The following is a 62273-nucleotide window of genomic DNA, read 5'->3' as shown; positions in this document are numbered from 1 at the left end:
CCTCCTTTCTCTTTAGCTTCTTCTTGGTTGATTCATGAAGCCTATAGTATTTGTTCTTTCTCCTGAAGAGCACATAGAGAGGCACACACCTTTTGCATGTGCCTAGACATATGCGTGCACAAAGAGAGATGTAGAAAGTGAAGGAGAAAGGGTTTTATAAGAGAGATGTAGGTGGTGGAAGAAGGGTTTTATAAGAGAAGAAAGTGAATGTGTTAAATGTATATGATTTTGTTTCTTCAAAAATAATATTGAATAAGACTATAGGAAGTATTAAATTATGTAAGAAAGTGTAATTAGTAGTAAAACCCATGGAGAGTTACAAAAATCTGATGTTTCTATTATTGACTTATTATAATATAAAAAAGTTGTTCCAATTTTTAAAATGAACAAAAAGACATAAGGCAACTTAAGAGGAAGTTGATTGAGTTTATCAAATTTTATGATTTCTCTGGCTAAAATGGTTATAAATGCAACTTGCTAGTGTTTGAAGTATAAACAAAGACATAAGCTTTAAATGTTAAAAAAAAAAAGGTAAAGTGAAAAGAATACAAATGTTATTTATAGAGATTTAATTATTATATTTTTTGCCTACGTTCTCTCCTTAAGTCATTTAGTTGAGAGTTTTATTATACTTCAAAAATCTTCTCAACATTGCTAATTTAAAGAACTTTTCTTAATTTAAAAGATACTTTCAACAGAAATAGAGTTCTACTTAGAGAATTTTCTTATCATCTTTTGTATTACCTAAATAAATGAAAGATGATATATCAAGTGCTTCTCTTTCAAAAAGTAAGTTCACAAAATGAAACACAAAGAGATTCAAATATTAGGGCTACAAAAAAAAATAGATTATTTTTTAAATTCAAGTTTTTCATCCTGTTAAGATTTAATATATATGAGAAAATAAAATTATTTATACACTTTTTTGAAAAAAATTGTAAATATGTGTCTGATATAATAAAAATAATTACATTCAAAATCACATGTTTCATGACACTGATATAAAAAATATATGTTGAATTATATTTTTAATGTAATAATATATACGTTCAATTTTATCATACAATATCTTTTAAACTCATCTTAGTGTGATGATGTAGGTGATGAATTTTGTCTCATACTTAATGCTAGAAGTTTTGAGTCAATACTAATTTAACCCATATTTTTCTACTAATATTATTTGTATTTAAAAAGATATTTTTATATAAAAAACTCGTATTAAAAATCATAAAAATCTAGGAATATCTTTTGAAAAGATTAGTTTCCCTTGAGCCTTAATTTTCGAATGAACTCATTAAATAAAATTTCTTCATGCATGGTTCTTTTTTATTTCTTCTTTTTTTGCATACTTCTTACTTGAAGCTCTCCATTTCTTTTTCGTTCTTAATTGATCTTGCCCATACTTCAAATTTTAAGACGTTCATGCAAACAAATATTAGTAAAATTAAGGCTTGTTATACATTAAAATCAATTTTATATTTCTAAATATAAACTATTGCACACTTTTTTCCCTAGCGGCTAAATTAAATAAAAAGATTGTCTTTCTATTTTAAATTCAAAAAATATTTTTTTGTACGTAAAAATTTATATATTTAATTAATCAAGTGACATTTGTACATGCATGATAAAATAATATTTTAACAAGCATACATGTAATAATCGTATAGCAAAGATGCATGAGATACACACTCAATTATTCGATCATGTAATTAAGAAAGCGTAGAAATATCTATTATGTAACAACCCCGGTAATTCATAATGGAATGTATATATAAAAAAAAATATCAAATGCGGAAGCGAAGTCAAAATTTGAATAACATCCCTTACACTAAAACCAAAAACGTGCTCACAAAATATAAAAGATCAAACTACCTAAAGGAGAAATTTGAAAGTAAAAGCTACGAATGTGACTATGGAGTCTTTAGGCATCCCCTTCGTCGTCCTCCTGCGGAACCGGCTCGGGAACGATGTCCTCTTGATCTGAAATGATTAAATAAGGAATGAGCTACACTAGCCCAGTAAAGACATCACGATATCTCACCGTCACAGAGGTAAAGGTGGGTAGAAAACACAAAAAGACCAATGAAGCATAATTTACAACAAATCCTTTTATCGATAATAAAACCTTTACCATTCACTTACCTCGATGAAATTTATAAAACAATATACGAAAGCAATAACATCATCATCATCATGAAACTATATATATAAACTGTATAACATAATATCTATCAAACTTTTCGTAATTCAATCGTTACACAACATATTTTCCTCATTTACCAGCCCACTAGTATCCATGGGGATCCATAGGGGTCCCACTACCCGTTAACCCTTAACACCTGAAATCATATTCCAGGGCCGTCCCTATACCCCGTCCGGTATGGGCGCCAAAACATAGACCTCATTACCCCGTCCGACATGAGGGTGAAACGGGCCGTCCCCATACCCCGTCCGGTATGGGCGCCAAAACACATAAGATCTTCATACCCCGTCCGATATGGGAGACCACAATCCCGGTAGGGTTTCCTACGGACCCGGTCCGTCCACCATCTCCCAGGATATCTAGTCAGGCTGACCACATTATACCATTACCCATTTACATAATTTTTCATTCTCTTTTTTCTCAGTCAGCATCATTAATCCACATACAAACAAGCAAAACGGTAATTTATGCCAAACAGACAACATACAGCATCAATATCTCAGTCATTCAATCCATAATCAATAAAACAGTAAAATATGCACACGAAACTATAAAATGAAAACATTAAATCTCATACTGCATTTAAAACTATAAACAGGCCAAATAACAGTTAACCGACAAACACACTAGACTCGGGCTCCATTAGCTACCTTAAGCAATTTCACACATTCGTTGATTCATGAAATACTGTTTTATCATTTATTGAACTTTAAGACCGTGATAGAAAATAGGGTGAGGGGTCCTTACTCATTTCGGGGTCCGAACACGACTTCACAGTGCGCTTGCAGGCTGTCCTTAATTTTCCTTGAATTTTTTCCGGGGAACTGAAACGCACTACTGGTACCTGCACGTGTTCCAAAAAATCCTAAATTAGGCCCAGGGCCCCTTTCGGCCAATATCGCAACTCCGGCACGGCGGCTCCGCCGTGCTCCGGCGACGGCGCCACCGCTTACGGCGGCGGTTTGCCTCGGGTTGGCCGTTTTCGGCCGTTTTCGGCCGAATTCGGCCACACTCGCATTAGTTCCTGCGATAAAACAACACTACGGCCCTCGGGGGGCCGAAAATTTACGGAAAATCGAAGCTTACCGGCAGCGGTGCTCTCGGGTGCGGCGGCTCTCCGGTGAAGTTCGTGTTTTGGTGATTCGGTTTTGATCAACCTGTAGAGAAAAGAATGGTGATCACGGTGATATAAAAATTGCATTAAATGGAGGCCGGGAAGGGCCTCATCGGAGGCAAAAACCGAGAAGGGGTGCGGCGGCGTCGCTGGCTTTCGGCCGTATTTTCCGGCCGTTTGGCCCGGATTTTGGCTCCGATTTGGCCACTGGGGAAATCAGCGTGGAAAAACGAGTCGGGAGTATGAAATTTACCTCGATCGGCGGTCGAAAATCCCTCCGGCGCGGCGGCGGGTGGCGGCGGCCGGCTTCTGGTTCGTCTTCTCCGGCGAGGGCAGGCGGCTAGGGTTTGGGGTCTGGTGTGGGGGTCTTATTTATACCCTTTTGCCTTTTGATCTCAGCCGTCCATTTTGATTTAATCTGGGCCGTCCATTTTTGATTAAATCTGGGCCGTCCGTGCGATTAAATCTGGGTCGTCCGTGCGCGCGATTGATCTGGGCCGTCTGATCACGCGCACGCGGATCGCCAACGTGGCCCGTCCCCGGTCGACGTGGTTTTGCCACGTGGCAGGTCCTGGTTGGCCAGGCCTGCTGACTGGGTCTGTTGACGTGGCTGCTGACGTGGCACACACGTTTTTTTTTTTTTTTTTCCTTCTTCAATTTCCCCGGGCGCTACATATTATCCAATAAAAAAATGATTATTAACAAAATAAATAAAATTACTATTTTACATTATACTCTATATTAAATTTACTATTGTATTTTGAATAATTTTCTAAAAAAATAAATATATAATTAAATATTAATAAAAATATGAGTAATTTTGAATAATTCATGACTTATTCAAAATATTACTCAAAAGAGAATTGGAGCTCTTGTTTAGGCTCATTAAGATAAGAGTACGAAAAAAAATAAAATTTTCTAATCTACGAGAATTTGAAGGATTTTCTTTTAACTCATTGAATGAAGAGAGATGAGGATTTTAAATCTAACTTTAAAGTAACTCTGTTGAAAGGAGATGAAGATTGACTTTCTATATTTAGATTTTTGAAAAAAAGAGAAATAGATCAAATTACATCTTTCTAAATAATCTGATTTAATGAGGAAGATCTTTTTATTTATCTCACTTTACTACCATGTGAAATGCGACTGTAGAAGGCACTTGAGTTCAAACACTGTAACAGCCCCGGAAATTTAAAATGAAATGTGTATTAAAAATATCAAATACGGAAGCGAAGTCAAAAATTCGATTAACATCCCTTACACTAAAACAAAAAACGTGCTCACAAAATATAAAAGATCAAACTAACTAAAGGAGAAACTCGAAAGTAAAAGTTATGAATATGACTATGGAGTCTTTAGGCATTCCCTTCGTCGTCCTCCTGCGGAACGGGCTCGGAAACAATGTTTTCCTGATCTGAAATGATTAAATAAGGAATGAGCTACACTAGCCCAGTAAAGACATCACGATATCTCACCGTCACGGAGGTAAAGGTGGGTAGAAAACACAAAAAGACCAATGGAGCATAATTTACAACAAATCCTTTTATTAATAATAAATCCTTTACCATTCACTTACCTCGGTGGAATTCATAAAACAATATACGAAAGCAATAACATTATCATCATCATGAAATCATATAAACTGTATAACATAATACTTATCACGCCTTTTGTAATTCAATCATTACACAACATATTTTCCTCATTTACCAGCCCACTAGTATCCATGGGGATCCATAGGGGTCCCGCTACCCGTTAACCCTTAACACTTAAAGTCAGATTCTAGGGCCGTCCCCATACCCCGTCCGCTTGCGGCGGCGATTCACCTCGGGTTGGCCGTTTTCGATCGTTTTCGGCCGAATTCGGCCACACTTGCATCGGTCCTTGCGATAAAACAACCCTAGGGCCCTCGGGGGGCCAAAAAATTACGAAAAACCGAAGCTTACCGGCAGCGGTGCTCTCAGGTGCGGCGGCTCTCCGGTGAGGTTCGTGTTTTGGTGATTCAGCTCCGATCAACCTGTAGAAAAAAGAATGGTGATCACGGTGATATAAAAATTGCATCAAAAGGAGGCCGGGAAGGGCCTCATCAGAGGCAAAAATCGAGGAGGAGTGTGGCGGAGCCGCTGGGTTTCGGCCGTTTGGCCGGGATTTTGGCTCCGATTTGGCCACAGGGAAAATCAGCGTGGAAAAATGAGTCGGGGGTATGAAATTTACCTCGATTGGCGGTCGGAAATCTCCCCGGTGCGGCGGCGGGTGGCGGCGGCCGGCTTCTCCGGCGTCTGGTTCGTCTTCTCCGGCGAGGGCAGACGGCTAGGGTTTTTGTGGTCAGGTGTGGGGGTTCTATTTATACCCTTTTGCTTTTTGATCTCAGCCGTCCATTTTGATTTAATCTGGGCCGTCCGTTTTTGATTGAATTTGGGCCGTCCGTGCGATTGCATCTGGGCCGTCTGATCGCGCGTACGCGGATCGCCAACGTGGCCCGTCCCCGGTCGACGTGGTTTTGCCACGTGGCAGGTCCTGGTTGGCCAGGACTGCTGACTGGGTCTGCTGACGTGGCTGCTGACGTGGCACGTTTTTTTTTTCTTATTTAATAAAAATATTTAATAATAAAATAGTAAATTTTTCCAAATTTTCCGAGCGTTACAAACACTGTGTTGAATGTGCAACCAACACTTCACTAGGAAAGTACATGTATAGGTGAGATGGTAGTAAGTCCTAAAAGTAGTTGCTAGGTGGAGGTAAAAGGCCCATAAATGGTGAACTTATTTTCCTAAGGAAGCAATAATGATATCTCATAAATAAGCTCAACTAACTCTATGCTAGCAACCTTTGTAAAAGAAAGGATCCAAAAAGCATTATCTAGAATAATTGGATGTAAAAATACTCTATAAATGGCTTTTTAATTTCATTCTCAAATTTCAAAGACAAGTTTATGTACCATTTGATGGATGATTACACAGGTATTTCTTGATGTATGAAATATTTTGTCATATACCAAATAGATCACCATTACAAATATGATATTAGAGTTTTGAGACAAACATGCAAATTGCTCTAAAAGTTACTTCAATGATGTGATGCATCATGTTCACCAAGGGGTTATTGAATAAACACAAATTTTTTTAAGAATTTCATAGCCTTTTAAGCTTGTTTACATGACTTACTGTGAACAAGCTATTTTATATTCAACATTATCTAATAATTTATATGAACAAAGTATTAGGAAAGTACCTAATCTTGTTATATAATATAGATTTATACATTGAAATTACATAAAAATACATAGAAAGCCATTGCAAAGAGAAAAAAATTTCAATGATCTAAGATGTGGAAACCTTTAAAGATATTAATTGAATATCGAGCTTGACTTAAGAACATAAAGTACAAGTAAAACCAAGCTTGCATGGGCTAAAAAAGAGAGTATAAACATTAAATTTGCTAAGCCATCCAAAATTGTATATTTTCTCTTTTCTTTTCAGTCACACCATTAAATGATGGTGAATATGGAGTACTTCCGGTTTAAAGAAAAAAAAAAGAGAATATGGTGAAATAGTCTCATTAATTATGATCATCGATTACATATCAGAGTTGAATTTAAAATAATCATATTTTTCATCTTTATAACTTCTAAATTGTTTGAATTTTTTTCAACTTGATCTCAATTACAATTAGCATTATTTTTATTTTAAATAAATAAATGTAAGTATATTTAGAAAAGTTTTAAATAAAAGTAATAAATACTATCTGTTCTTTTGATGAGTTAAAATTCTTTAAATATAAAAATATTAGAGTGAACTAATACTGATGATTTAGTATTTTTTTAGATATTTTAACCTTTTTTTGTATAGGTTTTATATCAAAATCTTTGTTAAGCGTTACGGTCAATCCTAAGTAACTAATTATCTCCACTTTTACTAGTACCATGATATAAATAAGCATGCAAAAAATAGTAATATATATATAAATAATTAATACTTCGAACATCCCATCAGATATATAACGTTTTCTCATATAATATATTTTTTTGTATCAATTCTTGATCACATTCAATAGTTTATTTAAAATTAATATATTATTAAAAAATAAAATAATACATTTTTCTTAAAGAATGAGTGTATAACATATTTTTGAATATTTACATTTTTTCGAGAATAAATTTTAATTTAATATTTATAGAGCCGAGCACTTAAGTGGTGCATGTAGTACCAAGTATGACTATTCTTAACTCTTTAAAAATAATTTTTTTTTAATTTAAAATATATTGTTTAAACAAGTATTTATAATAAAACACATGATAATAAGAATCTGAATGCAACACTCACTTATTATTAAAATTAATTATTGATTAGATGAAATTAGTTTGTTAATTATAGCCTTTTTGATTAATTAGTTGTTGTAACCGTTTTTGTCTTTTTCTCTTTGCCATTGTACGAGCTGTATATAGCCTTTTGTTGTCCATGAATACAATCAGAAAAATCAGAGTAATTTTTCTCCATCATTCTCTTTCTTCTCCTTCGTTCCTAACATGGTATCAGAGCGTTTTTTTTAATCAAACAAATTTTTTTCAGCTCAGTGATTGAGCTTCAAACTTTAATCTTCAATGGCTAGAGAACAATCAGATGATTCCCAAAACTCCTTCGTCTTTCACAGTGCCGACCATCCTGGATTGGTTTTGGTATCCAACCTCCTCAATGGCAACAATTACAGCACATGGGAGAGAGCAATCAGAATAGTTTTGAATGCCAAAAATAAATCGAGTTTCATAGATGGAACTTACGATCAACAGAGCAACACCGATTCCACTGCCGGAGCTTGGTCACGTTGTAATAGCATGGTAACTTCTTGGTTGTTGAATGCTGTAACAAAGGAGATAGCTGATAGTTTGTTATACCATGAGAATGCACAATCTATCTGGACCGATTTGAGACTCCGTTATCAGCAGAGTAATGCTCCGCGCATCTACCAACTGAAACAGAGCATGAATAACCTTGTTCAAGGATCACTCAACATCAACGCCTATTATACGCGGATGAAAACAATCTGGAACGAGCTCAAAACTTACCAACCAGCTCCAACCTGTCATTGTGGAAACATGAAGGCATGGAATGATTATCAAGAGCAGGAGTTTGTGATGATATTTTTGATGGGTTTAAATCCTTCCTACGCTACTGTTAGGGCTCAAAACCTGATGATAGAATCTTCGCCATCCATTTTGAAGGTTTTCTCGCTGGTGGTGCAAGAAGAACGACACCGTGCGATCGGCTTCGACGCGTGCGCAGAGGCAGCTGCTTTGTCTGCTTCTTCCGTTGCCCTAGCTCAAAGTCGAAGACGACCCACCTGTTCACACTATGAGCTCGGGGGCCACACTGTGGGCTCAGGCGGGGGGGCCACACTGTGGATAGGTGTTACCGGTTACATGGGTATCTACCGGGCCTCAAGCCCAAGCCCAAGATGCACTCGCCTGACTCCAACCAGTCTGTTTTTAATGAAGGACAAGCCCAAGCCCAAGCCCAAGCCCAAGCCCAAGCCCGCAATGTTTCAACTCAGTCTCGGCCCACTCCTGAAACTAGATCATTTAATTCATCTGGGTCTGAGTCCAGGCCCGTCTTTTCTTCTGCCAGCCAGGTCTCAGCCCATGAACAGGCTCCTCCAGGGCACAGCTCTTCTTCTTCCTCGGGCATGCACCCAACTATGCGACAGGCGCAGAACTTCGCCTCCGCCGTTGCCTGCTTGCCGGCGCTTGATTCCACTGCCTCGGTCGATGTTCTGAGCACGTCGCAAATTCAGAATATTATTGCCCACCTAAGCGCACGGCTCCACTAACCGCACTCCGCCATCTCGCCGGACAACTTCTCTCCTCCCACCAATAATGCCACTTCTGGCCTTCACGCGGCAGGTATATCACCCATAACTTTCTGCCTTTCCAGTTTCACACACACACTTACCTCTAAATGCTGGATTATTGACTCTGGAGCCACACATCACATATGTTGCACACCCACCCTCTTCACCACCCTTAAGCATGTTGAACCCATCCCAGTTACTTTACCAAATGGTAGTTCAGTGCTAGTCACTCAACTTGGAAATGTGTTCGTCACCGACACCTTAACCCTACACGATGTCTTATTTGTCCCTCATTTTTTCTTTAACTTTGTCAGTGTCAGCATGTTGACCACCACCCACAACTGTACGGTTAATTTTTCTCTTCATTCTTGTGTCATCCATAACCACACTCGGAACTTGTTGATTAGGAATGGTAGATGCATTGACAACCTCTACTACTTAATTACTAGGCATTTTTATTTTTCCGTTGTTAATTCTATTTCCGCTAATTCTAAAAGTAGCCTATGACACTTTAGAATGGCTCACCCTTCCTATGAAAAACTTCAGTACATTAATAAAGATTTACAGATTTCGAATATTTTTTATTGCAAAATTTGTCATTTGGCTAAACAACGTAAATTGTCTTTTGTTTCTCACAATAAATTATCTGATCGTCCATTTGATTTAATCCACATTGACATTTGGGGTCCTTTTTCTACACCTACTATTGAGGGATACAAATACTTTCTCACCATTGTTGATGATTGCACTTGTACTACTTGGGTGTATCTTTTTCGTCAAAAGTCAGATGTTTTTACCATTTTCCCTGACTTTTATACTCTCATCCTTACACAATATAAAATTCTCATTAAATCTGTGAGATCTGACAATGTGCATGAGTTGAGTTTTCATTCATTTTTTAAGTCAAAAGACATTGTTTCTTATCATTCATGTGTTGAGACTCCTCAACAAAACTCAGTTGTCGAGCGCAAATATCAACACATTTTAAATGTGGCACGTGCCTTACTATTTCAGTCCCATGTCCCTATTGTCTATTGGGGCGATTGCGTCTTGACTGCTGTTTACCTGATCAACCATACATCTTCCTCGTTGTTATCTAACAAAACTTCATTTGAACTATTAACTCACAAAAAACCATCTTATGATCATTTGCGTACCTTTGGTTGTCTATGCTATTGCTCCACTTTCGATAGTCATTGCCATAAATTTTCACCTCGTTCTAGAGCTTGTGTCTTCCTCGGTTACCCTTCAGGTTATAAAGGATATAAACTTCTCAACATCGAGAGCAATCAAATCATCATCTCTTGAAACGTCATTTTTCATGAACATATCTTTCCATTTCTTTCATCCCACTCACCTAGTCCCATTCACAATGACCTTTTTCATGACCGTGTTTTACCTCTTCCTCTCCATACACTTACACACTCACCAGTTTCTCTTGATTCACCTACCCACTCACCGCATGACTCGTCCCAAACCCCACCACCTCGACCTCTGCGTGTCACACGACCACCTTTTTATTTGTCTGACTATCACTGGTATCATACAGATACACATGCACTTTACCCAATTTTCTCCTTCCTTACTTATACAAAGCTTACACCTCAATATCACAACTTTATTTTTGCCCTTTTCTCCCACACTGAGCCTATCAACTTCTCTGAGGCTGTCCAATCCGATGTTTGGAGGACTGCTATGAATGTGGAGCTACGTGCTTTGGGGAACAATAATACTTGGTATGTTGTTTCTCTTCCACCCAGGAATAAATCTGTTGATTGTAAATGAGTTTATAAAGTTAAATATCAATCCGATGGGACCGTAGAGAGACACAAAGCCCGTCTGGTTGCTAAAGGCTACACACAACAATTTGGCATTGATTTCATTGACACTTTCTCTCAAGTTGTAAAATTGGTTACTGTAAAAATTTTGCTTTCACTGGCTGCTATTCATGGTTGGAGTCTGACTCAGTTAGACGTCACCAATGCTTTCCTTCATGGTGATCTTCACAAAGAAATTTATATGAATATTCCTCCAGGTTATTCTCCTCGAGAGGGGGAGACTTTTCCACATCAACCTGTTTGCCAGCTACATAAGTCAATCTATGGGTTGAGACAGACTTCCCGACAGTGGTTTCACAAGTTCTCACAAGTATTACTTCAAGAAGATTTCCATCAGTCACAATGTGACCACTCCTTATTTATCAAGCATCAGGGTAATGTTTTTCTAGCATTGTTGGTATATGTTGATGATATTGTTATTGCTGGTAATGATAATCATACCGTCAAAGAACTCAAAGTTGCACTCAAACAAAAATTTAAGATGAAAGATTTGGGAACTCTTCGATATTTTCTTGGACTTGAAATTGCAAGAAATGACACAGGAATCACCTTATGTTAAAGAAAATAGACTTTGGATCTGTTAACTGAAACTGGGTACCTTGGTTGTAAGCTCTCATCTACTCCCATGGAATCCAATCTTAAGATATCCAAAGATGATGGAGAACCTCTGTGTGATATCACAAGTTATTAGCGACTGATTGAAAAATTATTGTACTTGACCATTACTCGTCCTGATATATGCTATTCTGTCAATAGACTGAGTCAATTCTTAGCTGCTCCCAAGACCAGTCACCTTCAAGCTGCTTTGCGGATTCTTCAGTACATCAAGAGAATACCTGGACAGGGTCTCTTCTTTCCTTCATCATCTACCATTCAAATTAAGGCTTTTTCTGATGCTGATTGGGGCACATGTCCTGACACTAGAAGATCTCTGACTGGTTATTGTATTTTTCTTGGATCTTCATTAGTCTCATGGAAATTAAAGAAACAGCAAGTTGCATCTCGGTCATCTGCAGAAGCCGAGTATCGTTCCATGGCCAATACTACATGTGAAATAGTGTGAATTCTAAATTTATTACGAGATTTAAAGGTGCAACATCAAGGTCCTACATTGTTTTACTGTGATAATCAGACAGCTCTACACATTGCTTCGAATCCAGTGTATCATGAGAGAACAAAACATATTGAACTTGACTGTCATTTTGTCCGAGAAAAAATTCAGGATGGTACCTTGAAGACAATGCATATATCCACTCGCAATCAACTTGCAGATTTAATGACAAAAGTTCTTCATCCTACGCAGTTCGACAATTTATTGAACAAGATGGGTACAATAAATTTGTACTCTCCATCTTGAGGGAGAGTATTAAGATTAATTATTGATTAAATGAAATTAGTTTGCTAATCATAGTCTTTTTGATTAATTAGTTGTTGTAACAGTTTTTGTCTTTTTCTCTTTGCCATTGTACAAGCTGTATATAGCCTTTTGTTGTCCATAAATACAATCAGAAAAATCAGAGTAATTTTTCTCCATCATTCTTTTTCTTCTCCTCCGTTCGTAACACTTATTGACATTTTGCATGACATTAATGTTTATTATCATTGTCATAAATGGTTGCTTATTGATGTTTATTTGAATTATCAATCCATATCTTTAAAATTTGCAAATTCAAGCAATATGATCCATTTATGCCCCATACATAACATGGGCACAACAATATTTGTTTCTTTATGTGCTCGATTTTTGCCAACTTTTATTACTTTCTCAATGTTTATTAATTTCTTCATATATATATATATATATATGTATATGTGTGTGTATATATTATCTTACTTCTAACTTGGGAAGTTTTGGAAAACTATGTGTTGGACATATTATTTGTAGAAACAAAATTTACCTTAGTGGTGATAAGGCTTTCATCTTGAACCATATATGCATATTGTCCTATTATTTCATCCTTAAATTCTTGTTATTAGGGCTTTAAGAGCAGCTTTTCTTTTGATTTCTTTAAATGATGTATTTGCTTTTTTGAAACTCTTTTGACAGTGGATAGGTAGCATATTACTAACTCCACATACAATAATATCACCACTAATCTTTATATTTTCAAAGAAAACTTTCATCAGATATCATTGTAAAAACTTGACTCTGCTTCATATTCATTCACCACACCCACCTGTTAAAAGTAGAAAAATCAACTCGCGACATATTTTGGTTTTCTTTGTTATTCACAGAAGATAGTTCCTCCCCATGAAAACTAAATCAAAATCAGAATACCAAAAGAACCAAAAAGAATCAATTTTGGATTTGAACGGACTAAGGTTTGAGAGATAATTCTACCATGTCTACTCAAATATTTGAATTGAGTTCCAGCAAACAAGGATGTTAATAGTCTTCTTTAATCCCTGAAAAAAAATGAAAGACTGTTTCTATTTCTTCACATACCTGAACCGTGGAACAGTACATGCGACCAACAGTTTTCTTCTCAAATGGAGACTTAGACAGCAGGAAAAACTAAAAGCATCAAACCCTGGAATCAGTTGCTGAAGATTCTGACCCTAAATCACTACAACAAGGAAAAAGCAACAATATTTGTTTGGAAACATTACAAAAAAGTCAATACCTATCCATTAAAGTCAGTTTAGTTCCTTTTTGAAGATGATACAACAGCCTCCATAGCAAGTCTAGTCTGCTCCGATACCAAATCGGCCCTTTTAGCCATGAGCTTCGCCTCCTCAATCCTCAGCAGCATCCACTTGTCATTCATCTCCCTCAACTTTTCTTTCCCTAAACAACTCAATCCATCTTTCCACACATTATTTTCAGGAAAACTTCGAGAAAATTCACTCACCAGAGCCGGAAAATCCTCCAGGCTCACTCCTCCTTCTTTCTCTTCTCTCTCTCCACCACAAACTCCGCCACCATTCCCTACCGCTTCTTCCTCCTCTTTCTCTTTCTCTTCCTCTTCCTCTAGACTAGCTCCATCATTCGCGTCGCCGGCTTCCTGTAACGATTTGGCCCTCTGGTTACCGGTGTTCTTGCCCCAGATCTTGCGGCAAATCTTAAAAACCCTTTGATCGTGGTGAGTTCTTATCAGAGACTTGGACCTAGCTTGCTTGTGGTACTTGGCTCGGAGTCGACGGACCTTGTCGCTGATTTGAGTGTGAGTAAATTTGGAGCCCAGCGATCTGTTAATGCGGTTAAAGACGACTGAATCTACGGTCGTGATCTGAGGAGATTCCGATTTCGCGGCGGCTTTGGTGAGGGATTTGAGGAGGCGGATTTCGTCCGAATCGGTGAAAACGCGCTGGAACCGGCCGTTTTGTGGGGAGGTGGGAGAGGAAGACAGTGCATTTGACATGGTGAGTTTCGTGAATTCAGCGAAGGGTCTGGCTTTCTGTCTTTTCCTGCACTAACCGAAGTGAAATTAACTGTTTATTTATTTACTTTAATAAATTCTTATGTACGTATATTAACTTTAATGGATGTATTTTAGTTATATTAATACTTGATCTCTAAATATTTCATATTAATACTAAATAAGATATTATTTTAGTTTATTCTTTACAATTAATAATATTATTAGTTCTAAATTTTTAATAACAATATTTCAGTTTCATTTTTAGATAATAATTTATTTTATTTTTATATTTAAAAAATATTGTATTACCACAATGCACATCGTTATATAAGTCTAAATAAAATATTTTGTAAATACAAAAAAAATCATCAATTTGTATCTCATATATTTTTTATAAATAATAATTTAACTGTAGCAGCCCCGGAAATTTAAAATAGAAATTATATTATGAATATCAAATGCGGAAGCGAAGTCAAAATTTGAATAACATCCCTTACATTAAAACCAAAAACGTGCTCACAAAATATAAAAGATTAAACTACCTAAAGGAAAAACTTGAAAGTAGAAAAAAACTACGAATGTGACTAGGGAGTCTTTAGGCGTCCCCTTCGTCGTCCTCCTGCGGAACCGGCTCGGGAACGATGTCCTCTTGATCTGAAATGATTAAATAAGGAATGAGCTACACTAGCCCAGTAAAGACATCACGATATCTCACCGTCACGGAGGTAAAGGTGAGTAGAAAACACAAAAAGACCAATGGAGCATAATTTACAACAAATTCTTTTATTAATAATAAAACCTTTACCATCCACTTACCTCGGTGGAATTTATAAAATAATATACGAAAGCAATAACATTATCATAATCATGGAATCATATAAACTGTAAAACATAACACTTATCACGCCTTTTGTAATTCAATCATTATACAACATATCTTTTCCCCATTTGCCAGCCCACTAGTATCCATGGGGATCCATAGGGGTCCCGCTACCCGTTAATCCTTAAACACTTGAAATCCATTCCAAGGTCGTCCCCATACCCCGTCCGGTATGGGCGCCAAACTATAGACCTCATTACCCCGTCCGGTATGAGGGTGAAACGGGCCGTCCCCATACCCCGTCCGGTATGGGCGCCAAAACACATAAGATCTCCATACCCCGTCCAGTATGGGAGACCACAATCCCGGTAGGGTTCCCTACGGACCCGGTCCGTCCACCATCTCCTAGGATATCTAGTCAAGCTGACCACATTATACCATTACCCATTTACATAATTTTTCATTCTCTTTTTCCTCAGTCAGCATAATTAATCCACATACAAGCAAGCAAACAGTAATTTATGCTAAACAGACAACATACAGCATCAATATCCCGGTCATTTAATCCATAATCAATAAAACAGTAAAACATGCACACGAAACTATAAAATGAAAACATCGAACCTCATGCTGCATTTAAAATTGTAAAATAGGCCAAATAACAGTTAACCGACAAATACACTAGACTTGGGCTCCATTAGCGACCTTAAGCAATTTCACACATTCGTTGATTCATGAAATACCATTTTATCATTTATTGAACTTTAAAACCGTGATAGGAAATAAGGTGAGGGGTCCTTACTCGTTTCGGGGTCCGAACACGGCTTCACAGTGCGCTTGCAGGCTGTCCCTAATTTTCTCTGAATTTTCCTCGGGGAACTGAAACGCACTACTGGTACCTGCACGTGTTCCAAAAAAATCCCAAATTAGGCCCAGGGCCCCTTTCGGCCCAAATCGCAACTCCGGCACTGCGGCTCCGCCGTGCTCCGGCGACGGCGCCGCCGCTGGCGGCGGCGATTCGCCTCGAGTTGGCTGTTTTCGGCCGTTTCCGGCCGAATTCGGCCACACTCGCATCGGTCACTGCGAGAAAACAACCCTAGGGTCCTCGGGGGGCCAAAAAATTACGGAAAAACGGAGCTTACCGGCGGCGGCGCTCTCGGGTGCGGCGGCTCTCCGGCGAGGTTCGTGTTTTGGTGATTCGGCTCCGGTCAACCTGTAGAGAAAAGAATGGTGATCACGGTGATATAAAAATTGCATCAAACGGAGGCCGGGAAGGGCCTCATCGGAGGCAAAAATCGAGAAGGGGCGCGGCGGTGCCGCTAGGCTTCGGCCGTGTATTCCGGCCGTTTGGCCGGGATTTTGGCTCCGATTTGGCCACATGAGGAATCAGCGTGGAAAAACGAGTCGGGGTACGAAATTTACCTCGATCGGCGGTCGGAAATTCCTCCGGTGCGGTGGCGGGTGGCGGCGGCCGGCTTCTGGTTCGTCTTCTCCAGCGAGCGGCAGGCGGCTAGGGTTTGTGGTCTGGTGTGGGGGTTCTATTTATAACCCTTTGCCTTTTGATCTCAGCCGTCCATTTTGTTTTAATCTGGGCCGTCCGATCGCACGCTTGATCTGGGCCGTCCGATCGCGCCCACGCGGATCACCAACGTGGCCCTTTTTGGAACGACGTAGTTTTTGCCACGTGGCAGGTCCCGGTTGGCCGGGACTGCTGACCGGGCCTGCTGACGTGGCTGCCGACGTGGCTTTTTTTTTTTTTTTCAGCCCCTTTCCGGGCGCTACATTAACCTTGAGCATACGTACGAAGAAAGAAACTTCCTATTTAACTTCAATTTTAAAGAGTTATGAACCAATTTCAGAACAAACAATTAATTTCATTAAGTCAACAATTTTTTCCTAACAAGTACTCAATAATATATGAAGAATGAGTAATTAAATATTTTAAAGGTAATTTCAAACTTTATCATAATAAAATATTCGAAACTACCTAGCTATAATGGGGTTATCAAGGAGCGATGTTGTCCGTGCTATGATGAATAGTCATAAAATAATTAGAGGGATGGAATTACTTTTATGTTTTATGAAGCTTGCAAATGATATTCTTGTTAAGATAATAACACAGGAATTTCTACTCATAAAAAATTATATTTCTTATGTCATATAATATTTGCGATAAACTCGAATTACTAATTATTTAGTACTGGTGGTGTAAGAGAAATGACGAAAGAGAGATTCATTAATTAGATTGAACTAAATTAGGTAATAATAAGAATGAAAGTAGTATGAAATTTTAAATGTTATAATTTAATTTTACTTACAAAATAGACACGAAAGATTATACATAGCCAAAGTTTACTATTACCAGCCATGTTAAAGACATGATATATTAACTATATCTCCTTTCGAGTTATTGATCTTTGCTATATGGCTAGTTATACTCGAAAATATTTTAGCTAAAATAAACATTATGGAGGAAAGATTATGATGATAGATTATTAATTTTAACGTATTAGCTCTTGAAGATGAAAGATTGTCTTTTCAATCTGGGTATCATATTTGATCGTACAATTCAGTAGCTCAATATCCAATTATAATGGCTAAGTTAATCCATAATAATCTTCATTTTTCAAAATGTTAGTTTGATGAACAAATTATTCATTTCTTTTAAAGCATCTCAAACCAAAGCATCCTAAACCAAACGTATCTCATTTAGTTAAAGTCTTCTTCCAAATAAGGTAGTAGAGACTTTTACAAAAATCGTGAGTTTTTAGTTAAATTTGCTTACTTTGTGGCATGGAAGATACGTTATCAATTACATACGAGATATTGAGACAATGTCTTTACTTTTTAAATGTGTTAAATAAAAGATTTTGTGGAATTATCATGATCCTACAACTATTAAGCAATTTTTTTGAGATATGAGATAAATATTTTTTTAACTAAAAATAAATTAATTCGAGAAGGTATATCATCAATTTGGTAGATCTTTCTAGAAAGTTGGTACTTATAAATTAAATACATATGTATCTTTTCATAAAATAGTTAAATAAATTTAATTGTAATTTATTTTGATTGTTTGAGAGTGTCATATTTTTAGATATAAAAAAAATAAAATATCAAAAATTACTAGAAATTATTGAATACGAAACGTTTTATATGACTTAGAGGATGTTCTACTTGAGCCATATGGATTTAATTGTTGAGGTTATCATAATTTATATTTAAGTAAAGTTGGTTTTCAAGTTATGTGTTTTCTGATTTTGGTTTACTTTTTGAAAATATTTATACTTTTTCCTTAATTTCTTTAGAAATTATTTTTTTTTTTCTTTTTGTTCTTATAAAACGTAATTGGGTAGCAAATGTCTTATATAAGGAGATATTAAATTTGTTTTAGTAGCTTTAGTTTTTTTTTTTTTTTTAACAGATCTAATTAAAGGGTCTAGTAAATTTTATGATTTTATTTTTAAATTTTTACATTTCAATTAAAATAAGTGTAAATTTATAAATTAATTATATTGTATTTTTTTTGCTAAAAAAACATTGCCTTTGTTTTTAGTTTTTTACAATACAATTTTTTTGATTGGGTAGCTATTATGAAATTTCAATTGCGAATTGATATGCTGATGAAGGCCCATCTCCTTAGACCCAACGGCACAGTTTCAGCACCGCCGTAGATCGAAACTCCAAGCTAACATTTGCAAATCAGCCTACTGACTCAGCGCTTGACGTATTGCTCAGTTCTCCTAAGTTGATTGTCTCCCCATTACAGATTCCGAACGTTTATGCGTGTTCATATGTAAGGTACTCCGAATTTCTTCTCTTCTGATCTTACTCGTTTTCGGTTCTCCATTAATGGTTTATTTCCTCCGACTTAGGGCTTTGGTTGTCATACTTGTTTTTGCGGCGTGCCTATCGGTTTTATTTTCCTGATTTCGCAAATAAAACCATTTTTGCTTCATAATTTGGGTGATTGTTTTAATTTTTCGGCTTTTTTATACTGCTTTTGTTTGTTGCCGAATAATTGCTAGGTTGATTCTTGCTTTATATTGTATCTAAATAATCGAATTATGGAGATGGTAGTGTCTGTTATTGCTGTATAATTACCATCTTGATGGTCACAAAAGAATATGAATAATTCCATGGCCGTTCTATGTTGTTTTGACATTTGCTCATATTAAAGGAAACTTTTATGTGAATCCTCGTTGCATTTTAAAATCAACCACAAGCGAGGAGTCGTGTAGTGGTTTTCTTTTTTTCTTTTTTTTTTTTTCTATTGTTCCTTTAACTGTATGGATGTGACTAATCAAACATTCTATGACTGCATACGACTGAGCAGAAGAATAATTTGTTAATAGTTAAACATACATTAGACTCTCTACTTCTCTTCGGTAAACTTTCTTCGTAATAGATATAGTTCTTGAGTCTTTTATAAACCATGGGTGATACTGGAACAAATGCTCCTTCATGTGTTACCCAGTTGTGGTGTTTTGTGCATTTGTAAAGGTTTTAAGCAACCTTTTGGAGATTTCCTACGAGCAATGACCTAAAAAGTTCCCTCTTAAGCTTAAGTTTTTCTGGTTATCTCTTTCCCTGCTTAAAGAGTTGTGGTTTCGGTTATTTTATAGCGAGCTTGATGTTCTGAAAAAGTACACCCTAGTTGATTTTAATTGGCAGCACAATGCTCAAAAAAAAAAAGAACAGAATGAGTTGAGCAAGTAGAAAACAGTAAGTAATTGGAGATTTATGGGTGCTAAAAAGTCAAATCACCAAATGCCACTGCAGCCTTCTGCTACTGACACTTCAGCTTCCTCTTGACACCTTAGTCTCCTACAAATTGCCTTCTGTCTTGACATCACTTTCCCCATAAAGGCATCCTTGTCCTCAATGATGTTCATCAACCCCAACAAGAACTCAATCCACTTTTGTCTGAAACTTTGTCTCCAGCAGTATTGAGGTCTTGACATCACTTTCCTCATAAAGGCATCCTTGTCCTCAATGATGTTCATCAAACCCAACAAGAACTCAATCCACTTTTGTCTGAAATTTTGTCTCCAGCAATATTGAAATCTTTTGACCTTCTATCAACTACTAATTTTTTATTATTCAAACCCCCTTTTAAACAATAGCAAATCCTCCTCTTCCAAAAATGTTCTTTGGATTGAAATGGTTGAACATCCATTGGGACTTCATATACGTATAAGCATCAATTGGAAGGGTTCTATTACTCTTGGACATGTAGCTCAAGTGATTCCAAAAGAAATAGCCATCCTCTAAAGCGAGAATTTTCACCTGAACATGATTTTCAGACCAGTCATTTCTTAATGAACTTTTCTCAAACTTGTATACAGCCTTCTAAAGTGGAATTTCAGCAAGCTGGACCATGTTTTTAGATTGTGTAATATCCATAACCATTTCCCCTTCCTCTTTAGTATTCCTGCATCCAAAAATTCATCACAAAATATGTAAATTCTTTTCCCAAAACCCCTTTTCTTTGATATTTCCCTATACTTTCATGGTATCTATTTTCTGCAAAATTTTTACAATCCAGCTTAGGCAGGAAGGCTTTATGTCAGGACCCAGCTTTGGTATGTAATTTACCGGAACCAAAATTTAGGAAAAATATTAAAGTTTAAATATTTGTGGGGTAATTTTGAGAAAATTAAAGATGGGGCAAAATTTAAAATTAAGGAAGCAGCGTGGGACAGAATTGGAATTTCAGAAAAGAAAAGAAGATTTTTGGAAAGAGAGAAGAGAGGGTGTTGGGGAGAGAGAAGAAAAGAGTTTTATAGAGAGAGGGAGGTTTTTATAGAGAGAAAGAATTAAAGAGAGACCGAAAGAATGTTTTAGAGAGAGAGACTGGTTTTTAGAGAGGGAAAGAAGCTTTTTAGAGAGAGAAAGGGAGGGAAAAAGAGAAAGATAGTAGAGGGAGATAGAGATTGAGATAGAGAAAAGATAATTTTATTTGAGATTTATTTATACAAAAATTATATGCTTCTCTTAATTTAACAATCCTTTATTTATATACACCAAATGGTATAAAAACTCATTCCAATTGTCACCATTGTTGTCAGAAAGATGAAGAAAGCCGGTGTTTCAGTTGTATGAACAGTCGGGCTGGTTCAGAGATGAAGGGTCAGGCCGGTTCTCTGCATGGAGCGGTTTACTGCAACCCAATATATATATATATATATATATTTAATTCCTGCAGCCAGTTCCTAACAATTCCTTCCCCTTGAGAATCTTGCCATTGAGGTTAAAATTTAACTTTCAAACATGTGGTGTCAAAGTATATTATTATTATTTATTATATTACATATAGATATTTATATTATATATATACACTATACTATCGAAGAACTCCATGTGGATCTTTTGCATTATTTTTCTGTTTGCCATATGGAGGTTGATCTTCACTTCTTCATCACATGCCTCCATTGCCATTGTTATTTTTCTTTACACCAATGCCCTGAAGAGTATTTTTCTCCACAACTATAACAAAGATTGTTCCTCCTCAATTCCATATGATTTAGACTCCTCAAGAGTGCTGTTTTTCGAAAATTCTGAATTTTAGAGGAACTTTCAGTGATGAGAACACTTCCTTTACAAGAAGTTGTAGAGTATTTCAACTTATTGTGACGGTTGATGATATCTAGTGCTTGTTTTTACGATAAAGCTAACTCAAATGCTTGAGTCAAGGTGCGCAGTCTGTACATTCTTACCGTCGGTCGAAATTTATTCTTTAAACCACTTGTAAAATTAGAGATGACTTTTTTTTTTTTCCAGAAAGACAAGGGTTTTGTTGTTAATAATATGGATCTCATTTCTTCAAACTTTTCTTGATACTGGAGCACGGTCTCTTCCTTGATCAATTTGTTGAATTCTTCAACATATTAACTCTTGCTAATCCTCTAAACTTTTTACACAGTTCCACCTTGAATACTTCCTATTTAAATATATTTGGATCATTTGCTAACTCATGGAACCATATCTCTGCCTTGTCTCTGAGATACATTGAGGTTATTTTTTCATTTTACTGTCTTTTTGTGTTGAAAACATGTAAATACTTGTTGCATCTTTTGATCCATGTTCTAGGTTTTGCCAATCAAAAATAGGAATTTCAATTTTTGGGATAGGGTTACCAACTTGATTATCCCTCTGATCCGAACTACCAACCCCAATTTTCTTATTTCTCAGGTTCAGTAATATTCCTCCATCAATATTTAAAGTAGAGACAGAGGGATTTATCCGAGCGGTTGTTTCACCAATCCGCGTACTGTTTTGCAAGATATCGGTGAGTCTTTCCAGTTGTTGGCCAAACATAACCGGTCGTTGGTCCACTATGACTCAGGTTTGTTGTTATGATTCATACATTTCGGATCTAAATTTTGAAATTTTTTTATCGATCTCGCATATATTTTCCTCCAAATTTTTTTTATCTTCTGTAATTCGGACACCGTATCTTTGCCCTTATTTTTCACCATAGTCACGAAGCTTGCAAGAGTTTTGTTAGAATCAAGCTGCTCTAATATTAAGTTGTTAGAATCCGACTTTTACATGTAATTTACTGGAACTAAAATTTAGGAAAAATATTAAAATTTAAATGTTTGTGGGGTTAAGTTAGATAAAATTAAAGATGAGGCAGAATTTAAAATTAAGGAAGTAGAGTGGGACAGAATTTAAAATTAAGGAAGTAGAATTTAAAATTTCAGAAAAGAAAAGAAGATTTTGGAAAGAGAGAAGAGAGGGTGTCGGGGAGACAGAAGAAGAGAGTTTTAGAGAGAGAAAGAATTAGAGAGAGAGTGAGAGAATGTTTTAGAGAGAGAGACTGGTTGTTAGGGAGAGAAAGAGACTGTAGAGAGAGAAAGAAGCTGTTTAGAGAGAGAAATGGAGGGTAAAAGAGAAAGATAGCAGAGAAGAGAGATGGAGATTGGGATAGAGAAAAGATAATTCTATTTGAAATTTATTTATAAAAAAATTACATGCTTCCCGTAATTTTACAACCTTCTATTCATATACACTAAATGGTACAAGAAAACTCATTCCAATCGTCGCCATTGTTGCCAGAAAGATGAAGAAAGCCAACATTTCAGCTGTATATGGCGTCAGATGGAGGAAGAAGATGAACAGTCGGGCTGTCTCGAAGATGAAGGGTCAGGCCGGTTCACTGCATGGAGCGGTTCAATGCAAACCATTTTTTTTTTTGTTTAATTCCTGCAGCCAGTTCCTAAAACTTTAGCAGGGCTACATGGAGGTAAAGAGGACTTAAAGGAGAGCTCTATCATATTTTGGTAAAATTTAAGGGAAATATACCTATTGGCTTTTGTCTATGACAGTATTAACCATTCCAAGGAGAGATCAATTGGTCCTTGTGATCTCCTTGCATGAAAGAACCCCATCTATTTTTCTCTCTTTGAAAAACAATAGTAAGGCTGAATATGACATAACTCTAAAAGAAGATAGATCCTAGCTCTCCGTGGTGGTGAAGTCCTTTTAAGTAAAATTGAAGACGAGTGTCAAGAGGTTTGATCATTTAGCTCTTATGACTTGAATTGTCGCAAGAGAATTAGATAGCAGTTAGAGGGGATGAGAAAGAGGAAAAGGAGAATTGGAAAGAAGGAAAGAGAGTTGAGAGAGAGGAGATGGAATTTGAATATGTAGAAATTTGAATTTCTGGTTGAGGACAATATCCTTGCAACTTCTATTTATACCGTTAAATGTAAAGCTGCCTAAGCTAGTTAACAGAAAAAGAAATTCTAATGAACTCGACCCCGCCTATTTATCCATTTATATCCAATACTCAAAATAACCATACTAATTCTCACAGCCTAACCCGACGTCTTTGACACACCTTTGACGACTTGCTTGTACTGACAATAATTCCCCATGCTTGGACGACAACATTGTCCCCAGGATTGAGATTAGGGAATTTCTGAAGCAAGAATTCATAGTCTTCCCAGGTGCAAGCATTAGTATTTGTTCCTGTCAAATGCACAAGCACCTGTTCCACTTCCTTCCCATTCTGAAGAATTTTTTGTTGCTATAGGATCTTCTTTGGCCACAATACTATTGTTCCTTCCAAGTCACTTTCGAGCAGATGATCAAAGTGAATTTGATTCCACAGGAAAATTTTTTCAGTTGAGAAACATGAAATATGAGATGGATGCGAGAAGTGGATGGTAACTTAAGCTTGTAGGCCACCTCCCTGACCTTCTATATGACTTAAAATGGTCCATAAAAGCGAGGGAACAACTCAGAAGCCTGATACTGATGAACTGAACCCTGCTTGAAGGATTGTAGGTTGAGCAACGCCAGATCATTTTCCCGCAAGCTTCTGTCGTTGCGATGGATGTCAGCGTACTGCTTAGTTCATTGCTGAGTCTTAAGTAGATGTTGGCTAATTTTACCACTAATCCTGCTGCATTCTGTTAGGTAGTCCTATGACAGCTTGAGAAGGTCTCTGAGTAGCCATCATTTCGAAGAATTAGGGTGGAGCATGGCCATCATTTCACGTTGGAGTGCTATTTAGTATTATACTACCACTCTGCGAAGGCTAGCCATTTTGGCCCATGCCTTCGGCTTTTGATGAGCCATGCATCTGAGATACACCTCAAGATGTTGGTTGAGTCGTTCAATTTGTCCGTAAGTTTATGGGTGATAGGCAGAGATAAAATGTAATGTGGTTCCCACCATTCTCATTAATTCCTTCCAAAAGTTATCTTAAAAAAACATTAGTTCCTTCCAAAAGAGACTGGTAAAGCCACAAAATGGCTGTATTTTGTGAAATGGTCAACAATAACTAGGATAGTGTCCTTGCCTTTGACTTTGCTAATTGCTCAATGTAAGTCTAAGGAAACATGGGCCCAAGCTTGAGTGGGTACAGATAAATGCTGCAGCAATGCTAGTAAGGGAACCCTCTCTGTTTTGTGCTTCTGGCAAACTTCACAATGTTGGATCCATTGGCTTACCTGTTGCTTGACTCCTTGTCAAAAGAAACGTTAGTTTTAAGGCATTTAAAAATTTCCTTAACTCCTGAATGCCCTCCAACAACTGAAATATGATGTTGGTATATGATTCTATCCCTTAAATCAGTGTTGGACACCTTCACAATCTGACTCTTGTATTTGAAAACTCCATTCCTTAAACTAAAAGGGAGTTGGCTCTCAGGTTTAATGAGCAGCTCCTCTGCTAGAGTTAGCAAGGAAGAATCACCCTTGTAGCTCTCCAACACTTCTGGTAGCCAAGCAGGCGTGGTCGAGGTCACCACTGCTTGTAATTCAGCCCCTTCATCACCTTCCAGCCTCCTAGACAAGGCATCTGCTACACTGTTTTTCAACCCCTTTCTTATATAGGATTCTATAGTCCAGCCCAAGCAGCTTATATTGACAATTTTCTAATATTGGCAATTTTCCTACTACTGGGGCATGAGACATAAGTTTGAAAGTACTTGGAGGTATTGGTTATATGATTGGTAGCCCGAGTCTACTAATCATAAGTTTTCAAATGGTTATCTAAGGCATTTAAACTGCATGAGAATGAAGTCATACTTGATTGTTCTATCAAACTTGTAGCTGTGAGTTTCCCAAGATCCTCTAATATTGCTTAGTAATCGTTCTATCTCAGTTTTGAATTCATTAAGATTAATAATTTTATTTTCCTCCTTCTGGTGGGCCTGGGACCACATGGGTGTATCTATGGGACTTTGGTGGAATATTCTTGTAACCCCACTCATTATTTGAGGTATTAGGCTTGCCATGGAGTTTTAAACATTTATATTTGGTGCGTTTGAGCTTCTTGCAAAAAATACACCAAAGATTACCCCTGTTGTCAGTGTTAAATCTTGGATTTTCAACTTGGCTGGTGGAGTGGCTGGAGTCTTTGGACATTATGCTTAGCTATCAGTGGGTCCAGATTCTAACATGATCCTTCCCCTGCTCTCTTCTGTTGATATAATAGCAATTACCTTGTTTTGTTTTTTGAAAGAAAAGTATAGAGATTGTATTGATGATAGGTGCCAAAGGGGTACCGCCATTTACAAAGTTTACATATTGATAAGCATATCTACAATAGAAGCAAAATCAACATTACTATCAATATTATGCTCAAGTATGGTAGAGCCAAAATAGTGAAACCAGTTGTCTTTTAAAGTGCTGAATTCTAGCAATTACCTCGTTTAGCAATGATCTTTCGTTTTTACCCAAGATTTTGACCCTTAATCAAACTCCTGGATGAGTCCTGTCAGAAACTGATAGACATGATATTTTATCCACAAATTTTTTTAAGCAGGTTGCATACTTACTGGAGTCCATATTAAGACTGCAGTATTGATCCAATTCTTGTTACCAACCTTTCTATATGTTGGAATATTCAGTGATTAACCTGTTTTCTTGCTTGGTGGACCATGTCTTGACGTTCAGATAACAAATTCTAGGCTCTATCTTTGACTTTAGAATAGGTTTCTCTGATTGCATCATATACTTTTTTGGTTTTAGAAAGAAACATAACTGCTTATTTCCGACGACATAGAGTTCCAGAGCCAAGCCATGATCATTAAGTCTTCCTCATCTCTTGCATCAAACGCTGGATCTCCAGGTTTTGGTCCAGTTCTCAAGAGGGGTCTGAACTTTTATTTTTTCTTAAGAGTGACCCGAATTAATTGCAACCAACTCAAGTAATTATTCCCAGTGAAGTGATAAGTAGCTTGGATTGGCTGAAATCTGCCATTGTTTTGGTTAGGATTTTCTATGTGGTAATTTCTCTTGTATTTTGGGATGTAACATCCGATGTATTTTAAGGGTTGTAGGACAAATTAAAGAGAAATAAAGGGTCACGGGAAGGATGTTACCAATAGGTACCATAGTTGTGTGCCTGGAAAGGACTACTGCACCTAGAGTGGCTGAGCAGAAAGGCAGTGTACGACTGGACGTGGCACACAGGTCTTCGCAAACTAGATGGAGGCATGCGCTGCAAGAGGGGCTGCACAGAAGGTGGTATACAGCTGGATAAAGGCTTGGCTGGGGCACAGAAGGTGGTGTCACATTTATCTTTGGAGGAAGTTGGGCGTGCAGCTGAGGCTTGGCTGGCTGGACAGAGGCTATGGAGGTGCAAACGTGCAGTTCTGGTGCATGGCGGCTGAGCGGCTTCTTCTGGTTGTTTCAGGCTGTGCAGTTTGGGAGTTAGGGCTGACTATGAAAGTTGGCTTGTAGTGGAGATGACTGGTCTTTTAGTGGCTGGTGGTTGAATTTTGGTGGTGGGCTATGAAGGCTGACCTTTTTTAGGGTTTTCTTGTTTTGAAGGAAGGCCAAATAAAGTTTGCAACAAAAGTTTAGAGTTAACCTGACTCTGATATGATGTTAAGAATGGTTGAATTAGTCTTTTACTAAATCTCACAGTTATATATATACAGGTTTTATAGAATAAAAGAGAAATAAATAATTAATTATGTTAATTACTTAAAAGTGTATTTTACCTTAACATTTTTTTTTAAAATAAAAATATTTTTTTCTTGTACTCTTTAACCAGATTGGTACAATACACTCTATTTAGAAATATTCTTACTCAATTTAGTAAGGATGAATTTCACAGTTTATTAATTGACTGATGTCTTGGAACCATAATTTTATTGGTGACAACTTTAATCTAGGGTATGAAAGATGATCTTCATTTCGGCAGCATTTTCCACAAATGGTACATGAATTTCTTTATGACTTATTCACTTATGCATTTCTTAGGTATTTTCTTGAGGAGGAAAAGGGCACTAGAATTCTAAATGACTCGAGCACGGAATGCTATTGTAGCCACTGGCTTAGTAGCTTTTGCAGCTGTCGGCTTAGCATTTCCCTTCTACATGGCGTAAGAATTTTGCAATTTAATTTGCATTCTAGCATAACAATAAATATATGTTGAATGGACATCACTGCATCTCCAAACTTGTTATGCTGTCTTATTCAGGTCTTCAAAGAAGCCTGTAATTGACCCATCAAAGCCACTGCCACCTCAAGCAACTTTCCGGGGGCCTTACATAAACACCGGTTCACGGGACGTTGGACCTGATCCTCAGACTTACACAAAGAAATAATTCTGTTTGTGAACATCATGGACGCAAGTGAAAATCATTTTCTTGGACTGTTGCATATGCTGTGGAGGCTGGAGCAAGAAATCAACGGGGAACTGGGACGGTTATAGCTTGAGAATATTATACTCTCTTGATCTAGAATGAAATTGAGAAAGGCACGAGAATCTGCTGTATAGGAACTTGAAAAGTGAAACCTCCCAGTGTTGTCTAATTTGTAGCATAAACTGTCGTCGTTCATTGATTTCCATATCCTAACTATTTATTTATTTTATTGTCAAAACACAACTAATGCAGTATTTTAGCTTATTTATTTTTTATACACTGTTATGCTTCTATTTTGTTTTCTTTTTTTGGGTAGGTCAATCATAAGCTGCTAAATTTAGATAGTAAGTTTTTGGTGTTTGGATTAGTAGGCTGAGGGAGGAGGGAGGAGGGAGGAGAGTAGATAGGAGATAGGAGATAGGAGATAGAGGCGGGCTATCTGAAGGGCCAGTGTTTTCTTCTTATTTGTATATATCTTTAAATCTCCATCATCCTTTTTATCCGCATAAGCCACCTGCTGACTCTTATATATATATATATATTGTAACACTCAAAAAATTTGTATTTTATTTTTATTTTTTTAATTTATTTTAATTTTATTCTATTTTAATATTTAATTTATAAGATTTTAATTTAATTTAATTTAATTTAATTTAATTTAATAGAAATAAAAATAATAATAATAATAAAATAGGATAAAATAATTTTTGAAATTTAATTGAAATTGATTTTGAGGAAAATGGTTGAAAATTTAGATTCTGGAGGTATTTTTAAAAAGAAAATCGAAAATTGGGAGTTAAAATACAATTTAGAAAAATAGTATCACGTCAGTAGCCACGGCAACAGTTCGGTCAGCAACCCCGGCCAACAAGGATACGTCGGGTGGCAAGGACGCTGACGCAGGAAGTCACGTGGGACGGAGACACGTTAGCTATCCGCGTGTGCGCGATCGGATGGCCCAGATCAAAGGCGCGCGTGGATGACCCAGATCTCACGCGTGCAGACGGTCCAGATTTGATCACGCACGGACGTCTCAGATCGCATCACGATGGACGACCCATATTTATTTCCAATTTAATCGCGATCGGACGATCTAAATTAAATCATGATGGACGGCTCAGATTAAAAGGGGAGGGTTATAAATAATCGCATCCACACCCAACCCCAAACCCTAGCCGCCAGAACCCTCGCCGGAGAAGACGACCCAACCACCGGAGGAACCAGCCGCCGCCACCCACAGCCGCACCGGAGGATTTTTCGGTCGCCAAACGAGGTAAAATTTCTCCCCTTGACTCGTTTTTCGATGCCGAACCTCCTTGTGGCCAAATCGGAGCCAAACCACCAGCCGATTGGCCGAAAAACACTGTCGAAGTTCAGCGGCGCCGCCGCAGGTTTCTTTGGTTTTTGCCTCCGATGAGGCCCTTCCCGTTTCCCATTCGATGTAATTTTTATACCACTGTGACTACTGTCATTTTCTCTACAGGTTGACTGGAGCAAAACACTGAATCGCAACTCGCGCTGGAGGAGCCGCCGTACCCGACAGCTTCGCCGCCGGTAAGTCTCGTTTTTCTGGAATTTTTTGGTCCACCCAGGGCCCTAGAGGTGTTTTATCACAGGAACAAAGGCAAGTTTGGCCGAAAACAGCCGAAAACGACCAACCCGAGGCGGATCGCCGCCGTGCCGGAATTTCAAAATTGGCTGAAAGGATCCAGGGTCTGATTTGGAATTTTTTGGGGACATGTACAGGTACCGGAAGTGTGTTTCAGTTCCCGGGAAAAAATTCAGGGAATCTAGGGACTGCTCGTAGACGCAGTGGAACCCGATTTCAGACTCCGAAACAAGTAAGAATCTCTCACCCTATTTTCTATCACGACATTAAAGCCTAATAAATGATAAAACGGTATTTTATGAATTAATAGATATGTATAATTGATTAAGGTTGTTAATGGAGCTCGAATCTGATAAATTTTCGGTCAGGTGTTGTTTGATTTATTTTACAGTTTTGAATGCAGTATGGTGTCTGATGTGTTTATTTTATGGTTTCATATGCATGAATCACGGTTTCATTTATTATGCTTTGAATTATTGTGAACCCGATGTTGTGTTGTCTTGTTTGGTGTCCATTACTAGTTTACGTATTTTGTATTTGATTGAATAATTGAGATTAAGAAAAATGGTAAAAATATATGTGAATTGATAATGGATAATGTCTACAGCCTCACTAGATATCCTGAGAGATGGTAGACGGACCGGGTCCATAGGGAACCCTACCGGGAACGTGGTCTCTCATATCGGACGGGGTATGGAGACCTTATGTGTTTTGGCGCCCATACCGAACGGGGTATGGGGACGGCTCGTTTCACCCTCATACCGGACGGAGTATTGAGGTTTATAGTTTTAGGGCTCATACCGGACGGGGTATGGGGACGGCCCTAGAATTCAGTTATTAATGTGAATGGTTCACGTGTAGCGGAGACCCCCTATGGATCCCCATGAATACTAGTAGGCTGAATAAAAGGGGATAATTGTTGCCTGATGATTGAAATACAAAAACATGATATGTGTTATGTTGCAGAGTGTGCGTGATCTTATGATATTTATGATGTAATTATTTTCATAAATTATTTTCATGAATATCACCGAGGTAGGTGGACAGTAAAGGGTTTTATTATTGATAAATGAGTTTGTATAAATTATGCTCAATTGGTCGTTTTCGTTTTCTATCAACCTTTACTTTTATGACAGTGAGATAGTATGATGTCTTTGCTGGGATAGTGTAGCTTATTCCTTAATTAACCATTTCAGATCAGGAGAATTTAGTTTCCGAACCCGTTCTGCAGGAAGACGGCGAGTAGAAGTAAAAGAATTTATTAGTTTTCCTCACAGTATTCTTTCATAGTATTTTCTTTAAGTTAATTTATTTTTTCATACTTTAATTCGTTTTGCTTATTGTGTAAGAGATGTTAATCATAATCTATTTTATTTCGCTTCCGCATTAAGAATAAATATATACGCATTTCTTTTTAATTTCCGAAACCGTTACATAAATATATGTATGTATATATTAAAAATATATGTATTTTACTAGATTAAATTTACGGTATTTTTGGTAACTTATAATAGACATTGATTTCCAAATTTATTCCTGTTGTACTAAATGTATATAATATATAATTATAGGCATTATTGTACTATGTATATAATTATGAGAATATTTAGATAATAGGGGTACCAATTTCCAATAGATGAACATTTCCTCTCCGAGGGTAAAGAAAATATGTACTTAAATTTATAATTACGAACATATTTAATTAATAAAGTAATATTAAGTAAAATATTATTTAATAATTTATTTCATTTTTAAAATATTTTATTAAAAGTAATCAAATTAAAAATGTTGGGATGTCTGAAATACTTAAATAATCTCTGTAACTTTTTATAGAAAAACTAAATATTATTGTTTCAAATTAGTTATATAAAATGCTAAAAGATAATAAAACTAATATTAATAAAGTAGTAATCAATTAAAATATTATTTAGAAATTTGTTATATTATTGAAAATATTTAAAATTAATTAATTTGAAGAAAAGAAGATTTTACTTATTAATAATACAAATTATTAAATTAATCTCTGAAATTAAACACTTAATATAAATTAGTTTTAATAATTTTTGTTACCAGTTAACTCTATATTTTCTATTTGTTTTAAATGACATTTTCTTTTTGTTTTCTAACAAAAAAAAAATGAAATTAATTAGATAATATTTAAATATTTTAAAAGTAATTTAAAATAATAATTTTAACTAATTATTTAAATTAATAAATTAATATTTTTATTAATTTATTGCTATTGATTTACTAATTTAATTAATTAGTCAAATTATTTTTTAAAATATCCAAATATGAATATGTGTGCGTGTGTTATAGGGATGAACTGCTGATGTGAAAGTTGATATACTTTAACCATGACATGTCATGTTTTTTACTCACTATTTTTTCCTCGGAGAGAAGATCAAATACCCTACCAAAACATTTTATGCGGCACTATATACAGCTATTATATATATTCTGTTACTATAATGCTTATACAGAGACCAAAAGTTAGCTACAACCTAGAATCAATCTTTATCTCCATTGTTCTTACCTCTACTCTATTTCAGCATGTACATAATCTATGAACACAAAATTGTTTTGGAGTTCATGCAAAGCATAAGCCAAGCCAGCACATACAACTGCTATTCCAGCCAAAACAAACCGAAAATGCACATCAGAAGGAATCCCAGCAGTCGCACAGCAGACAACAGTTGCCCCAATTAGAAGTTTTTGCAATGTCCGGAATGCTGCATAAGCTACTTTGCACGATGAACACTTCAATGTGTGCTGCTCGTATCTATCCATCATCTGCAATATAAATGAAATCAACCGAACATCTTCCATGATCATTACATTTGAGGAAAAAGTTGAGTCAAATATACTCAGATCCTTTTTCAGTATAAAATTCGGGATTCTGTCTCTGGAGAAAGATTGGGAGTCATGACAGTGTGCTAGCAGGAGGTTCCCGGGATAAGTACCTGGCGTTTTGATAAAACTGTTGATGGCAGAGGTTGCATGTTGGTATTGCCAAACCAGTCTGGCTGGCTGTTGCCATGTCGCCGCAGCCAATTTCGAAATGCCAAGACGAAACGATCCGCTTGTGTGGGTGTAAATGTGAGTTTTGTGTACTGCTTGTTAATATCATCAGCACTCTCCATTGATTTTGAGAGAAAGATCTTCTCTTGACCCTGTAGAACAATCATATCCCCATCGTATACTTTATTTGATGTCCAGTGTTCGTACCATCTAGGGACCAACTGACACAGTGAGCAAACACAGGCAAAGATTAGTTATTAATTGCTGCGAAAGAAAATTTTGTAGAAAACAATGTTGTATTCCTTCAAAAGAGTTCAAATCCTTCAAAAGAGTTCAAATCCTTCAACAGAGTTTAAAAAGGTGATTAACAAAGCACTCTCTAGATGTCCTAAGAGGATACAAGTACTCAAAGTAGCCACTGATAAAATTTTTAAACAAAATTTTTAACAAAGCAAAAAGTTGGAGGTTCAATAGGATATGAGCACTCTAAGGTTACAATAAGTCTAACTGTGCTAATTTTATATAATAAAAATCAGAATACAGTTAAAATAGACAACACTAACATCAAAGTAGTATTCCAATTATATTCAAATTAATGTTGGGTAAATTTCAAAGTGATACAAGCCAAGTAGGAAACAGAAATCTATATCCTAACATTCTAGGCAAGAATAGAATTTTGGTTCAATTGTGAATCAAACACAAAGAGTGTAATCCAGTTTCACATGTTAAGAAGCTTTTAATAACCATGATAAAGCTAATAGAATAAGAATTAAACCAAAATAACCTAAATGAAGCAACCATTATAACATGCATAACTAACGGGTAGCCTAAAGATTGAATTGTCTAAAAGAGTAAGCTCCTTGAATATCCACGTTACTGCTGCAAAAAAACAATCAGAAGGAACATAAAACCATCATTACCTGCCACCAAGCAGGCCCTGGCATACTGAACTGGAAAAAATTTCGAGCGCTGCAAACAATTGAACGAGTCTTCCCAGGTGCCATTGGTACATTGAATGAGCATATCCATATTGTCCATTTTTGTTCACCAACAATCGGAAGCTTTGTGTCTACCTCTATTCTGGAAACAAAATGATCCAAATATGATAAGATTCCAGAGTTATATCCACGACAAACTGCAAAATTCTAGAAAAAGGATTGTCCTTCAAAAGACAAATGTCAGCAATGCCTTCTGAAATGAAAGTCTTTGTTTACATTCCCTATGCATTCTTTCAATTATAAGAATGAGAAAGCTTTACAGAATATGCATCCATTCTCTTCTGAAACATTTTCACCAAGTTATGGAAGTCCTCTAGACTTGCTATAAAGGAGAGAAGTAGGTCTTAGGCAGGAAGAAAGCTACTACAGCATCTAAGAACAATTCAACTTACTTATTCATAGCATAGCAAGGTGCAACAAACTTGGCACTTATCCGCGGATTACCATCATTTGAACCAGCATAACCCCACGGACCACTAGACTCCAATTTAAATGGCAAAGGTTTGGCTCTATCTCTCCTTCCTGTAACCTGTGGAGCAACTTCTCCAGATGAGTAATGAATAATTTATTTCGTAATATACCAGCATTTGTTGTACATATGTCTTAAATAATAGATAGAGTTGATTATTTTAATAGCTTAAACTGAAATGAAGGAATACAATCTACTATGTTTGCATCTGCCTCGTGCGCAAGTAAGATTTTTTAAGCTTAGCATGTGGACTCATATATAAAGAAGACGAGAAAGTTCAGAAATGAATAGAGAATACTAGCTAAATGGAGATTGACAGGACTTGCACAGCTTGAAGCTCAGTAGTGGGTGAAAAACAGTTAAACAAATAATAGTTTATTTATCAGAACATTTGATAATAATTGAGAAAACAGAGATCAAAAAGCAGAATGAAATTTAAGTCAAATCTTAGAGGGGAGACAATACAGGCTATAGAGAGAAAGGAAGGAGATAATAAGGTGTAACTTCTCCTCGTTTGTATGATCTAAAATGAAGTACCAATCTGAATTATAATCTAATAGGACAAAGGTACAACTCCCCCTTTATTCCCATTTATCATCTCTCCCAATCCAAATGCATAAATTCTTAGGTCATACAGACAAATTTTTAAATAAAATGGGGAGACACTATAAGGCAGTAAGTAGATCTTCATGCAATCCTTGACATACTGGTTTAGCAGTATGTTACTCAAGCCTTTTCTACCAGGAAACACTTCCCATTTTAAGGTTGATAAATATTGAGAAAAGACCAAAGCTCGCCAATCGCAATGCACTAGCAGAAAAATACTTTGATCAAAATGCTATCCAGATTTAGCAAGTTGTCTACAAATGAAAGTGGATGTTAAAACAATTTGTTTGGACATTATATCCTAAATCATGTAAATCCTAATGAATTTTTTGGTGGCTAAATGATAAATGAAACAATTGACAGTTTAAGTGTGAGTAAATACCTTGTGATGCGCAAAATCAATATGGGAAGGATCTGAGACATTCTCCATAAGAATATCATAGCCATAAAACAGATCGCGTTGAATTGTCACAGTCGAGAACTCTGGTTTATCAAAGTCATCAGGCAACCTGAAGAAATACCATATGGATTATATTTTTTCATTGAAATAATTACTTTCTCATATTATTATGTCTATAACTTAGTAATTCAGCCCTTCAACAATCAAATAAGGACTGCCAAATTACATGGGAGGCTTGGTCGCATTAGCTCTTTCCCATCCATTTTCATCAGGCCAGACAAAAAGCAGCCCTTGGGAGACCATTGTTGGAAACCTAGTAGCACATGCTCTAGGGGACCGAACTGCACGAGCTTCAGGACCTTCATTAGAAGCTTGAGGTATCCGAGTGCAAGATCCGCACCCATCAAAAGACCATCCATGATAAGAGCATTGCAAGTGTCCATTTTCATCAATCCTCCCTTCCTACAAACCAATTCGTGAACTTTGTCAGCCTAACTCTTCTATCCATTTCCATAAAACATAGCATCAACCTCAAGCAGTCAACGTTTCTAGCTTCTTTACAGAACAATTCCCAGAAAAGAAAATTCCCTGGAAACTTGCTCGCCTGAACTAAATTCCATTTAGGCGGTAATCATTCATCCCAAATAAAGAAAAACTGATTGCCCTTTTTCCCCTGTTTTATCATATAATATTCGTTATTAGCAATTTCTAAGGTAACAACAAACCGCAGTAAAACTTGGCCTGACAAAAAAATTATGCAGTGCCAAAATTGAGGTTTGTTTCCATTTTCTATTAATAAACCCAATTGTCTCCATACTTCTCATTTCTTCTCTTATATCCAAAATCAAGCAAGAGGGTAAGCTTGAACAGGTTCTCAATCTTACATTCAATTTCATCAGAAAAAAAGAGAAACACTGGGCTATTAAGGAAAAGAAAAAGCACAGCACAGAAAGTGAATAGAGAGAATCACTGATAAAGGAGCAAGCCTGTGAGGGCACTTGTCATCGAAAGCAACCCATTGCCGACTTCCCTTATCGAACCAAAGAACCAAGTCTCGACCGAGAAGCTGAAAAGGGGTGGGCAAGCGCGGGTCCAAATCCTCCACCAAAGAAACCGGGTACCAATGATCCCTCCAACAAAACTTTGAACCTTCACTCTCTTCACCCACTTCTTCACCAACCTTTTTATTCTCTTCGGCTTCCACGGAATCTTGGTTAACCTGCTCTTGATCTGATGTGGGTGGCGATGGAGGAGCCGCTACACGCAAAGGAGAGAAGATTCTGGAACTCCTTGAAAATTGCTTCGTTAAAGGTAAATCTAAAGAAGCTCTTTTGGGAGGCAAAAACTGAAGGGTATTTTTTATTGATGGCGAAACTGTAAAACTAGAAGCAGCAGCAGCTGACAGTGTCATCATCTTCTTCTTCTTTGCCTTATTTTTATTAAAAATACTTAGCTTATTGAACTCCTCTCATTTCTTTATTTGCCGAGAGAACCCAGAAGAGAAGCTTGCGTGCAAGTTTACAGGTCTGGTGGGTCATTGACTTTGACTGCTTTTGTCTCTTGGCCATGAAGTTATATTGTGTGGTCGGTCTTATTTTACGATTGAGGTTGCCACAAATAATAGATAGCTGTTATTATAATTTTTTTAATTATTAATTGAGATAATAATTTTTTTTATTCTTTTATGATTTACGAAATAAAATTTATGATATTAATTTATCAATTACTAAGTCAAACCGTATTTATATCCTTAACATTTAAGGTTACTAGTAAATTATAAGAATATTATAAATATAATTACAGAAATAACTTCCATCATAATTTTTTGGTCCATTTAAAAATTAGAAAATAAAATTAAGTAAAGACACTATTTTTTTAAAAAATAAATGATGTTTAAATAAAACATTCATTAAACACATATTGATTCAAGAAGCTTTTCCCCCCATGGATCATAATTTAAATTTTTGCAAGCTCAAACTCTATGTTTTGAATACTTTAATCATCAATCTCATATAATTTACTAAGATAATTCTTTAAAAAGTAAAAAATCTTGAAATCCAAATTTTTAGAACATCCTCGACTTTAATCTACATTTTTGTAGACGTTTCTTCATCCTCAGCTAATATACCTTCACCGAGATAAACCACTCAATGAATTAACAAACATATTTTTCATTCTTAATTCAGAATCACATTCCATTAGCAGCTTCTCATTTGGTAATCATAAAACATTCCACCACCATAACTTTTTCTATTGGCCTGAAAGGTTATAAGGTATTGAACCCTTAATCTCTTAGTAAAGTAAGGAGAGTTTTCTCTTTTCAGTTAAGCTAATTGAATAAAGGTATGAGAAAAATTCTAAGACTAAGAAGAGCTGAGATAGGAGAGATTCTTACTCTATTTTGTAGTATGGAAATAGCTCTTTACATGGATTTTAATACCTGATAATTGAAGGAGACTTATAAATTTTTGATAATTCCTCTAGAGCCCTTATTTCTTCTTTCTTGGAGATGGAACTATTGGTAAAAAATATTTTATATTCTAGACAATTGTCTAAAATTTTCTTTTATATTTGGATTTCTAGAACATATAGTAAGGTAACCAATGTGTCTAATAAGGGAGTTTACTGAATTGTTTGGTAGAAGTTTTGTTACGTAGAAGCTTCTTGGTTTATTGATTTTTTTATTTTCTTTCATAATGAATATTTTGTCTATTGAAAAAAACTTACTTTAAAAAGATATTACAATGAACTTATATAAAAGACTCATAGTATGAGATATTTCTGTAATTTTTCAAGACATAAGAGTTCTTTTATTTTTTTTTTCTTTCAATTTATGCATAGTTAAGGGAGTCTTAATTAAAAGTAGAGATGGGTAATTTTTATAATTTCAATGGTATAACAGACTATTACAAGTTTTTAATTTTTTAAGTAACACTATATTTAGGATAGATTCATAAATTTATCTTTTATGAATAAAAATTTCTCTCTTCTTCAATAGAAATTATCAATGATCAACCTTGACATTGATAGAACGTTCAAAAATCAATAGATTTCCTTAATGGTCTTAGTCAGCACCATGTTCTTTGTAGCACGTAAGACTCTTGATGGTAAAAAAGTATAGGCGAGTGAATCATTGATAAGTAAAGCTTTTGGGTAATGTCCTATTTTGGGTCAAAAAATGTAATGATGATAAGATGATTCCTTTAGAATTGATATTATGAATAAAAAAATGAAGGGTTCAAAGCTCAATTTCAAATCTTGATTATTCACTAAATAGTGAAATTTGGAAGCATACTAATTATAGACTTTAATGATTTTGCATATACTTCTATGTCTACACTAATGTATTAGTGACTATAAAGTAAATTTTATATACTTAGTAAAATTTAAATTTATGATATTTAAACAGAGAAGAAAGATTTTAACCATTAAATTATTGTATTAATCGATATTTTATAAGACACTCTTGATAATAAATATATGTGGCATGCATCACTACATGATAAATATATGTTTGTCTCAAACAATTGTTCTAATTATAGTACACTAAAATAAAATAATCTAGAGGTGTGTTATAAACATATCGTTATTTAATTAAGAAAAACTAACATACATTTTACCTAGAACATGCTCAAAAATCGACCATTAAGGATGGATTTTCTCTTACAGAGCCTTCAAGGACTTGGGGCGAAAATAACATAATGCATTAGATAAGCGAATTGTAGATCGACCATAGGAAAAGTCTATAAGTCGTTTGTCATTATTTGATTAAAAAAGAGCAAAAAAAAAAAAAAAAGAAAACCTTAAGAGTGTTATGATTATATGTAAAATCTAACATTTCTAAAAATTAAAAAATTTACTTGTTTTAGAACAAAAAGACTAAAGAAGTTTCTGAAGAAATCACTTTAAATATAAAGATCTAAATTGTATATTTATGCATATTGTATTAAGGCTAATATTTATAAATATTAGAACAAAAATTTGACTAGAAATTAAATGAAAATTAAATCACAATCTTTTTTACATCTATTATTTGATGATGATATACCAACCATGCTCTATAAAAAGATAAAATGAGAAAATTTGATTTGTTAGAAGAACACTTCATATAGGCAATAACTAGCTAAATACATCTAAGTATTCATATAACATATATATCTTCATCGTTTGATCACAATAAGCTACTTATAAAGGTTCCAATCAATCAAATAATCAATTATTATTTTAATTGAAAATGTAACCATTGGGGTGTAAGGCCATCCACTCAAGATTAATTAGGATGCTTCTATTGGCAGTGATGAAATAATAGGTACTAGAGTAATTTGCAAGAATTGGAATGGTGAGTTACCCTTTATAGGAATGTAACACATACCAAAAACAAGAAATATAGACAGCAAAAATTCTAGCCCTCTAGTATGTCATGGAGGTATTTAGTAGAATGAGTGTCTAACAATCATCGTTGAGGGTAATTTTATGTAATCGTGAGCATTTCTGAATTGGATTTGTTAGTAGAAGATGTTTTTTATCTTTAAAAATTTTTTCGAAATTATTTTCTTGGATTCTACAAAATTATAATTAGGTTGCACATATCTTAGCAAAACAAACCATTGTAATTACTTGATAGATAGGAATTTTATCATATTAGAGCATTCCGTTTCTCATGATTGGTGGTGATGGTTCTCCCAAAGAATGCAACAATTGGGTATACATATAGTAGTGCAACAATTGTGTATACATATAGTATAGTTGAAGTTAACAAATTATAAATATATAAAGCCATGAAAGATCATATTGAACATATAATTATAATTAGCAATTCATTAATTTGTTGGTTCGTATCTTCACAGCAAAAACATAAAATTGAGAGGAAAGAAAGGAAAACACAAATCTATATATGCTACCGATCATCATGATACCATACAAACGTAATGACATTGACCTCAATTAATAATATATTACGTATTAACTTTGATGTAGTTCCATCTGGGTGGCTTGCTGTTCCACTTTCCCTGTCTTTGCAAGGGCACTAATGTTAGCTGGTTCATGTCCGAGAAACAAAGCAACATGACCCATCAACTTATCTTTCCTGGAAAATGTGGTGCCACAAGAACACTGCCATTTGAGATCACCACAGTGCTTCTCATGAGTCCTCAGATCCGACAGCACGGAGAACTGCTTCCTGTTGCACCTCTTGCAGACGTACATTTTTGGACAATGACTCCTCTTGTAATGATTCTTCACACAAATTATCGATTTCAATGGCTGGAACTTGACATGCTTCTGGTTCCACCTGCAACCTTGTTGAGGACAAGAGTATTTTCTGGGCATTGATATCTTTTTCACTGCATTAACGTCATTAATATGCTTCATAGGGTTGGTCAAGGCTGCAGTAGTCTTGTACTCATCTCCGTGAGCTCTCATGTGCATTCTCAAGTTTGCATCTCGCTTGAATCCTTTCCCACAAACTTGACAGTAATGTGTGTATTTTGCTAGTAAATCAGCAGCATCCAATTCGATTATGTCGTAGCATTTGTTTGTTGACTGTTCATAATTATTTTCCTCTTCTTTCAAATAACGTTTGACCTCGTCAGCCAAACAAAGATTGTTCCCACTGTACCACTGAAGATGATCAGCATGATGATCGTTAGAGTAATAGCCTTGGACCCGTTTATTACTTTTACCTAGATGAAAATGGTCTGATATTTGAGATGATAATCCACCTTCATGATCATCAGGAGCCTTGTTACTAACCTGGTGGTTGATTAATTGACCATGATCATTTGAGGTAGTATTGTTATTGTTACCAGCTGAAATAGCAGAAGGACCCATTTGTTGGCAGGTGAACATAATTGAAGATGCAGTTGCAATGATTTCTTGAAGCAGAGTTCCCATGGTGGCTATGGCTATGGAGGTTGACTCGGTTACCATCTTGAGCTGATGCTGCAGGTGGTTTCCATCTGGAAAGACAAGGATGCTAACCAGTGAATGCACCTGATCAACCTTGGCTTTCAGAACGGACAGGTTGTAGAGGAGAGAGCTGGTGTGACTGGTCTGATGATCTGAACTTGCTAATTCAACACGATTGGATGATGAGAAAATCTCTTGATGATAGATTTGAAGAGCTGAAGTTGATGACGACGAAATCATTTTTTTCCCTACTAACTTCAAATCAATCTAATTCTCTTCACAAGAACTCTACCTTTTTGTTGGTATAATCTTCTTCTAACCAGACCAGTTTGGAGTTGATTCATCTCCCATATATATGTGTATACATATATATTAGTGTGTGAAAAGTAGATGTTTAATCTGTTGGAAGTCAACTCGAAGAGGAAACAGTTGATGAATCCCCACTAAAGACCTTCCTCATATGACTTCAATCTCACTATTTAATTCTTATATAAAACCCTTTTCAATATAAATAATCCAAGGGTTTAATCAAGAGAAGTAGACATTGACTAAAATAAAGAAAAATGAAATAAACATTAACTACTTTCATTATATTCTATTCTTAATCATCATGTAATAGTTTATTATTATATTTGGGATTATATTAATATCTATTTCTATATATATGTTTTTTCAAAAAAGAATAAGGAAAAGAAAAAAATACAAGTTCTAATTATAATCCATTGTATTATTTTTTTTAATAAGATAATGGTATTAATCTTTAAGTATTACTTAAATTATATTTAAATAAAAAAAAAATTAGAAACAATTTCTTAGTTATTGCATATAACATTTCCACAAGATTGTGCAATGGTCTAAAAGTAGATCGTCCTAAATCAAAATCAAAGCTACTATATGGCTAAGACCAAAAATTGAATCATATGAGAATTAACACGATCTAATTTAAATCAAAATTTTTTTATTCAATTCAATTTAAACTAAAAATCAATTATTTTTTCTGCTTTAATTTAAAGATATAATAAAAAAAATCTTCAATTGAACTTTAGCTATAGGACATGGGGAATTTTGATTTATAAAATATGAGTGGCTTTCAGAGATAAAGATTAAGATAATAAAATATAATAATAATTATAAAAATTTAATTTATTAAAAAAAATCTTCGAAGAGTAGATAACGATCTCTTCTCCTTTCTTATTCTATCAACATTTTAGCTTTCTATTTTTGTTTATTTATCAAAGTCAATACAACCATTTTAATGATTTGCATCCAACTCCACCACTAATACAAAATCAAGAAGCCATGTAAGATATAAAGGCAAATGGAAATAAAAAAAAAAAAAGATGTCTACCAGAAAATATGTCTTTAAAAGACCCAAAATTTAAAACTGAGTGACGTTCCTCTTTCATGTGTTTTCTTTACACATTATTATACTCTTTAATTTAGATATAATATATATAAATAATAAAAAATTGTTGTAAATGGTAATTTTTTTTAAAAAATTATTAATTAAAAAAATCATTCGACATTAATATCACTGTATAAAAAATAAATAAAAATTATTATAATGTATTTTTTTTATACATTGATCACTAAACTATAAACTAGTGATGAATACAACATCAAAATAAACATGCCTTTCTTGTTGGAGGATCTTTTTCCTCCCACCCACAAGAACGAAAAAGGAAAAGGTTAGAATTTAATTTATGGGGGAATAATTGATGTAAAAGCATAAGGTACAAAGATTCAAACTTTCAATCAAACCCTAATAACAATAAAATATAATATAGTAATTTGAACATATTCAAATAGTAGAGCACAAGCGACTCGACTATTAAATTTAGATATATTATTACAAGTTCATCTATAAAAAAAGTTGTGTGAATTTAGAAGTTCATCCACTCGTAAAATATTATTCCAAACATAGCAGATTCTCTAGATTGGTGGTATGAAAATAATGACATATTAAATATAGTGTCCCAATTTTGATTAAAATTATATTTTAGTTTTAAAGGAATGTTTTTGTTACAATAAAACTTTGAATTTTCTGCGTTGTTCTATATTACTAACATTGTTTAATATTTAAAAGGATTAGAAAATCAGAAACCCTAGGGGGGCCCCTAAAAAAATACTTTTGCTTTATTTCGGGTATACCCGTAAAAATGAAGAAGACATTCTCCCTCCCCGTACTCTTCCTTCTAAACCCAAACCCTTACAAAACCCGCCATTATCCCTTTGAATCTCTAGCTTTCTTTTGCTTCCTATAGCTTCGACTCCTTCATTTTCATGTGTAATGGCTTCGTTGTCTTCGCACTTGTTCCTCCTTCCTCTCCTCTGCAGTCACGTCCTTTCATAGACTGAAGCAAGAGAGATTGAGAGGCTGAGCAAAAGACTGAGAGTTGGGAAGAATCAGGAAGATAGGGAGATCTAGAGGAGAAACAGGAAGAGACAAAAAAGGGAGTTGGGAAAGAAACACCTCATTTTTTTTGGGTCTTGAAAAGTAAATGACAAATGAAAAAATTTCTACACCTAATTTGTGGGGGAAAAAAATTTATTTGTGATTAAAGTGTAATATTTGGTATAATTCGAAAAACTAAAATAATAACTTGTTCATCAAAAAATTAAGAGCTCACTAATGATCCAAGTCTATTTAATACAGAAATCACTAAGTGTTCATGAGTCAACAGTTTGAAAGTTGAGACCAAAGACAAAATGATAGGTTTATTCATTAAGGCATTAACCTATAAGGTCTTCAATTGCAGCATGAACCATGAATAATATAAATATTCAATGCCCATGCAATTGACTTCAGTATAATGACAGATTAAATATGCTAAAATATTAAGCTTCCAATATACCCAGTCTAAAAACTATACTGTAAGTCACTCTCAACTTTGCTTTAGAAGAAGAAAAATAATATTAGTAAGAGAAAAATTAGAGTAGCAGCTTTATTACAAAGTCATAAACCATTTTAGGGGTTTGGATGCAATAAAATTACTGGAGAGAGGATAGAATCGCATTTTAAATAAAATAGCGAGGCAAAAATTAAACAGAAATTTTAAAACGGGGCCCACGTTATGTTCTCGAACGACGAAGCAAGGTAAGGGCAAGGTTAATAACAGATAAGACCATTTACAAAGAGATATAGCTTTTGGTAATGGCGTCCTCTGCAGCTTCCACTCTCTGCTGGACTTCTTCTTCTTTTCTTCAGAGCTTTAGCAGCCCTACAAATGAAGCCACCAAGTTACCAGAAAAGAAAACAGTCTTGGTGGTTTTTGCCCAAAAGAAAGCCAAAAAGGTTCGGAAGGTAACATGTACTGAGGAATCCTGAAACAGGTTCTTTTTTAAAGTTAAATCGCGGTTAACTGACTGAATTTTTTGGTTCTTACTTTCTTTTGGCACATACGGAAACCGGAGAAAGAAATAAAAGGACATTTTCTTTTTGTTGTCTTGATTTTAGATAATTTTGAAAGAGGATGTGGCAGACCTGGGGAAAAAGGGGCAATTACTGGATGTGAAGGCAGGATATTTCAGGAATTATCTCCTGCCGATGGGCAAGGCCCAGATTGTTACTCCGCTGTTGCTCAAGTAATGTGTAGCAGCACAAGTGTTTCTGATTTAAACTTGATTTTGATTTTGGTGTGTTTTACCTGATTTAGAATTAAAATAGAGGAATGTGGCTGCCCTTGTCTGCTGTTTTGAGGTAGAAATTGGTTCATCTGATGAACACCTGTATCACACCTGTATCCCCAATTAAAAGCAACATGCTTAGTTGAGAGGAGATGGAGATAGATTGCCTGGTAGATTTTAGGGGCCTTTATCTATGTTCTGTGTATGTACATTGTGAATGAAGGTCCAGGAAACAGGATATACGTATAAACTAATTCTTCCCAAGTTTGTTTGAGATTTGTTTAAATCAGCTTCAAGCATCGGAGCCTTCTTTTTCCCCATCAGAGCAAGTGCTTTCTTCTCTTAGTTGAGAAGAAGCGAAATACTGAAGGTTCGAGCTTATGAGTGGAAAGAACAAGAAAATCTTGTAAACTCGACTATGTCCACCAACAAGAGATAGAAGTAACACTGATGGTGGCTGGAAAGTGAAGTGAAGTGAAGTGAAGTAAAACATTTCATGTAGTTTTTTCAGGGCAGCACCAAATGTATATAGGCCTAAACAATAAATAGTTTTCTACCGTCAGATGCAAAACTCTAGTGTCTATAAAGGCATGTTATTTTTCATAACCATTATCAGATGCAAAAGTTTTCTACTCCTAAAACTGTCTTCAGCAGCTATAACGAATCATTTTCCTGCTCAACACAGAGTACACTAGATTTTTATGATTTCCCCTACTCTTTTTGTTGGTAAACATTATCATCCTGCTTGGATTTATTGGATTCTCTGTTAATATGAGGATACTGGCTGTCTTAAACAATTTCATCTTCCTTTTTCCAATCCCAAGTTTTTGATTTTCTTCTGTGTGTGGCCTGTCTATGTGCTTCACGGTTTGACATCGGTGTTAGAATTTGCAATAGATATTTTAAGGGAAAGAGTCATTACATCATCTTTTTATTATACGATGCTTTATTTAATAATAAAAAAAGATTGGTATATGTTGTACTTTCCAGCTTTGAGCCTCACAAAATTAAGAAACCAGGGAGGAAGAAAAATATAATACCATTGAAGCAGGTTAACAAATGAACTATATTTAATTGGCATTGTGGATCTTGGTAGCTTATCTGGTCTGCTAATACATGCAAGCTCTTTGAAACTTGGGTAAATTATTTTAGATGAAAAGTTTATCATGTGGTACAGTTTCATCATAAGTAAATAAGCCTATTCTTATTTAAAAAAAAAAACAAGTAAATAAGTCTATTATGCAAAATGCATGGGAGTTCTGATTTTCTGCATATATGAATTTTAGGATAAGGTTTCATAATTTTGCATGTCATGTCATTTATTGCTTTTGATTGATGGATGGTTAATGAAATTTTTTAATATAGTTCACATGTTCTGCTATTTTTAGAAAATTTGTTCTTATTCAAATCTGATTACATCACATTTCCCAGGGAAATGCGGATGGAAGAGGAAAGAATTGAGGCTGAGAAGAAGCGGGTAACTAAGTAGCAAATAGTTTTTTCGTTTTCTGCTCAATATTCTTTTTTGTTAAAACATTTTTCACGATTTATGCATATTTAAGTGACCTAATATGTATAAACCCTGAAAAAGTTTTAACAATATTATGAAAAAATTATTTCCTTCAAGTTGAAACTTTTGTTAAGACCAGGAGAAAATTGTTTCCTCTTTGAACAAGATTAAAAGATAGCTGGCAATTCTAATATAAAGTCCCTCCCTGCACATGTTTGGTTCTTTTGGTTATCTTGAGAATAATATTCAATCTCGCTGCCAGCTCTCTTAATCTTGTTCAGTGAGGAAATAATTTTCTCATGGTTGGAACTTGAAGGATTGGTAGTTATAGCATTTCATACGTTGATCATTGCTTACATCAGGAATCTCTTATCTCTCTAGCCAAATCATCTTTTACTGGGGAAACTAATTGTATGCTGTTGGTAATTTAATCTCCTGACAGGTAAAAGAAGAGGCTCAACAACTTGCTCTAATATTTGAAACTGTTGGAGCATTCAAAGTCAGGCGCAAAGGTGGAAAAGGAAAGCAGATTTTTGGAAGGTGAGTCTGATGTACTGCAAGCGTGCAACACCAACCACTTGACTGTTACATTGTCTGAATGTCATATCTGACTGCGTCATATATTTCTTCCTTTTGCCAGTGTTACAGCTCAAGATCTTGTGGACATAATCAAGGCACAGCTTCAAAGGTAAAACTCCTGATCTAGTTATTACTATGATATAAATGCTAGAAGAACTAACGATCTCAATTTCTTGATCAGATTTTAGGGTACTTGGGAATTTTACCTGCTGTTTCATATAGAAGAAAGTTCGCAGTTTTCCTTAAATAAGCTCTGGTTGCCAAAAAGTTTTACGTTTGGAAGAAGAAAACGGAATATGCAGATATTATAACAATTTATAGACTGTTTGTATGTGGTTGTTTTGTCTGGACGAGAACACATAATTTTACATCCCCCCAGTTTTTAAAGGATTGTTCTCACGTGATGAACAGTCTGCATTCCTTTAATTAGATGCTCCAAATCATATATCAGAATGTCTGGTAAATCTTAAATTTTTAAGAGTATATCCTGATATTCAAGTAACCTGGACCTTGTAAAACTCTAGTGTCTATAAAGGATAGCTGAGCAACCAAGAAAATAAAGAGTTTCTTGTGCTAACACTTAAGTCTTTTTTGCAGAATTTTGGGCCTGTGATCGTTTTGTGCTTAACGGTATTATTTTCCGCTCTTGAATTGAACTCAGGGATGTAGATAAGCGAATTGTTTCTCTTCCTGAGATCCGTGAGACAGGAGAATATATTGCAGAACTGAGACTTCATCCAGAAGTGACTGCTCGAGTAAGGTTGAACGTTTATGCCAATTAAGGTCAAAACACCATATGGATTCCTGCCATCAGATTGACATCTGTGTAGGAACTTGCTTTTTCTCGAGGTATGCGAGTAATTGGTAATTCCCTACCACAAATGTTTATATGCATTGCAGGTCCTAAATACTTTATCATCTTGTCTGTCTAGGAAAAGTATGGTGAGTGCAGGTCCTATGCCAAACAAGATCATTGATGAGTCAGAAATGTCCTGTTAAGTGAACAGAAGTGTATCAAGTCAATAACCTAAAAATGCCAGTATCAGTTTGTCACTCACCATTTGTAGAATTCAGTGGGCTCCTAACGACTTTCATATTGCTGGGTTTTTGCTTTTTGGAGGGCCCTTTTCTGTAATTTAATGCTTTGTTATATTTTTTCAACCTTTCTGGACAAGCAACTCTCTTAGGTCAATGGTGCTAGAAATGTGATAAAATAAAAGCCACATCATATGTGAATCTGTCATGAATTTGAGTTTGAAATTTACTGTTTAAAATGGTTATAACTTATCTTTTTAATTGACTACAAACTTAAGGATTATGCATTATACAAATGCATAATAATCTATTTTCTCCTTATTCTGCAGATTTCTCATTAGAAGTTGAGGTAAGATAACTTTTTGTATTTTATTATTACTTTTTTCGTCTATATAATTTTTGTTCGCATGAAATAATATTTCATTTGTATTTTATGTAATTATCAAAATATATTATATGTGTCAGCACATTCTATGGGTCTAGTAATTTAAGTACAAATAATCATCTCTTAATCACTAATTGTACTATGCTAACACACATATAAATATATATATATATATATATAATGTTATCTGAAATTTTGCTATATATAGCAAATATACTGGCCATAGGAGTGAGATAGTATGGGCATATATAGTAATCCAATGTAAAAATAAGACAAGATGAGAGATTGATTTGGTTTCATTTTGAACTATCTACTTTACTTTGGTATGCCTTAGTTGCATTTATGATTGCCGTATGGCCATTTTATTACCTTTAGTCTTCCTATAGCATTGGAACATATTTTAAAATTTTGTAAAAATAATTATTCAAAATCTAGGGGAGTTTTGAGATGGAACTATTATCGCACTTCAGTTTCTATTATCAAGTAGTTGCAAATTTTAAGATGCAAAAGCTAGAAACATGTAACTGGTTTTTTATCTTCTGTACTCTAATTTGATAATATTTAGACAGATTATGCATTTGTAATTAATGGTTATTGATCATATTCGTAAGGAGAAAAACTCGGGTATGATTGTTTATAAATTCATCTTTTTATATTATATGTATGTGTGTATATAAACTCCTCAAATCTCTTTACACTTGAAATTTATTTCAATCACAAAGTGATGTTCTAATATAACAGTACTTTTCTTCTACATGGTTGATCCTTCTTTTTTGCATACCATGAGGATGACATGTTCATCTCAATCTTGGTATATCTTGATGAGATTTTGATCAGACATAATAACATGATGACAATTAATCTTGTGTCTGAATTTTTCTATATCAAATTTTACTTATCTCCATTATTTCCTTGGTTTTAAGGTCCATTCGGCTACTCAGTGTTGTTATTATTCCGTAATTAGTTTCATAAGATATTTGGGAATTCCTATTTTGTTATTATGTTTGTTACTTGAAAGTAATTTTAGGAAGGTAAAAAAATAAGTACCTATTTCTTAACATTTTAAATCCTTTTTTTTTTTTTGGTCTAATAATTTACTTAAGATATCTTCTTAATATCTATTTAAAATAATGTAGATTATAAAATATATTTTTATTAATTCTTTTACAAATGATAAATGTTTATTTTATGGGTGTGTATTTTCACGTAAAAAGCAAAAAATTAGAGTAGACTACTTGATTTAATATCTTGGTCAAGAGGATAGGGATTAAATAAATTGTTTTATTTATTAAGGATATAATTGTTATACTCAAGATTTAATTATTCATGTAATATATTAAATATATTTTTATTTAATAACTTATTTTAATATATATGATAATAATATTATTTATTTATTTTTATTAATAAAATATTTTATAAATCAATCTAATTTCAAATTAGATTATACAATAATTTTTATTATTATAATAATCACACATATTATATTATTATACTAATAATATAATAATTAAGAAATATAAATATTAATTTTTTATTTTTTAAATAAAAAATTTTAATTTGTTTATAATATTGATTATATTATTTGCGCTAGTAAAAATTATAATAATGTTACATTTAGATCAAAAATTTTATTTATTTGACAAAGTTAAATTATCTAATTTAATTATTAAATAATTAATTAATTTAGTAAAAGTCAGAACAGTCGTTAGTGTGCGACCATATAGGTTCAATATTAAACCGATAGTATATTGGTCAAACTAATTTACTAATTAAGGTTAACGTCTGACAACACTTTTTGTACGACCGGATAGTATGAATTGTATAATTATTCTCAAGAACTTGTTAAAAAATAATGTAGTATATCGTTCTGTCATTATTACTTCAAATTAACCTTAAGATATAATTTACTGTTAAATTTCAATAGGTAATTAATTATGTTTCATGTCAATTGTAACTGACTAATGAATGATATAAAAAATTTATTTACTCTTTTATTTAATTGTTTTGGACAAAGTCTTAATGTAACAAAATTTTAACATTATTTCGGTTCGGCCTATAAATTAGATCAATTAGAATATATATATATATATATATATATATATAAACAAAATCCTAGGTCCAATTTTGGAAAACAACAAAATACTATTTCCATTTAATCTCTACCTCCTCGACTACTCTCTGCCTCCAACACAAATTCCTTTTTCTTTGATCTCTCTTTCTTATTTTCCCCATCAACATGTCCTATAATGCTCCATTAATACTCTTAACATTTTTTTTTCCTAATATCAGCATGTTGATTCATAGGTGCAATGCGTCATCACATTGTCATGTCTCATGTCTTATCCTCCCTTGCTCAATGATTTCATCACCATCCATTTGGGAGCAAATAGGCTCTCCATGAACTACTCCACTAGGTTTTCGACCGAAGGCTCCTTACACATGAAAGTAGATCAAACACCTCTAAAAAAATATCAGAACAAGCTACATAGTGATCAAGACAGTGCATAGAGATTTGATTAGATTAGAGAAGAGAGTAGAGGAGATGGTAAGTTTGTGTAATTTTATATATAATAGAGTTTTTACTATTTTTTCAGTTAAAACATATTAAAAATAATTTAATCCGTCGTTGTAACACACAAATTTTATTATTTTTATTTTTTAATTTATTTTAATTTATATTAGAATTTTAGTTTAATTTTTTAATATTTAATTTATAAGATTTTAATTTAATTTAATTTAATTTAATAATAATAATAATAATAATAATGATAAAATAGAGTAAAATTATTTTTGGGATTTAATTGAAATTGATTTTGAAAAAAAAGGGTGAAAATTTGGATTATGGGAGTATTTTTGAAAAGAAAATCGGAAACCGGAGGTCAAAACGCAATTTAAGAAAGTTGTGCCACGTCAGTAGTCACGCCAGCAATCCAGTCAGCAGCCCCGACCAACCAAAACACGGCGCATGGCAAGGAAGCTGACGCGGGACGGAGCCACGTGGGCGATCCGCGTGCACGCAATCGAGCGGTTCAGATCTCACGCGCACGGATGGCCCAGATCGCATCGCAATGGACGGCCCAGATTAAATCGTGATGGACGGCTGAGATTAAAATAGGAGGGTTATAAATAACTTCACCCACACCCGACCCCAAACCCTAGCCGCAGGTACCCTCGCCGGAGAAGAAGAACCAGTCACCGGAGGAGCCGGCTGCCGCCACCCGCCGCCGCACCGGAGGGTTTTTCGACCACCAAACGAGGTAAATTTTCTCTCCTTGGCTCGTTTTTCGATGCTAAATCTGTCTATGGTCAAATTGGAGCCAAATCACTGGCTAATCGGCTGGAAAACACCGCCGAAGTCCAGCGGCGCTGCCGCGGCTTCCCTCGGTTTTTGCCTCCGATGAGGCCCTTTTCAGTTCTCGTTCGATGCAATTTTTACACCACTGTGATCATCGTCCTTTTCTCTACAGGTTGACCGGAACAAAATATCAAATCGCGACTCGCGCCGGAGAAGCCGCCGCACCCGAGAGCTCCGCCGCTGGTAAGTCTTGGTTTTTTGTATTTTTTGGCCCACCGAAGGCCCTAGGGTTGTTTTATCGCAGGAACCAATGCAAGTTTGGTCGAATTCGGCCAAAAATAATCAAAAATGGCCAACCCGTTGTGGATCACCGCCGCAGGCGGCAGTGCCGTCGCCGGAGCACGGCGGAGCTGCCGTGCCAGAATTCTAATATTGGCTAAAAAGGGACCTTGGATCTGATTTGGGTTTTTTTGGGACACGTGCAGGTACCGGTAGTGCGTTTCAATTTTTCAGAGAAAATTCAGAGAATTTAGGGACAGCCCGTAGGCGCATTGTAGAGTCGATTTCAGACCCCGAAACAAGTAAGGATTTCTCACCCTATTTCATATCACGGTATTAAAGCTCAATGAATAATAAAACGACATTTCGTGAATTAATATATATGTATAATTAATTAAGGTTGCTAATAGAGCCCGAGTCTGATATATTTTCGATCAGTTGCTGTTTTAATTATTTTACAGTTTTAAATGCATTATGGTATCTGATCTATTTATTTTATGTTTTGAATGCATGAATCACTGTTTACTTCATTATAGCTTGATTTTGTGAATCCGATAATATACCTGCCTTGTTGGATGCTCGTTACTAGTTTAAATATTTATGATTATGTGAGAAACAGAAAACTAAGAAAAAAAAATAGAAAAGGTATGTAAATTGATAAATGGATAACGTGGACAGCCTGACTAGATATCTTGAGAGATGGTGGACAGACCGGATCCGTAGAGAACCCTAGCGGGAACGTGGTCTCTCATATCGGACGGGGTATGGAGACCTTATGTATTTTGGCGCCCATACCAGATAGGGTATTGAGGTTTGTGGTTTTGACGCCCATACCGAACGGGGTATGGGGACGGCCCTGAAATCAGGTATTTAATGTTAATGGTTCACGTGTAGCGGGTACCCCCTATGAATCCCCATGGATACTAGTAGGCTGGTAAAAGAGGAAATTTGTTGTCTGATTATTGAAGTGCAAAAGTATAACATGTGTTATGTTACAAAGTGTATATGATTTTATGATGGTTATAATGTTATTGTTTTCATATGTTATTTTCACGAGTCTCACCGAGGTAAGTGGACAGTAAAGGTTTTTATCATTAATAAATGAGTTTGTTATAAATTATGCTCCATTTGTCGTTTTTGTTTTCTACCAACCTTTACTTCTGTGGTAGTGAGATAGTGTGATGTCTTTACTGAACTAGTGTAGCTCATTCTTTACTTAACCATTTCAGATCAGGAAGACGTGGTTCCCGAGCCCGTTCCGCAGGAAGATGGCGAGTTAGACGCCTAAAGATTTTATAGTTCTATTTATAGTTTTTATTTCGAGTATTTCTTTTAATTATCTTATTCTTTCATACGTTGAATACATTTATGGTTATTGTGTAAGGATGTTAATCAGAATTTTTATTTCGCTTTCGCATTTAAAATTTTTAATACAGACATCTTTATTTAAATTTCCAGGGCCGTTACAGCTTTTGCATTTAAAATTTTTAATACATACATCTTTATTTAAATTTCCGGGGCCGTTACAGTTGGTGGTATCAGAGCCGCGTTTCTCGGTCTCATCCCTTACACAATAATGCTTAGAGAAATAGTCACCGATAAATCGTTACTCAACTCTTCCCTGTGAAATGCAGGTGTAAAGAAATGAGGAGAGGAAGACCTCCACTAAACCGAGCAGCCCGGGATGATTCGCTTTGGGAAGATGTGGACAGAATATTTGAGATGCTGGAAAGGATCATGGCTGCGTAGCAAGGTCGAGAGGAGAGAAGAGAGTTACCCGAACCTCCCCCACTACCACGGGTTGAGCCACCGCTACAGCAAGCAGATCCCGAGCCACCCCGGCACGTGCCTGCTCCACCACAGTACCACCCAGCACCCCCGCCGTAGTATGAACCGGTGCTCCAGCCACCGTACTGCCCGGCACCGCCACAGTACAATCCGATGCCCCCACTATTTTAGCAGGTGCTACCACAGGGCCCCCTAGTCTATCCCTAACCGGGCCCAGTCCCTCTTTTACGGGACTCAGCTCCTTCTTTGATCGACCCAGGCTACATAGAGAGGTACAGGAGGCTGAACCCTTCCACTTTTGCAGGGGGATCCTATTTTAAAGATGCCCAGTACTGGTTGGCGGAGACTGAGAGAGCCTTCAAGACCTTGGGAGTGGTTCCTGAGCAGAGAGTTGCCCTTGCTTCCTACATACTGGTAGGGGAAGCAGGTCGTTAGTGGGAGCTCAAGCAGGCCACCCTACCTACACCAGCCACTTGAGAGCAGTTCTTAGCATCTTTCCATATGGAGTATCTCCCTGAGCACATCCGACACCTGAAGGAGATAGAGTTTGTTCAGCTGGTCCAGAGAAACATGACGGTATCAGAATATGCTTGTAAGGTCCTAGATCTGGGCCGATACTCCCCGGAGACATTAATAGATGAGGGCAGGAAGGCCAGGAGATTCCAGTGGGGCCTCTGCCTAGAGATCAAGCAACACTTATTGGTACTGAAGATCAAGACATACTCAGCCGTTCTAACAAAGGCACAGATTGTGGAGAGGAGTTTCAACACCCGTCCTCAGTCAATAGGGAGTCACCGATCCTCGACTCCACCCCGCAGACCAGCACCTATTGCGCTAGTCCAACCAAATAAGAGGCTCAGACCAGTGATCCAGGCCCCTCCTCAAGCTCCAGGGGCAGCACGTGGAAAGATCTGCCAGCACTGTGGCAAGGATCACGGGGACCGACCATGCTACCGCCTCAACAACACCTGTCGCATATGTGGTAGTGCTCAGCACTATGCGAGAGAGTGCCCGAGGAACCATAACCAAGGAATACCTCCTTTTCAGGGCAGGGTTTACAACCTCACCCAGCAAGATGCTGACGCCAATCCGGATGTGGTACAAGGTATGTACACTATCTGTGACCATATTACTCATGTTTTATTTGACACTGGTGCATTGCATTCATTTGTTTCACGTGTTTTTGCTTCCAAACTTAATGTATCACCTGATAAACTTGATTCATTGTTGTTTGTGTCTACTGCTGGGGATGAAACACTATTAGGGGAAGTTATCTACAGGGCTTGTGCCGTGGAGGTAGCAAATAGAAAACTGAGTGTAGACCTAATAGGGTTAGACACGAAAAATTTTGATGTAATCTTAGGAATGGATTGGTTAGCGGCGCATCACGCCACCATAGATTGCTTTAACAAGAAGGTTGTATTTAATCCTCCCAATGAGGAGCCATTTACAAATTAATAAAATCATTTAGTACTTATTCCTTGATGGTAAGTTTTCTTAATTTTTTAGTACCTTAATCTTGCTATTTTCTCTAACTAGGCAAACCCAAGAAGGAAATTTGTATCCAAGAGATTCCGATAGTCCGAGACTTTCCATATGTATTTTCGGACGAGCTACCTGGACTGCCAGTGGACAGGGAAGTCGAGTTCACTATAGACTTACAGCCAGACACCTAATCCATTTCGATTGCTCCTTACCGCATGAGCCGCATTGAGATGGAAGAGCTGAGAAAATAGATCACTCAATTGCAAGACAGTAGTTTTATTAGACACAGTGTGTCCCATTGGGGTGCTGGAGTCACTTTTGCAAGGAAAGGAGATGGAACGTTGAGACTGTGTATTGATTACAGAGGATTGAACAATGTTACGATCAAGAACAAATATCCCCTTCCCAGAATTGATGACCTCTTCGATCAGCTGTAGGGTGCACAGGTCTTCTCTAAAATAGACCTGCGATCAGGTTACCATCAGGTGAAGATAAGAACAGAAGACATCCCCAAGACGGCCTTTCGAACCAGGTACGGATACTATGAGTTCCTAGTCATGTCATTTGGATTAACCAATGCCCCGGCAATCTTTATGGATCTGATGAACAGAGTCTTCAGAGAGTTCTTGGATCAATTTGTTATCGTGTTCATCGATGACATTTTAGTCTACTCAAAAAACAAAGAAGAACATGATCACCATCTTCCCCAAGTTTTGCAGGTCCTCAGAAACAAGAAGTTATATGCAAAGTTGAGTAAGTATGGATTCTGGCTTGAGTAGACCGCCTTCCTAAGACACATCATATCGAAGGAAGGAGTATCAATGAATCCCGAAAAGGTTGAAGCGGTACTTGGCTGGGAGAAGTTGACATCAATTAAGGAAATCCGGAGTTTCTTGGGGATGGTAGGTTATTACTGCAGGTTTGTTGAAGGATTCTCCAGCCTAGCAACTCCTCTAACTCGACTCATAAAGAAGAATGCCAAATTTGAGTGGAATGATGACTGCGAAAGAAGTTTTTCAGAATTAAAGAAGCAGCTGACTACTGCACCCGTACTGGCTTTACCGAGTGGATCGGGGGGATATACAGTTTATCGTGATGCCTCCTATCTAGGCCTGGGTTGTGTCCTGATGCAGCATGGAAATGTCATAACATATGGGTCCAGGCAGTTAAAGAATCATGAGAAGAATTATCCCACCCATGACTTGGAGCTTGCCGCAATTATACACGCCTTGAAAACTTGGCGCCACTACTTATACGGAGAGACCTTTCATATCTATACCGATCATAAGAGCTTGAAACACATATTCACTCAAAAGGATCTCAACATACGTCAGAGAAGGTGGATGGAACTCCTTAAAGATTATGATTGTGATATCTTATACCATCCGGGAAAGGGCAACGTGGTAGCAGACTCTCTCAGCAGGAAAAGTGCAGGTATCTTAGCCCATTTGATGGTTTCAGAATGCAGGCAAATTGGGGCCACACAACAGGTTCGACTTCAGGACCTAAGGAGAGTCACATGTTTGGGCTGCCTGACAGTCCAGCCCGAGTTAATATAGAGAATAAGGGAAGCCCAGTCAGTCGATCCCGCCCTAGTAGCCCGCAAGAATGATGCAGAACAGGGAATGAGCTCAGAATTCCGAATATCTGCCGATGGATTACTCCGTTTCCAAGACAGGGTGTGTGTCCCAGACGACAGTGAGTTAAAGAGAGACATCATGATAGAGTCCCATAGCTCGAAGTTTGCCATGCATCCTGGAAGCACCAAAATGTACCAAAGCATGCGACCCCGATTTTGGTGAAATGGGATGAAGAGAGACATAGCCGACTTTGTATCCAAATACTTGGTATGTCAGCAAGTCAAGGCAGAGCATCAGCGCCCAGGTGGGCTACTTCAGCCCTTACCGATTCCGAAGTGGAAGTGGGAACACATCACCATGGACTTCGTAACGGGATTACCCAAGGAACCTTCAGAACATGACGCCATCTGGGCAATCATTGACCGGCTTACCAAATCTTTTCACTTCTTGACCATCAGGAAGACCGACTCCTTGGACAAGTTGGCAAGAATGTATATCTGAAAAATAGTTAGATTGCATGGAGTTCTAGTGACAGTGGTATCCGACAGGGACCCCATGTTCACTTCTCGATTTTGGAGTAGCTTTCAGCAAGCCATGGGAACAAAGCTGTCTCTCAGTACTACCTTCCATCCTCAGACTGATGGACAAACAGAAAGGACAATTCGTACATTTGAGGATATGTTCCAAGCATGTGTCTTTGACTCCGGGGGTCATTGGGATGATCACCTACCCCTGATAGAGTTTGCCTACAACAACAGTTACCAAGCAAGCATCGGCATGGCTTCATATGAGGCGTTATATGGGTGCTCGTGCAGATCATCGATTTATTGGGAAGAAGTGGGCGATAGAAGATTGTTCAGCCCGGAGTTGGTAGAGGAGACCACATCTAAAATAGTTAAAATCAGAAAGAACATTCAGACGGCTCAGAGCAGGCAAAAGAGTTATGCACACTCGAATGAGAGATCTAGCGTTTGAGAAAGGCGACCGGGTGTTCCTTAAGGTCACTCCTTTCAAGGGAATTAGTAGGTTCGACAGGAGGAAAAAATTGAACTCCCGATTTATTGAACCTTTTGAAATCTTAGACAGGATTGGTACTGCTACCTGCAGACTAACACTGCCTCCAGAGCTCTCCAAAGTCCTCAATGTGTTCCACGTATCCATGCTACGTAAGTACAACCCGAACCCCTCTCATGTCTTGGCTCATGAACCGCTTCCACTCCAAGAGGACTTATCTTATGAAGAAGTACTAGTTGGTATCACGGACCGAAAGAGAATGATACTCCGCAACCGGAAAATATCATTTGTAAAGGTCGTCTGGCAGAACCACACGCCAAGGGACACTACTTGGGAGCTAGAATCAGATTTTAGAGCCCAGTATCTCCATTTGTTCGACTAAGAGTAAGAGGCAAATTTGGGGAACCAAATTTCTTTAAGGGGGGAGAGTTGTAACACCCAAATTTTATTATTTTTATTTTTTAATTTATTTTAATTTATATTAGAATTTTAGTTTAATTTTTTAATATTTAATTTATAAAGTTTTAATTTAATTTAATTTAATTTAATTTAATAAAAATAAAAATAATAATAATGATAAAATAAGGAAAAATTATTTTTGGGATTTAATTGAAATTGATTTTGAAAAAAATGGGTGAAAATTTTGATTCTGGGGGTGTTTTTAAAAAGAAAATCGAAAATCGGGGGTCAAAACGCAATTTAAGAAAGTTGTGCCACATCAGCAGCCACGTCAATTGCCCAGATCTCACGCGCACGGACGGCCCAGAACGCATCGCGATGGACGACCCAGATTTATTCCTATTTTAATCGCGATCGGACGGTCCAGATTAAATCGTGATGGACGGCTGAGATTAAAAGAGGAAGGTTATAAATAACCTCACCCACACTCAACCCCAAACCCTAGCCGCAAGTACCCTCGCCGGAGAAGAAGAACCAGTCACCGGAGCCGCCGCCCGCCGCCGCCCGCCGCTGCACCGGAGGGTTTTTCGACTGCCAAACGAGGTAAATTTTCTCCCCTTGGCTCGTTTTTCGATGCTAAATCTGTCTATGGCTAAATCAGAGCCAAACCACCGGTCAATCGGTCAGAAAACACTGCCGAAGTCCAGCGGCGCGGCTCTAGCTTCCCTTGGTTTTTGCCTCCGATGAGGCCCTTTCTGGTTCCTGTTCGATGCAATTTTTACACCACTGTGATCACCGTCCTTTTCTCTACAGGTTGACCAGAGCAAAACATCAAATTGCGACTCACGCTGGAGAAGCCGCCGCACCCGAGAGCTCTGCCGCCGGTAAGTCTCAGTTTTTCATATTTTTTGGCCCACCGACGGCTCTGGGGTTGTTTTATCGCAGGAACCAATGCAAGTTTGGCCGAATTCGGCCAAAAACAGTCGAAAACGGCCAACCCGAGGCGGATCACCGACGCGAGCGGCAGTGCCGTTGCCGGAGCACGGCGGAGCCGTCGTGCCAGAATTCTGATATTGGCCAAAAAGGGGCCCTGGGTCTGATTTGGGATTTTTTGGGACACGTGCATGTATCGGTAGTGCGTTTCAGTTTCCCGAAAAAAATTTAGGAAATTTAGGGACAGCTCGTAGGCGCATTGTAGAGCCGATTTCAGACCCCGAAACAAGTAAGGATTTCTCACCCTATTTCCTATCACGGTATTAAAGCTCAATGAATAATAAAACGACATTTCGTGAATTAATAGATATGTATAATTAATTAAGGTTGCTAATGGAGCCCGAGTCTGACATATTTTCGGTCAGTTACTGTTTTAGTTATTTTACAGTTTTAAATGCATTATGGTATCTGATCTATTTAATTTATAGTTTTGAATGCATGAATCACTGTTTACTTCATTATGGCTTGATTTTGTGAATCTAATGATATGCCTTCCTTGTTGGATGCTCGTTACTAGTTTAAATATTCATGATTATGTGAGAAACAGAAAACTAAGAAAAAAAATAGAAAAGGTATGTAAATTGATAAATGGATAACATGGATAGCCTGACTAGATATCCTGGGAGATGGTGGACGGACCGGATCTGTAGGGAACCCTACCGGGAACGTGGTCTCTCATATCGGACGGGGTATGGAGACCTTATGTATTTTGGCGCCCATACCAGACAAGGTATGGGGACAGCCCGTTTCACCATCATACCGGACGAGGTATTGAGATTTGTGGTTTTAGCGCCCATACCGGACGGGGTATTGAGGTTTGTGGTTTTGGCGCCCATACCGGACGGGGTATGGGGACGGCCCTGGAATCAGGTTATTAATGTTAATAGTTCAGTGTAGCGGGGATCCCCTATAGATCCCCATGGATACTAGTAAACTGGTAAAAGAGGAAATTTGTTATCTGATTATTGAAGTGCAAAAGTATAACATGTGTTATGTTGCAAAGTGTATATGATTTTATAATGGTTATAATGTTATTGTTTTCATATGTTATTTTCACGAGTCTCACCGAGATAAGTGGACTGTAAAGGTTTTTATCATTAATAAATGAGTTTGTTATAAATTATGCTACATTGGTCGTTTTTGTTTTCTACCAACCTTTACTTCTGTGGCAGTGAGATAGTGTAATGTCTTTACTGGGCTAGTGTAACTCATTCCTTACTTAACAATTTCAGATCAGGAAGACGTGGTTCCCGAGCCCGTTCCGCAAGAAGATGGCGAGTTAGATGCCTAAAGATTTTATAGTTCTATTTATAGTTTTTATTTCGAGTATTTCTTTTGATTAGCTTATTCTTTCATACGTTGAATACGTTTATGGTTATTGTGTAAGGGATGTTAATCAGAATTTTTATTTCGCTTCCGCATTTAAAATTTTTAATACATACATCTTCATTTAAATTTCCGGGACTGTTACAATCTTAGTCTAGATCAGACTGAAAATCAAATGGTTTAATTCTTTCCATTTTTAATTCTTCAATATCATAATGAGTCACTTCAACCCTATTTATTTTTTAAACAAGAATTTAGTTACTTTAGTAACTTAAAACATCATAATGCTGTAACTATATTTCTTTAAACAATACTCGTAAAAGATTTATAAGAGAAAGCTAACATTATTTGATCCAAGGACCTCTAATCCCCGACTTACAAACAACTTCACCGAAGTTTTTTGAGGATAGAGAGCTATATTGATAAATTATAGGAAAATTACAATATATTATAGTGACTCATTATGATATTGAAGTTTGACTTATTTTTTATCGATTCGGTGTTTTACTAATTCTGATTAAGGTAATTGTCAAATGATCACTAGTGATTATGCTCTTTATTTTGTAATTAATCTCTTAGAACGCTAACAAACAAACTATTATCTTCTTTTTGCCCACTTTATAATTTCTAAATGTAGAAACAAACTTCAGCTTCAACTTTGTCTTTACTTTTAGGTGGCTATTAGATTAAATATGTTAAAGTGAGCATGAATGTTTTTACATAGTTATATTCCTTTTATAAATTGATTTTATCTCTTTATTTTTCAAGTGTCCTTTTTCATATTTGAATGTGTTTAGCAAATAGACATGATGTGAGCATGGATCATCTTGAGTTAGATGGCAGAGACATCATCATGCCAAGGGGACCCATAACAAGAAACTAGACCCAAGGATTACAACAAGTTTTCCAACTCTTCATTCAAGCTTGAATTAATGAGGAAGATGGGTTTGGATCCACTAAAGAAGGCTAAGAAAATAAGTTACCCAACCAAATAATCCAAGGGCATAATGGTCTTATCAACTATCTTCAAGCACATGATGGAAATGGGTAAGAAAAAGAAGCAATTGGCCAAGAAAATGGGAAAGAGTATATATATCATAATTAGGAATTTAGACTTTATTTTTAATTAATTTCTTATGTAATTGGAATTTTAATTAGAAAATTTTTATTACTATTTTATTCATGTGACTTATCCTATAAATAGGTCATCAAGTCTTCATTGTAAGCATCCGAGATTAAAAACTAATAGTATTGTGAGCCTTATTCAAGAGAGGTATTTTCATCATTCTTGTTGAGTAAGGAGTGAATCTACTTATCAAGATAATTCATTATTGTATTTTTTTCATTCTTATTTTAATTCTCTATTTTTCAGTAATCTTGATTTCTATCATTCTTGATAGAGGGTTAAGTAGGGAGGATTTTCATAAGATCAAATTCATTTGGTGCCTTGAATAAAATTGTGAGAGTTCCTGATTACGTTGGTTGATCTTGAATTCTGCATCATTTGGTATTAGAGCTTTGGCTCTATCTAGATCTATTATCTTTTACTTTTATACTTTCAAATTCTTACACTGTTTATTTATTTATTTTATTCATCTACTAAAAAAAATATCTCATACATCAATCCAAGTAAAACATAATGTCAATTGACGCTTTCTTGGCTTGATAAA

The 62273-nt window shown here is 36.1% G+C and overlaps 5 protein-coding genes across 15 annotated transcripts; 2 read left to right on the top strand and 3 right to left on the bottom strand.

Moving 5' to 3' along the window:
- Positions 1 to 1961: 1961 nt before the first annotated feature.
- LOC110815589 (STOREKEEPER protein-like) lies at positions 1962 to 14428 on the bottom strand. Of its 3 annotated transcripts, none has more exons than XR_015816962.1 (3): positions 13624 to 14428; positions 13446 to 13514; positions 1962 to 1980 (listed from the first exon to the last, which is right to left on the bottom strand). XR_015816962.1 is itself a non-coding variant. In XM_088213292.1 (2 exons), exon 1 carries the CDS (start codon positions 14359 to 14361, stop codon positions 13642 to 13644), a length of 720 nt encoding a protein of 239 aa, XP_088069418.1. In that variant the 5' UTR covers positions 14362 to 14428; the 3' UTR covers positions 13407 to 13514; positions 13624 to 13641. The 3 variants fall into 3 exon arrangements, 1 of the variants encoding a protein (XP_088069418.1); XR_015816963.1 differs by lacking the exon at positions 1962 to 1980 and adding an exon at positions 13130 to 13176; XM_088213292.1 differs by lacking the exon at positions 1962 to 1980 and having other exon boundaries at positions 13407 to 13514.
- Positions 14429 to 18772: 4344 nt separating this feature from the next.
- Positions 18773 to 28570, top strand: LOC110815577 (uncharacterized). 6 transcript variants are annotated; one of them, XM_022043411.2, is made up of 5 exons: positions 18773 to 18982; positions 22376 to 22529; positions 23246 to 23432; positions 27910 to 28030; positions 28130 to 28570. In XM_022043411.2, exons 4-5 carry the CDS (start codon positions 27948 to 27950, stop codon positions 28254 to 28256), a joined length of 210 nt encoding a protein of 69 aa, XP_021899103.1. In that variant the 5' UTR covers positions 18773 to 18982; positions 22376 to 22529; positions 23246 to 23432; positions 27910 to 27947; the 3' UTR covers positions 28257 to 28570. The 6 variants fall into 6 exon arrangements, with proteins under 6 accessions (XP_021899103.1, XP_088069417.1, XP_021899105.1 ...); XM_022043410.2 differs by lacking the exon at positions 23246 to 23432 and adding an exon at positions 21253 to 21433 and having other exon boundaries at positions 18775 to 18982; XM_088213291.1 differs by lacking the exons at positions 22376 to 22529; positions 23246 to 23432 and adding an exon at positions 21253 to 21433.
- A 3775-nt stretch (positions 28571 to 32345) lies between these two features.
- ACD1 (Pheophorbide a oxygenase family protein with Rieske 2Fe-2S domain-containing protein) lies at positions 32346 to 36919 on the bottom strand. The gene is made up of 7 exons (XM_088213290.1): positions 36369 to 36919; positions 35625 to 35860; positions 35381 to 35507; positions 34316 to 34452; positions 33846 to 34005; positions 32868 to 33146; positions 32346 to 32697 (listed from the first exon to the last, which is right to left on the bottom strand). The coding sequence occupies exons 1-7, from the start codon at positions 36810 to 36812 to the stop codon at positions 32443 to 32445; spliced, it is 1638 nt and encodes a 545-aa protein (XP_088069416.1). The 5' UTR covers positions 36813 to 36919; the 3' UTR covers positions 32346 to 32442.
- A 3272-nt stretch (positions 36920 to 40191) lies between these two features.
- On the bottom strand, positions 40192 to 41705 carry LOC110815540 (C2H2 and C2HC zinc fingers superfamily protein). Its single transcript, XM_022043368.2, has one exon. The coding sequence runs from the start codon at positions 41543 to 41545 to the stop codon at positions 40361 to 40363; it is 1185 nt and encodes a 394-aa protein (XP_021899060.2). The 5' UTR covers positions 41546 to 41705; the 3' UTR covers positions 40192 to 40360.
- Positions 41706 to 44420: 2715 nt separating this feature from the next.
- RPL9 (ribosomal protein L9) lies at positions 44421 to 48525 on the top strand. Of its 4 annotated transcripts, none has more exons than XR_002539863.1 (7): positions 44421 to 44600; positions 44763 to 44890; positions 46364 to 46409; positions 46885 to 46982; positions 47083 to 47130; positions 47683 to 47870; positions 47954 to 48317. XR_002539863.1 is itself a non-coding variant. In XM_022043422.2 (6 exons), exons 1-6 carry the CDS (start codon positions 44460 to 44462, stop codon positions 47801 to 47803), a joined length of 591 nt encoding a protein of 196 aa, XP_021899114.1. In that variant the 5' UTR covers positions 44422 to 44459; the 3' UTR covers positions 47804 to 47871. The 4 variants fall into 4 exon arrangements, 1 of the variants encoding a protein (XP_021899114.1); XR_015816961.1 differs by lacking the exon at positions 47954 to 48317 and adding an exon at positions 48386 to 48525 and having other exon boundaries at positions 44422 to 44609; XR_002539862.2 differs by having other exon boundaries at positions 44422 to 44609.
- Positions 48526 to 62273: the final 13748 nt, after the last annotated feature.

The sequence above is a fragment of the Carica papaya genome, chromosome 2 (assembly GCF_054855325.1).
Source record: "Carica papaya isolate Zhongbai chromosome 2, ASM5485532v1, whole genome shotgun sequence".
NCBI lineage: Eukaryota > Viridiplantae > Streptophyta > Magnoliopsida > Brassicales > Caricaceae > Carica > Carica papaya.
Note: the sequence above shows the minus strand (reverse complement) of the source record. Positions and strands in the feature narration are given on the sequence as shown.

What these genes read in the sequence shown, in the direction of transcription:
- LOC110815589 (XM_088213292.1), bottom strand. Translation starts at nt 14,361, where the DNA reads ATGTCAAATGCACTGTCTTCCTCTCCCACCTCCCCACAAAACGGCCGG.
- LOC110815577 (XM_022043413.2), top strand. Translation starts at nt 27,948, where the DNA reads ATGACTCGAGCACGGAATGCTATTGTAGCCACTGGCTTAGTAGCTTTT. An exon ending in GCATTTCCCTTCTACATGGC is followed by an intron (nt 28,031 to 28,129) that starts GTAAGAATTTTG and finishes TGTCTTATTCAG; the next exon opens with GTCTTCAAAGAAGCCTGTAA.
- ACD1 (XM_088213290.1), bottom strand. Translation starts at nt 36,812, where the DNA reads ATGATGACACTGTCAGCTGCTGCTGCTTCTAGTTTTACAGTTTCGCCA. An exon ending in CCTTGCTATGCTATGAATAA is followed by an intron (nt 34,006 to 34,315) that starts GTAAGTTGAATT and finishes TTTTGTTTCCAG; the next exon opens with AATAGAGGTAGACACAAAGC. An exon ending in CAGGGCCTGCTTGGTGGCAG is followed by an intron (nt 33,147 to 33,845) that starts GTAATGATGGTT and finishes TCACTGTGTCAG; the next exon opens with TTGGTCCCTAGATGGTACGA.
- LOC110815540 (XM_022043368.2), bottom strand. Translation starts at nt 41,545, where the DNA reads ATGATTTCGTCGTCATCAACTTCAGCTCTTCAAATCTATCATCAAGAG.
- RPL9 (XM_022043422.2), top strand. Translation starts at nt 44,460, where the DNA reads ATGGCGTCCTCTGCAGCTTCCACTCTCTGCTGGACTTCTTCTTCTTTT. An exon ending in TTGAGGCTGAGAAGAAGCGG is followed by an intron (nt 46,410 to 46,884) that starts GTAACTAAGTAG and finishes ATCTCCTGACAG; the next exon opens with GTAAAAGAAGAGGCTCAACA. An exon ending in GGAAAGCAGATTTTTGGAAG is followed by an intron (nt 46,983 to 47,082) that starts GTGAGTCTGATG and finishes TCCTTTTGCCAG; the next exon opens with TGTTACAGCTCAAGATCTTG.